This window comes from Telopea speciosissima, chromosome 5 (genome assembly GCF_018873765.1).
Source record: "Telopea speciosissima isolate NSW1024214 ecotype Mountain lineage chromosome 5, Tspe_v1, whole genome shotgun sequence".
In the NCBI taxonomy this organism is placed as follows: domain Eukaryota; kingdom Viridiplantae; phylum Streptophyta; class Magnoliopsida; order Proteales; family Proteaceae; genus Telopea; species Telopea speciosissima.
In genome coordinates this window covers 29,495,831-29,567,919 of record NC_057920.1, presented here as the reverse complement: position 1 = coordinate 29,567,919, position 72,089 = coordinate 29,495,831, and the positions used below count along the sequence as shown (strand labels likewise).

The 72,089-nt window shown below is 36.9% G+C and overlaps 1 protein-coding gene across 2 annotated transcripts; it reads right to left on the bottom strand.

Moving 5' to 3' along the window:
* Nucleotides 1–34,337: 34,337 nt before the first annotated feature.
* Nucleotides 34,338–68,811, bottom strand: LOC122661985 (L-arabinokinase-like). Of its 2 annotated transcripts, none has more exons than XM_043857519.1 (30): nucleotides 68,791–68,811; nucleotides 68,571–68,678; nucleotides 68,099–68,206; nucleotides 67,578–67,646; nucleotides 67,279–67,362; nucleotides 66,968–67,044; nucleotides 63,012–63,078; nucleotides 59,475–59,532; nucleotides 59,291–59,358; nucleotides 59,155–59,217; nucleotides 58,733–58,786; nucleotides 58,518–58,620; nucleotides 58,321–58,430; nucleotides 58,092–58,211; nucleotides 57,159–57,215; nucleotides 52,253–52,425; nucleotides 51,972–52,140; nucleotides 50,417–50,500; nucleotides 47,662–47,787; nucleotides 42,842–42,972; nucleotides 42,675–42,756; nucleotides 41,556–41,643; nucleotides 38,944–38,987; nucleotides 38,755–38,850; nucleotides 38,594–38,670; nucleotides 37,995–38,213; nucleotides 37,524–37,689; nucleotides 35,825–35,896; nucleotides 35,393–35,596; nucleotides 34,338–34,590 (listed from the first exon to the last, which is right to left on the bottom strand). In XM_043857519.1, exons 2-30 carry the CDS (start codon nucleotides 68,673–68,675, stop codon nucleotides 34,468–34,470), a joined length of 2,997 nt encoding a protein of 998 aa, XP_043713454.1. In that variant the 5' UTR covers nucleotides 68,676–68,678; nucleotides 68,791–68,811; the 3' UTR covers nucleotides 34,338–34,467. The 2 variants fall into 2 exon arrangements, with proteins under 2 accessions (XP_043713454.1, XP_043713455.1); XM_043857520.1 differs by having other exon boundaries at nucleotides 68,571–68,675; nucleotides 68,791–68,809.
* Nucleotides 68,812–72,089: the final 3,278 nt, after the last annotated feature.

The following is a 72,089-nucleotide window of genomic DNA, read 5'->3' as shown; positions in this document are numbered from 1 at the left end:
ACAATGGTTCAAAAGCTGTAAGGATGCCATATTGATTGACAGCAAGGGAACCCGTATAGTCTTCTATAGCCACCTACGTGCGACTCCAATATGGATTCTGATGTAGAATGGAGGTCTACTATATGTTTATGTTTCCAACACTCTCACTATGTCGCTTTCCTGTTATCAAGGGTGGTCACCTCCAAAGATAAGTCACATGCCAATCCACCCAACCAAGTCAAGATGTAGCGTCATAGGTAACTTAATCCTATGAGGGACACCAAAAGATGGAGGGTTGAAGCATATGAAGGACTTTAGATTGGGCGCACACTATTTGAAACAGAAGAGAAACAAGAAGAGGTTTTCAAAAACTGATTTTTTTTTTTTTTTTCAAAAAAAGGAAGAGAAAATAATAAACTAAAATACTTCGAACTACTTAAAAATCAGATAAATAAAATGGACAATAATCTCCCCGGCAACGGCGCCAAAAACTTGTTTGAGTTAAAATAAAACCGCAAATGTACTGGTCAATCGTTGTTACGGGTCGAACACAAGGAGATATATGCCACTCTATTTAACTAACTTAAAAGTAATGCAAAGTGAACCAAATTAAAGTGTTAAATTAAACTAATTAAACTAACGAAATTCAATGCATCCTAACTCATAAGCATTTAACAAAATTAAGGGATTAAATCGGCGTCCTAACACATGAGCATCTAACCTATCAAACTAAAGCGAATTGAAAGGAATAAAAATGCAGCCACACATACTAACCACATAAAAAGAAATAAGGGAATAAAAATGCATCCATAAACCACAACCATATAAAATTAAAATAAAAGAAATAGAGGGGGAAGAAGAAGAAGATAGAGAGAGATAGAGGAGATGGAGAATGAGATTGAGAGTTTAGCTAGTAAAACCTAGATGTGCTTGCATGAATGTAATTGAAAAGTTTGAATACTTGCATAAACTTACTATGGCCTCCTCTTCTAAATCTTCAAGTCTTGTCATCAACTTAAGAACTTAAACTGGAAGGCTTAAAACTTAAACTAGAATTAAGAAATTACAACCCAATTGAAGACTTAAATTGAAATTAAAGCATAAACTAAACCTATTATAACCATTAACTAAAAATCATAAAAGCAAACTAGAACTTAGAAAAGCCAAAAATCACAAATTAGAAGGAGAAGAAGAGAAGAAATTTTACTAAGTGAATAAGCCATTTTTACAAGAGAGGTAGGGGGTATTTATAGGTGGAAGAGAGGACAAGAGAGAAGATGGAAGTGTAGGAGAAATATTCCCTAAGAAAAGAGAATATTCTCTTCTCTTTCCTCTTTTACAATGCCTTGAATCCTAAGAAAAAAGAAAAAAAAAAAAAGAAAGAAGAAAAAGAGAAGATTGTTTACATAGACCTTCTATTTCTAGAAAAATAAACTTCCAATTCTAACAAGTACTTCCTTTTATTTGTAGATATCTTCTCCAAGCAATAAAATCAAAGCATCTTTGATTTTTCAACCTTTCATAGATGAGAAAATATAAATCTATCCCAAGTAGAATTTCAGAAGTGCCCTTGAGAAGTTGGAGGAGAGAGAAAATAAGGATGATGACTAGGATTCCTTCAAGAATAAATAAAATATACATTCTGTCCTTTAGAAAACGTGGAGCATGGGGTGCTTATATAGGCCTCACCATTGTGTTCCTTGCAAAAAATCACCCAAAATAGACCCAAATTTCGTCCAATTCAGTTGGGGAGCCCAAGATATCTCAAGTTGAAGTTGGACTGTCCAGAGCCTTCCAAATGGAATCTTTCGGGTACAGTAAAGTAACTTCTGATAATTGTGTTAAGGCCCCTAGAATCCGAACTTCCGCTTCACTTTGTCCCCGTCTGACTGTCAATAATTATAAATAAACCCTTGTACACCATTTTTGCGCGTCGTTACGGAAACGGCCATGACTTCTTCGTTTCAACTCGGAAACAAGTGTCGTTTGAACCATTACGAAGCTGACTCGATGGGCTATGCATCCATACTATTAACACCTCGAAAAAGCTTAAAAACATCTCCTTACCATCATCTCCTCCATTTTCACAATAATTCACCTAAACCCTGAAAAGCACAAGAAAGCACCGAGTAACTCTGTCTAATGTGGTAAAATATATGCTTTATGCCCTAAGATTTCACACATAAATGTGCTCATCAGGGAGTATTACCATGATCTACTGGGAGAGATCCGCTCTGCACCATCTCATGTCTCCCATATTTAGTTGATCTCCAATGTCTTTGTTTCCATCCTCATCACATGTGATAATAGAAACCTAGCCAAAGCAGATCAATTAAAAAATGTGATTAGAGGCAGCACCGATGAGGTCTCTTAGTTTCTTCTTTTGGTTTCATCTTGTTGTGCTATATTATAGCCTTCTCTTGTAATTCGTTCATTCATGTCAATGAAAAATATTCTCTTCTAAATTTAGCATAACAGCGCACAATTAACTAGTTAGTTGGTCAAGCCTTAGGCGGAGACTGAGTTTTTAGCGGGAATGGCGTTGGATCCATATATAGATACTTCAGTGAGAAATCTTGAGTGGGCTCTTTGGGTAAGCTCTCGTTTGGTGCCTCAATTCGTTACATGTAGAGGGAAAAGAACCTAATACTATGGACTACTAAGACCGAATCTCCTATTAAGATCATTGAAGACATTATATTTGATGCTTGAAGAAAACCGAAACAATGTTTGCATTCGCTTTGTTTTTATGTAGTCCCTATTGTTTGAGCCCGACTCTCCTGAGTTAGTTCTTGTGAGCTATAAGGCTGCAATTTTTGTACGTCCCACCCTCCCAATCTTCTTTTCCTTTTCTTGGCAATAAAAAAAGATGAATATATCACCATTTAGTTGAAACAAAGGATCCACAAAAAAAAAAAAAATCAAAAAGTTCTCTTATTATTATTATTATTATTATTATTCTTAGAGAACAACCTAACTATTAAAATACAAGGGAAACTCCCAATGATCAATCTAGACCCTAGCGTACCAATTCATTGGTTAGAGTAGCCGAACCCTTGGCCCTGGGCAAAAGGGATGTACGTGGGTGGTGCAGAGATTTTTTCCAATAAATAATATTATCCTTCTTTGGATTTTTCAATGGTGTATCAATTTTGTGTAAAATTATCCCTCAGTCTTGAAATCTATTTCAAGATCATATCCATACTCTCACTTCTGAAATTATAAGGCTAAAGTCTTTGCCTTTAACTGATGAAATTTATGCTGACCTTCAATCTCTCAAGTGTTCGCTTGATGAAGCCCTTGCAAATGAAGAAGAATTATGGAGGCAGAAATCAAGGATCACTTGGTTAAAGGAAGGAGACAGGAATATTAGTTTTTTCCATACATCCACTTTGCAAAGGAGGAATTATAATCGGATCTTGCAACTTAAGATGCCGAATGGGGAATGGACTCAGAATGATCAAGAATTATACCAGCAGGTCCTTGATCATTTTAATGCTGCTTTTCATTCAGAGGGGATTGATTTATCTGTGCTGGATATTGTTTTGGATTCAGTTGATACGTGTATCTCACAAGATACAAATGAGAAGCTTTGTGCAACCCCTACTTTAGCTGAGATGCGTGATGCGCTATTTGAGATGAGTCCTCTCAAATCACCTGGTATTGATGGCTTTCCCCTGCTTTTTTCCAGAAATATTGGGATATTATTAAGGATGGTCTATTTGTTTTTGTAACATCTTTCTTTACAACTGGTGTTATGTCTACAAAGTTGAGTGAAACCTTGGTGTGTCTTGTTCCAAAGACACCACATCCTGAGTTACTTGAACAGTTCAGGCCTATTGCTTTATGTACCATTGTTTGTAAGGTTATGACAAAGATTATGGCCACAAGGCTGAAGTCCATTTTAGATGATATTGTGTCCCCCTATCAATCTGCTTTCATTCCTAACAGGGCAATTAGTGATAATGTTTTGATTGCTCACGAGCTTTTTCATTATATTTTAAAAATAAAGAAAGGTAAGAAGAGACTTGTTGCTTTGAAGCTCGATATGAAGAAAGCATATGATAGGTTGGAATGGTCTTTTATTCAGCAAATGCTCTTGAAGCTGGGTTTCTCAGCCCATTGGGTTAGAATGGTTATGGCTTGTCTATCTTCTGTTTCCTATCAAATCCTTACAATGGGGCACCAAGGGGTACTATTTTTCCTTCACGGAGAATACGACAAGGAGATCCTTTGTCACCAGCATTATTTATTCTATGTTCTCATGCTATAAGTTCCTTGCTTATGAAGGCTGAAACTGTAGGAGACATTAAGGCCATACGGGTTCGCAATCGTGCTCCACCGATTACCCATCTCTTATTTGCAGATGATAGTCTCCTATTTACGGAAGGTAAGTTGGATGAGATACATGCTTTGAAGGCCTGTTTGGTTACTTATTGTAAGGCTTCTGGTAAGGAGGTTAACTTGAAGAAATTCTGCATGACTTTCTCACCAAATACACAGCCTCGTCTTAAAAGGTGGTTTTCAAGAATTTTGAAGGTACCTTATGGATCAGGACCAAAGAAGTATTTGGGGTTGTCTATAGATTTTGGTGTTTCTAAGGCCATTTTATTTCATGACCTCTCTGATAGGGTGCGACAAAGAGTTGAAGGTTGGAAATCTAAGCTACTATCACATGCTGGTAAGGAGGTCTTATTGAAGTCTGTGGTTTTCTCTATGTCCAATTATGCTTGTTTGCATTTTAAGCTTCCAGCCTCATATCACAAATCTTTGCGGCAAATGGCTTCTAATTTTTATTGGGGTGATACTGAAGGGCGACCAAAAATGCATTGGATCTCTTGGGAGCGTTTGTGTCTTTCAAAGGAGAATGGTGGATTAGGCTTTTGTGATCCTTCTCGGCATAACAGTGCTTTACTTGCAAAGGTGGCTTGGAGGCTATGGTCTCATCCGAATAGCCTATTATTCAGATTTTTTAAGGCTATTTATTTCCCACATCATGATTTCTTGGCAGCAACTTGTGGGCAGCGTCCTAGTTGGGGTTGAAGGAGTATTATGGAAGGAAAAAGGGTATTACTTGATGGGTTATGTTGGAGTATTGGGAATGGTACTCAAGTTAGTATTTGGGATGATGCCTGGATTCCTACTGCTTGTGATTATAAGATCACCTCTCCAAATCCACATTTATCTTGGTTAAGTAAGGTTTCAGACCTTATTGATTAGTCCACTCATACCTGGCGATGTGATGTGTTATCGGCCTTTTTTAATGAGGCTGATATTAGAGGGATACTTCATATCAACCTCTCCATCTTTGATCGGCCTGGCAGATTGGAGTGGGTAGCAAGTAAGAATGGAACTTTCTCGATACGTAGTGCCTATCACCTGCTATCTAATAAAGATGCATCTAGGCGTTTGTCTCTTGCTACTTCATCTAGAGTACATTCTTGGAGCACTGTACCTACGGCTATGTGGAAATCTATTTGGAAGTGTCAAACTTTGCCCAAGGTCCAGTGTTTCTTCTGACGTGCTTGTGCTTCAGGACTTGCGACTGGTGATGCCCTATTGCGACATAATGTTCATGTAGATCCTCTCTGTGTTCGATGTGGTGAGTGTGAGACTGTTACTCATATTCTCTTGGGATGTTCTTTTGCAAGGGCAGTGTGGTTTGGTAGTCCATTTGGCTCAAATTATTTATTGAATGCTAATTTGGAATTTTCGGACTGGTTATCTGCATGGAGAACTTTCTCCTCTTTGGGCAAGAAGGAGTCCAGGTCATTGGTAACCCTATGTAGCTTTTTTTGTTGGCACATATGGCTATCTAGGAATGATGCTGTGTTTGGGCACAAGTTATGGCAACCAATTGAAGTCATCTCTGCAGCGTGGAAGGCCTACCATGAGTATAGTGCTGTTTTTAATACGGTTTGTGAACACCGGATCAAACTGAGAGGGGGGGTGAATCAGCTTCCCTTTTTCTTGTTTTCTGTAAACAACAAGGTCGCTTACAGTCCCACCTCTCACCACCAGAATGTGGTCAGGTCTACCAAGACTGTAAACCCACTCTGCAAAGCATGCAAAGCAGGGATTAGTCTTCAAAAACAAACAGCAGGCAACGAGACAAGATATACGTGGTTCACCTCACAGTATGTGAAGGCTACGTCCACGGAGCAATACCCCTCGGGGTTTCGTATATGCCCAATACTCAACTCAAATACAATAAGCCGCCCCTACGGCCAGGATACCCCTTACCCTGCTTCAACTTCTCACCTCAGTGAGGGCAAGGACCTCAATCCCAAAACAATAATGGCCTCAACCTTACAATCAATCAACCCAATAAACAGATTCAATCACAAACCCAACCCAAAACAGAGAAGTAATGGTTTATGATCACATTTTCTTCCTCAAAGGCAAACCTCCAACTCCAAATGAATGCTTTGAGATCTTCAATAGAACGAATCAAGCACTCGAATCCATCGCCAACACCGAATCGAGGTTTTCAGATGACTTCCTTCGCGCCTCTACTCTCAAACCACGCCAGAATGGTCGAAGACGACTTCTCCACGATTTCCTTCTTCTCTAGGGCTCAAAAAGTGCGTTTTTGGTCATTCTAAGGGAATATATATACTTTCCAATAAATACCCTCTAGACCAATAATAAGAAAACGCAAGCCCAAAAATTCGCCACACCCTGCTGAACAACAGAATACTGTACCCACAACCATTTGCTGATGACCACCACTACCAAACCTTGTTGCCAACAATGACAACACTACCACGAGCACTAACACGGTTCAATATGCCTCTTCAGTGCCTATTGCTACTCCCCCCCATTGGGAAGCGCCTCAAGTTGGTATGGTGAAGTGCAACTGTGATGCAAGTTTTTCAGCGCCTATGAACAAGGCTGGTATTTGTTTTGTTTGTAGAGATCACGAAGGTATGGTGCTTAAGGTAGTCTCATGTCCATCTTCCTTTTTAGATATTTTGGTTGGTGAAACTCTTGCAGTTCAGTTAGCAATGGTGGAGATGATTGTAGTTGACTATGAGAAGGTGGTGATTGAGTCTGATAATAACTGTCTGGTTACCTATATTGTGAATGGTGGCTATGATTCACCCCTACACATTCGGGCTTTAGTGGATGACATTATCCACCTTTCTTCATCCTTTGTTTCTTGTAATTTTGTTTGTATTCCATGGGAGATTAACAGCTTTGCTGACTCCTTGGCAAGGAGGGCTTTGTCGGTAACATGCACGACTGATTGGCCCCTATCCACTCCATGGTTGAGTGAGTTGTGTTCCTCACTTCCTCCATGAGTTTTTGCATGTCTTCTATTCAATAAAGACTTGTTTACCAAAAAGTCTTGAAATCTATAATCAGGAAATAAAAGTTCTTTTCCGCCCCAAAGTCTTTAGCACGAGTCATAATAATTAATGGGTCTTTTTTCAAATGCCCTCCTCAAATTCCTATATCTATAAATGTACTCCTGAAAGTTTATTAATTGCAAATACACCCTTACTTTCCAAATTTTGTAACAATCTAGTCCTTTTTTTCCGGTAAAGTTGTAACAATCTAGTTTAGTCCGTTAGTTTGAGACGTTAGACCAAAATGCCCTTATGATATAAACCCACCAAAATTAAAGAGTAAAGTGATCAAATTGCCCCCACCTTCTCCAAATCATTTAGGGTTTGAAACTAAAAATCGAGTTGAGAAAGATTTGGGTTTGATCACTTTACTCCTTAATTATGCAGTCCCTCTGGAGTTTTCCCTAATTCAAGCCCATTTTTATTGCCCACAAGCAACAAAACTGAGTCCAATAACCAGAGATGAAGGATAGAACAATGACTGAAAGTTGAAACAGTTGGAGAACAAAATTATAAAAGCACAAGACAAAAATAGTGTCAGGATAAAAATAAAAATAGAAGAAGCAACATCAATGGCCAATCTACAGGAACGAATTTCTTGGAAGAACATAAGCTTCAGAAAATGGGTTTCAGATACAATGCAGAGCCCACTAAACTGCTATGATAATTGCTAATAATTGATAAGAGAACAAAAAAGGAATGCCGCACGAAAATGATATGCTATCCTCACTTACTGATTGAGACATTATCTTCTCCATGACAAGTGGCGAAGTTGCAGAAGAAGCAAAAGAGAAGGGACTCACGGCAACAGTAGCAGCTTCCTCAGCTTCTCCGGTGATATCTTTTTGTATGGGAAATCCACCGCTGGCAGTCTTGGAAAGCATGGAAGGAGGGGCAAGAACTTTAGAGACTTCGAGAGCAGAGACACTCAATGAGTGTGAGAAACTCCATGGGCTCTCGTGGTGTCTCAGGTGGTTGGAACCCGATAACGGTGACAGACTCACTTTTGCAGCTTTTGAGCAATAAAAATGGGCTTGAATGGGGAAACTCCAGAGAGGACTGCATAATTAAAGAGTAAAGTGATTAAACCCAAATCTTTTCCAAATCGATTTTCAGTTTGAAACTCTAAACGATTTGGCAAAGTTGAGGGCAATTTGGTCCATTTATTCTTTAATTTGGTGGGTTTTTATAATAAGGGCATTTTGGTCATTAGATTCCCTAAAACTTACGACTAACGTCCCAGACTAATGGTCTGAATTAGATTGTTACAAAGTTTAGAAAGTAGGGGTGCATTTGTATGTATAGGCGATTTGAGGGGGCATTTGAAAAAAAACCCATAATTAATTCTTATATGCGTGCAGAGTCTTTTTTGCTAAGAATCAGCAAAGGGTATATTGATTGAATAAAAATACAACAATATAAAAGCTATGAACGACAATTGAGCCACTGCTCCACCTTCGACATTGCCATCAATAGAGCAAGGACTCAATCAAAGTAGAGTTCAAATAAATAATGAAAATCTATACATGGGCCTCATTTGCGAATGCCAGCTAATAACCTGAAGAGCAAAAGGAGTACAATCCCAGACAGAAGATATTCTTGTAGCTGTCGCGTGTTTTGCCAATCGATCTGCTACCATGTTCCCTTCACGATAAACATGAGAAATTGCCCATGAGATTCCATCCAAATAACTCTTGTAAAACCTTTATTTTTTATGGATGCACCATGGAAGATTTTTCTTTATAATGCAACTCACTACGGCTTGTGAATCATATTCTATCCACAAGTTATCCATGTTCATTAAATGTGTTAAGTTTTGATGATAACAAACACTTGAATATATTTAACATGTATGTGAAGCTTTATACACTCATACTACACTTTTGAGAGTAACAAGACTTGAAGAAAAATCAAGGTTATGAACACATCAAAACAAGATAAAGTGAGTCAAGACAAGACAAAGACTCAAGCCTAACAAGCCAAGAGTGGATACAAGACTGGAGACATAACAATCAAGCCTAACAACTCAAGATGAGATATGAGATTGAAGACATGAAAAGTCAAGAAGTCAAGTAAAGACAAAGTCTCAAGATATGCTCAAAGACTGATGAACAAAAACTTCAAGACAAGATAACTATAGAACACTTGCATACACTTACATTACATACTTACATGAGCATAGATCTAGATCAACCCTAGGTGATGCCCAATGACCATTGAAAAGACCAACAATGTGTCAAAAGACCATTGGTATAAAAGCCCCAAAAGACCCAATCAAAACTGACAAAAAAGGGTAATTTTACACCAACTAGTCTAACTGGTTTAACCGGTTAGAGGCAGTGTGCACAGGTTTCTATTGGCTACACAGAGGTTGGGAACCGGTCTAAATGGTTGCCCCAACCGACTGGAGATGTCCAGCCAGTATCAAGCTGGTTCTCCAACATCTATATGTTCTCAAAGTTTCTTTCAACCGGTCTGACCGGGTCATGTCAGGTCGATCGGTAACCTAAAATATGACCATTTTTTACTGTTTGAGATTTAAATTTCTCATACTTTTTTGCAATAAATAGGCCATTAAGGGACAAACTCAATACAACTTTTGAGGCATTGAATACTCATTATTTTAGAATTTTTATTGGAGCATTTATGTCCTTTATTTAGCCATTTGAGTTAAGTGCTATTTATTATATGATTTTGATTTCAAGTCAACTCAACACATTGAAGGTTTGCATTGAAGCTACTAAATCTTCTTATCGAAGAAGCCTTGACAAAGCCTATGTCTTGTCCACACACTCAACAATATTTTCCTTTGCATAGGGGGAATTCTCCACAGAGGTAACATCATTCTTACTATTTATTTGTTGATATCGATTCTTAGTGTTAATCTAAGAGTTGGTTGAATTCTTAATCAAACTAAATATGCATCATCCTAGACTTGCTCTTAGGTGATTGCATAGGATCCTTTTGTCCTTAAAAGATTGCATGGATCCTCTTATCTTTAAAAGTTTGCACGTATTCTCTTGTCCTTAAAAGATTCATTGCACAGATTCTTTTATCCTTAAAAAATTCATTGAACGAATCTTCTTATCCTTAAAAGATTATTGTGAAGGATTCTCTTATCTTGTAACAAGATTTTTGTAAAATGTGTTGTTTCCCACCTACTGTATTGAAAATAAACATCTAGTGGAATTCTCTCAAGTGTTGAGAGGAGTGGACATAGACTCTTAGCCTCGAACCACTATAAATTGTTTGTCTCTTTCAGTAGTGTAATATCTCGGCATAATGGGGAGATCTAAATATGTAAATTTTAAGGACGAAATTTCTTTAAGGGGGTGGATTGTAATATCCCGACATAATGGAGGAATTAATTTAAAGCTTAACCTGTGATGTAGATCTTGTAGAAGTGACAGAAGGACGATCGGATTTCTGGGAAAGCCCTGAGAGCACTTCTGGCCCTGAGATAGTCAATCAGGGGTGAGTATTTTACCTAAAATAAGATTTTTACTGGATTTTAAGCTTAAATAAGTCCGTGCATAGTCAATGTCAGTTCCCAAAAGTTATTCCGAAAGTTTTACCAAAAAGGGTAAAAATGTCAGTTTCAGGGTTTCTAAAGAGAGAAACTATGAGGGGTATTTTTGGAATATTCATAAATAAATAATTTAATTTATTAATTAATAAAATTATTTCATAAATAATTCAATGAATGATAACTTATTAAATAATACATTAATTACTAAATGGCACAAACCAAACAGTCCTTATTTGATTTTTTGGGTTAAACCTATACCGGTCTAGTTTTAGTGTGAATGGGCTCAACACTTGTGGGCTTAACAAATTACCATTTTATTATTCTAGCTTAAAAAAATAAGAGCATTTTAAAGAATTTTATTTGATTTTTGGATGAGAGGTATTAAGGTGAGGTGGCAACCTCCAATTGGTTGGAGACTTAATCCTAAGAGAATCTTTTCTCTAAGGAGAGAGAAAATCCTCATGAAATAAAATCCCAGCAAAAGAAGGAATTTAATTAAGACTGAACTACCAAACCTGATCTTTAATTTAAAAAAACCTAAAGTTAAAGATTCCTTGTGAAATAAAAATTGGAGGAAAACAAATCAAAATCAAAATACATTTTTGAAAAGGAAGTCATAGGAGATCCGTGCAAATCTTCCAAGGGTTTTAAATCTGAGAAAAAGGAGTAGCAGCTCCACGACCTTGGTAGAAAACATGAGAGGGAGATGCTGGACCTATAGTTGCAATGTGTTCTTCATCCTCTATTAGAGCACCTTCAAAGCTTCGTTAGGAAATCTGATTTTTCAAGCAAACAGTGAGTGGAACTACACAACCCATATTTATATTTTTATATTAAAAACACTCCTTTCGGTCTTCTAAAACATCTTTTCGATTCATGTTTTTAAACCTGTGTATGTGAATTACAAAACTAAGCATGTAGTTGCATAAAAAACATCTGGAAATTGTTGTCTTCGATGGCATGCCATCGACCGCCCAACGCTAAAAGCTTATTTTGTTGTATTTTTCAGTGGGGTTTTTGCCTAAAGCTCCAATTTATGTTATTTATGATAATTGTACATGTGCATCCATATTTTTATTTTTTTATCTATACTACGGTGCATGCATATTTAATTTCATGGCCTGTATAATGTGCAGACATTTTCTTTTGTGACATGTATAATGGTGCAGGCATATTTAATTTCATGACCTATTAGTGGTGTAGGCATATTTTTGGTGACCTGTATAACGGTGTAGGCACTTTCATTTTGTAACCCGTATAACGGTACGGGCATACCTTCCTTTAGCATACATGATGCTTATGTTTATTTTTATTATTGGACAGAATTATTCTCTCTTTTGTTTTCTAAAACTTGAGTGGAATTTATGTGGTTTTGCTCATTGATATTTAGTCATAGAATATCTTATATTCTTGTCTTTATGTAATGTAATGTTGCATGATTTTCAAATGATCGTATAAGGTTGCTTCATTTCCTTACTAAGTTTTACCTAGCTTACGCCTCGTTATATTTTCAGATGAAGCACCTCTGAGTATGAGCAGATTTATGGTGAGAATAATGAGGACGTAGTGTGTGACTATGGAAAAGATGTTTATTTCACTTGATTTGCTTTTAAATTCTGTTGAGAAAAGTTTTAGTTTATGGACTTGTTATTGACTTAATTTTGATTTAAAGTTTGGAGGCTGTAATTTAGATTTAATTTGGGTTAAGAGACAATGTAATAGTTAGACTTTGGGAGATTTGGACCAAAGATTATTGTTTAAATTTAAAGACTTCTGCTATGTTTATAAGAATGTTTCTGATTAGATATGCTGCTACTGTATTTGAGGCTATGTTAATTTACAATTGGGTTCACATTCCGGTTCCTTTTCGCTAAGACTATTGATCTTGTGGACCATTAACGACCTAAACTCCTGGACGGATTTGGGGGCGTTATAGGTTGCTTCTTTGTCTTAATTTTCAATTGTGTGATTTATTTAAAAAAGGATACGCTCGACTAGATACAACCTATTTACCTCCCCCCTAGGTTGTTTCATCATTGATATCAGAGCGGGAGCTCAGTTTTGAAGACTTTTATATTTATAAAAGAGTCAACAATCTATGGGATCTTCTTCTAATAAATGGTTTATATAATACCATGAATTTTCAAATCATGAGCATTTAATTATATTTTAATACAATGAGCGGTTTGTTGGCAAACTACAGTCCATGGGATCATGAATCAAGCTAGGTTCACAAATATTGGAATCTGGGTCAGCCCATGGTCTCCCATGGTAGGGCAATCCCATGGTTGCCCATGGGAACCTTAGATAAAATTCGGGTCTCCAATGGTTGCCCATGGGAACCCTAGTGAATCCCTATTCGGGCTTGGTATACAAATTTCTTACCAAATCCTCTCTTTTCTTGTCCCATAAAATTATGGGATCTACAAGAAGAGAGAAAATCATCTCGTATCCATCCCATGGAAAGAGGGAACCATCCCATACCAGAATGCGTAGCCGAAAAGATATCGATTCGGGTTGCTTTCACATCCCATGATTATTAAATAAGTAAAACACTTAATTATAAAAGATCTGCTAACCTATTGAGCCCCAAGTGTTGCTCCTCCAGATAATGGTTCTTCCCCTAACAAGCTAATCAACAAAGCCCTAATCTTGATCTCCTTGATGTAGTGGAAGATCCCTAAGCCAAACCAGAATTTCTTCTAAAAAATTTGGATCCAATCCATAAAACCAGGTTTCCAAAACCCTAACCAAATATCAAAGCTCTAGAGAGCAAGAGAGCCAAGGAGAGAGGAGAGAGAGTGATTGGACGAATTTTTCAGAGGGGGGTAGAAAATTTGTTTTTACCTTGAATGGGTTCTGCACCCCCTCTGGTGTGTTTAAATAGGAGAAGCTTTGATGAGCTTCCCCATTCCCTGTGAGAGTCTGACTCCCTCTCTCTCCTGTTTGACTTGAAAACCTAGTGGGCTTAAGTGATGGGCTTGTAATTAGTGAAGAAGTAGAATCTAAAAGGAAATAATTTTAATTAATTAATTTAAACATTAATGGGTCTATTAATTAATTAGCATCAAGTTCATACTAGTTTAATAAATCAATTAGTAATTAGCAAGTCCCAGAAATACCCCTGCATATCAAATATGCACCAACCCTCCACTAAACAACATCATCGTCATGGAATCTAAGGCATGTACACTAGTACCGCCAGACCCCATTCCATGGTACATGTCCGTGTCGGAGCATCTGTGTACGTGATTGGAATCCACAAAACACGATTAAACTCTTTAATCAAATACATAATAATAAGTTATCATTTTATGTGAAAATATGTTCTGCAAAAATCATTTAACAAAATGGTATAGGATCCTGATTCAAATCCAATCATCCACAGACTAACTCTTCTTGATGTTCCTCAATCGAATAGTGGAGACCATATTGAGTGACTATTTCACTCACATAACATTTACGCATTCCCAGAACACCGGCTTTGGTTCTCTTAAACCACAGTCGATGGTGAACTAATGAATACGCTCATGTCATGCAGTGACAAGGTCCTCTCAGGTACTGGGTCTTGGTGACACATGTCTATCCCAAACCTACATCTGGCAATAATACATTAGGAAATCGACAAAATAAAATTCTTTGCCAATACACATATCAACATGTTCGTACTAACATTCGTACTCCAGCATTAAACATGTCTGGCATACCCAATGCAACGACCTTATGATGAGGGCTGCCCAACCCAAACCCTAATCGTGACTACCAATTTAAAGTAATACTTATGGACATACATTGCTGAAAAAGTTTATATCTCATGTGATCATATTACACAAAAATGTATGAAATGTTTAATACATAATAAACCAGGTTGAACCGAATTGAACCGGGTTTGATGGACACACATATCCAACAATCTCCCACTTGTACTCAAAGCCAATTTCTCATACATTTTAAGCCTATGCCTTCTATGTGTTTATCAATCACTCCAGGGGATAAACCTTTTTTAATGGCATCTGACTCATTTTCAGTTGTGTCTACTTTGGAGGTACTCGCGTCGCCTTACTGGATAATCTCCCTTATAAGGTGATACTTCTACTGCAAGTGCTTGGTCCTCTGATGAGCCCTAGGCTTCTTTTTTTTGTGCAATTGCCCCTCTGTTATCACGTAACAGGAGAATAGGGCATTTGACAAGGTCAGGGACTACCTACAGATCTGATAAAAAATTCCTTAGCCAAACACCTTCTTTTATTGCATCGCAGGTTGCAAGGTATTCTGCTTCGATAGTGGAATCGGCTGTATACTTTTGTTTTGCACTCCTCCAGACAATGAAACCTCTTCCCATTAAGTAAACCATCCAAAATGTGGATTTTTTATCGTCTTTATTGGTTTGAAAATCTGAGTCAGTATACCCCAAAATGGATAACTGATCACATCCATAAACTAAGAAATAATCCTTAGTCCTCCTCAAATACTTGAGGATGTTTTTCACAACATTCTTATGCTCTCATCCGGGATTTGACTGGTAATGGCTCCCAATCCCTACTACATAGTAAATATCTAGCCTTGAACACAACATAGCGTACATAAGACTCCCTACTGTAGAAGCATAGGGAATCCTCCTCAACTCTTCAATGTCCGTCTGAGTCTGAGGACATTGAGATTTGGAAAGATTGACTCCATGCCGAAAAGGAACACTTCCCCTCTTGGAGTTCTCATATTGAATCTGGCTAGAACTTTGTCTATATAGGTTTCTTGTGATAGGCCTAACATCCATCTTTGGCGATCTCTAAAGAGTTTAATCCCTAGGATGTAGCTGGCTTCTTCGAGATCTTTTATCAAAAAAGTAGTGGATAAACACTGCTTAATCAATGTAAGAAACCTGACATCGTTTCTGGTTAGCAGTATGTCATCTACATATAGAATTAGAGAACACACCGCACTCCCACTAAATTTTTGGTAAACACACTGTTCATCCATGTTTTGATCAAAATCAAAATATTTGATTGATTGATTAAACCTAATGTTCCAACTTCTAGAAGCCTACTTTAATCCATAAATGGACTGTTGTAATTTGCATATTGTACCTACTTCCTCCAAGGAAGAGAATCCCTCTGGTTGTGCCATATAGATATCATCATCGAGGTATCCATTTAGAAATGTGGTCTGCACATCCATCTACCAGATCTCATAATCAAAGCATGTTGCGATTATCAATAAAATCCTGATAGATTTCATCATCGCCACTGGGAAAAGGTCTCATCATACTCAACACCCTCTTTCTGGGTGTATCCTTTTGCCACCAGTCTCACTTTGAACCTTTCAACCTTTCCATCAGGGCCTTTCTTCTTCTTGAAGATCCATTTACATCCAATGGATTTTACCTCAATTGGTAGATCGACTAGAGTCCAAACCTTGTTGGAATGCATTGAATCCATTTCAGAGCACATTGCTTCCAACTATTTAATGGCATCAACATCCTTAAGAGCCTCAAAGTATGTTATCGGATTATCATCCAACTCAACTGACACCATGTGGAACTCTTCCACTGTTTTCTCACCGTCTGTGAGAAAAACTAATCTAGTGGGTGGTCTAGTTATCCTCCCACTACGTCGAGGTTCTTGAGGTGTTGGGATTTCAGTGGGTACGTTGCTTGGTCTCACTTCAGGGAGTGATGATTCTGGGTTATCCAATAACTCCTTAATAATTATAGGTTCAAACTTTCTAGTGAGTGTTTCCTCCTCAAAGAAAGTAGCATGTTTACTTACAATGACCTTTGGGTCATTGGGGTCATAGAAGTAATAACCAATCTTGCCTTTGGAGCAACCCAAGAAATAGCATCTTGAAGTTCTGGATTCCAACTTATTTGTCTGTTGTTTATGCACATATGAGATACAACCCCATACCTTAAGATGTTGTAGGCTAGGCTTGCACCCTCTCCACAACTCAAAAGGTGTTTTAGCCACTACTTTAGTTGGAACCTTATTTAAGATATAAATCGCCATCTCTGGGGCAAACCCCCAGAATGATAGAGGGAGCTCACTATAAGTAAGCATACTCCGAACCATATCCAATACAGTTCGATTGCTCCATTTGAATATACCATTATGCTGTGGTGTTCCAGGGTTTGTTAGCTGACTCGCAATCCCCTCTGATGTGAGATACTCCATAAATTCATCCAACAAATATTCTCCTCCGCGATCCGATCGCAAAGACTTGATGCGTTTATCCAACTATCTTGCGACCTCAGCTTAGAATTCCTTAAATTTCTCAAAGGTTTTTGATTTCCTACGCATCAAGTAGACATAACGGTATCTAGAATAATCATCAGTGAATGTTATAAAGTACTCCAATCCATATTTGGTTTGTATATTTATGGGTCCACACACGTCAGCGTGTATTAATTCTAACAAATCTGTGGCTCTGGCACATTTATTGCTAAAGGGTTTCTTGATCATCTTGCCTTGAAGGCATGACTCACGTGTGGGAAAGGATTTGACTTTTAGACTCCCCAGAGGTCCATCCTTTACCAACCTACTGATTCGGTCCATATTAATATGACCTAATCTTAGATGTCATAGGTACTTTAGATTCACTGGAGCTACTTTCTGTTTCAAATCAACATTTGAAACTAAATTCATTTTATCAAAGCAATCTAGAAAATACAAACCATTTTGCAAATAACCAGATGCCACAAAGGAATTATTAAAATGAATAACTAATTTAGAATTAAAGGAAAAACTATATCTGTCCAAAACAAGTTTTGAAACTGAAATAATCTTCCTCTTAAAAGAGGGTACATAGTAACAATCATTTAAAACTAAATCAAATGAACTAAAACTTAAAGTAAAAGTTTCAGCAGCCATCGCCATTGTCTCAGCTTTAGTGTCCATCCTCATGCGCACCTCATTTCTTTTCAGTTTCCTTGTCTCCTTAAACCCCTGCAATACATTGCAAACATGGATAGTGACACCAGAGTCCACCAACTATGAATTAAATGGTTCAATAGACAAAATCAACTCATAAAGAACATTTATTTCAGATATACCTTCTTTAGCAATACCCGATTCTTCCGGCTTCTTATCTTTTACAGTAGCCAGGAATGCACGACATTTTCTCTTCCAATGATCCTCTTTCTTGCAATAAAAGCACTTGCCATGTGCCTTCTTATTGCCATCACCCCCACCCTTGGCTTTCAGGGTCTTACCCTTTTTGCCCTTTTTCTTTTTCTTCTGCTTTAAAGAAGGCTTTGCATCAGTGGTGTTCACCTTAGGCTTGTTCGCTTTAAGGGTCTCCTCTGCCTCGACCAAAGCATTGGCCAATTCAGTCAACTTCAACTGCCTTTCACTGATTTTATAAGACATCCAAAAAGGAGCATATGACCCTGGCAGAGACTTCAGAATGACATTCGTCTTGAAAAGAAGATCGAATGTTGTCCCCATGGTCTCCAGATTCTCTAACAGATTAATCATTTTCATGACATGATCCATTACTGAGGACCCTTGGGACATCCGAATATTATGGATTTGGTTCACCACATCATAATGTGCATGAGTGATCTATCTATTAAACATCGGCGAGATTATCCATTTTACCCCCAACCATCTTTAAGTCTTTGACAGACTCCATTAATGACTTATCGATGGATCCCTAGATATACAGTGAGGCTTTGGAATCCCTCATAATGAAGTCCTCATAGTAATCTATGACTTTAGAGTCATCATTCTGGTGGGGTTTATGAGAAGGATCCTTCATCAAGAACCCTAACGAGTCCTTCTACAGTCATGAGCAACTTAATGCTCCAATATCAATCAACGTAGTTGGATCCATAGTTACTAAGTTCGGGTATGACAATAATACGGGAACAGATACATACGACAATTAATCGACCCACATGACAACAGTTAGTTTTAAAAAATCCGGCGCAATAAAATGCGTATGGAAATTAATTGGTATGTGTTTAATACTTGTTTTAATATGGTTGCTCTGAAATAGTACGAGAGCAAAAATATGGGTTTATCCTACTAAAAATCAAGGAGAAAATTGATTTTTTTGCAATTAAATTCTATTCTTCTCATGCATTCATGAACACTTAAAACCAATATAGCTTTCCAATTTGAAATCATTTCCCATGGTAACATAAATTCCACTATGAAATAATAGAAAGTAATTTATTAATCATGTAGCAATGGAGGCATCAAAATATGAAATAGTAAACTCAATTCAAAATTTGGTATGTTTTCTAATAGAGTTATCGGATTTGGAGAAATTATGCAAAGCCCTAAAAATTGGAAAGAAGATGAAACAAAAGACAAATAAGCTTATTGGCTTAATGAAGAGAGGAGTGGAAATTTCACTGACTGACTTGAAACTTTGAAAATTGGGGTCGGACGTAATAGAGCTATTGAAGAAACAAAAAAAAATTATATATATGTTAACAAAACAAAGACAATGCTAGTCTTACAATGTCTTACAGGCGATTTGAGATGGGAGACGGGAGAAGAGAGGGTTCTCTTACAACTTACATTCAAGAATCGCCTTCAGAGTTGTATATGTTCAACGATCCTGATGTTTCATCAAAAGTTCAGACTTCAGACTTTAAAACTCCTTCAAGTTCAACGATTTTCCTTTTTTTTTCTTTTTTTTTTTGTGATGTGTAGATGATTTGCAGGAAACACAGAGTGGGAAGGCGAAAGGCGGAAGGCGGAAGGCCAAAGGGCGAAGGCAAAGATAAGGGGAAAAGAAAGGGTTTTGGCTATTTAGGGTTCAACGTTTCTCATTTTTATTTGGATTTGGAAAGAGAAGGGAAAGAGATGGGAAAGAGGGTTGTCTTGTTTGTGAATGGGTCTAGGTTTGGGGGTTATCTCACTATTTTTTGGATTTTTAGGTTTTAGTTTTTTATTTTGTTTAATTAAATTAAAATATATAAATATGTATTAATACAACAATTAATACAGTGATTAATACGGGTGCTTTTAAAAGTCGAGTACAAAATTAAGTTACCTCATAGAATACGGTAAGAGTCGGGAATTTGAATTATACGGCTAGGTACAACAATTAATACGGCAATTAATACGCAAACTTACTAGCTAAGCTTGGGTCCAGTCAATTTTGAATCTCTTATAAGGGCTAATAAATTTGAATTAATAGTAGCCATCATAATCTCAATGTACATATGCACTAGTTTGATCACATGAATTAATAACCATTGACAAAATAATAGAAGCGAGCAATCATCATCAATGGTCTCTCACAATTCAAGTCTCCCTCATAACTTGTAAAGTGAATTGGATACCTACCACTCTTGCTTGCATAACTTACCCTATCGGGAGTCATTACACACACCTTGATAGTGTGGACTATGCTATCTGCCCCTAGGGCTTCTAATACTTTCAGTCATGTACACTCAAAGTCATGTACATACCCATCGCATCAATTAGTGTCATGGAAACATAAAGGATGGCCCACTGTCATAGTGCCCCTAACTTATCAAAAAAGAGATAAATATAGATAATTATGTGATACGAATCAGGCCTTATCCTGTCGGCATCAACGAGGCGATATCACACAACTTCTATATTTATCCTCAATGTGAGGTCATGGATTTGATCTACCTGATTAGATTAATTCATATCATACATGTATTACCATTAAAGAGGGATATTAACAACTCTCACATCATACATAGATAGCAATTTACCGTAAGCAACAATTAAAGTGATTATAGGATGGCAATAATTTTAAATAGAAGCGATAATTAAACCCTCCCATAAAAAATTAAAATAAATCTAATTACTTTCTATAAATCATGGATGCAGCATCATGCCAGGAGGTTCAAGATGTCATGCCTCGTCCATCTCCTCCACCCGATCAAATCTTCAAAGTTGGTGATTTGCATCTCCATAAGCTTTGAGCATCACATTTGGATCAACATCAACATACCCTAGGAGTCCTAACTCCTTTAAAGCTACAACGGAAACCTAGGAAAAATTCTATACACTTTCATTTCCATAATAAAGAAACCCCGTATGGAGAAACCAACCCACCATTTGGACTGCCTATGGGGTGGAGTACATTTGTTTATGAAAAAGAAAGGGGAAGAGAGAAAGGGAGAGAGAAGCATCACATCGACCCATAATCCCATAAAGAAACCAACGTTTCACATGCATAACCATGTCCAAAACCAATCCCATAATCACAAAATCAATATAACATTATGTACGGGTCATATGGATCATTCCAAAATTAAACCACTACACCACATGTGATAACATGTACCCAAGCCCACAATTAAAATATCAATTTTAATTCCAAGTGGGTAATGAGAAGAATGTCTTCACCCATCTTCTTCCTCCATACACCAAACTATTATTTTTTAAAAATAAAATTCTGTTTTGCAATTTTTTTTTATTTTTCTAATGGGAAAAAATCCACTGCCAAAATCACTTGGTAGCTCGCACACACGCACACCACGAGCAGCAGCCTGTGCAAGGCAAACCACATGCGCGCAGCCTGTGCAAAGCAAAGCATGCATATGCGTGTGGTGCTGCATCATGGTCTGACTGCAGCCGCATTCCGTATGCCACACACGTCAGGCGCACAAGCCAAGGGCAGTAGCCTGCACACAGGTCGCGCGTGCAACTTGTGCGTAGTGCTGCTGGTAGCATACCACGCATTGGACGTTGGATGTAGGCAGGGGCAGAAATAGGGCACATGAATTTTTTTTTTTCAATTCTGAAAGATTAGGGTTTTTAAACCCATAATTAAAATTAGTCACAATCATCCTACACGAGAAGGTTGTTACAATAACCATATAATTACCATATCACCACTTATGTGCCACATGTGAAGGTTGATAGAAAAATAACAACCAATTAACCACCCATGTGCAAACGTCCAAGAAAAAGAATCTTGAAACAAATCAAGAAATCATAACCATATTTAACAACTTGCATCCCATACACAATAATTACATCTAAACATTAATTATATGATATCCATGGGTGAGAAAAATGGCTCTAATACTACACTGTTGGCAAACTACAGTTCATGGGATCATGAATCAAGCTGGGTTCACAAATATTGGAATCTGGGTCAGCCCATGGTCTTCTATGCCCTTGGACAATCCATGGTTGCCCATGGGAACCCTAGTAAATCCCTATTAGGTTTTGGTATAAAAATTTCTTACCAAACACTCTCTTTTCTTGTCCCATAAAATTATGAGATCCACAAGAAGAGAGAAAATCATCTCCTTTTCATCCCATGGAAAGAGGGAACCATCCCATACCCGAATGCTCAGCGGAAATGAGATCAATTCGGGTTTCTTTCACTTCCCATGATTATCAAATAATAAAAACACTTAATGTATAAAACAAACATTAAGATCTGCTAACCTATTGACCCTCAAGTGTTGCTCCTCCTACAAATAATGGTTCTTCCCCTAACGAGTCGATCAACAAAGCCCTAATCTGGATCTCCTTTATGTACTAGAAGATCCCTAAGCCAAACTAGAATTTCTTCTCAAAACTTGGATCCAATCCGAAAAATCAGGATTCCAAAATCCTAACCAAATCTCAAATCTCTAGAGAGCAAGAGAGCAAAAGAGGAGAGAGGAGAGAGAGTACCTGGACAAATTTTCCAAAGGGGGGCAGAAAATTTATTTTTACCATGGATGGATTCTACGCCCCATCTGGTGTGTTTAAATAGGAGAAGCTCTGATGAGCTTCCCCATTCCCTGTGAGAGTGTGACTCTCTCTCTCTCTCTCTCTCTCTCACATGTTTGACTTGAAAACCTGATGGGCTCAAGTGATGGGCTTTTAATTATTGAAGAAGCAGAATCTAAAAGAGAATGATTTTATTTAATTAATTTAAACATTAATGGACCTATTAATTAATTAGCATCAAGCATATACTAGTTTAAATAAATCAATTAATAATTAGCAAATCCCAAAAATATCCCTACATATCAAATATGCACCAACCCTCTACTAGACAACATCATCGTCATAGAATCTAGGGCATATACATTAGTACTGCCAAACCCCATTCCATGGTACATGTTCGTATCAGAGCATCTGTGTACGTGATCAGAATCCGCAAAACACGATTAAACTCTTTAATCAAATACATAAATAATAAGTTATCATTTTCTGTGAAAATATGTTTTGCACTAACTCCCCTTGATGTTCCTCAATCGAGCAGTGGAGACCATGTTGAGTGACTCTTTCACTCATATAACATTTTCGCATTCCCAGAACAACGGCTTTGGGTCTCTTGAACTGCAGTCATTAGTGAACCAAAGAATACGCTCACATCATGCAATGACAAGGCCCTCTCAGGTACTGGGACTTGGTGACACATGTCTATCCCAAACCTATATCTAGTAGTAAGACATGAGGGAATCGACAAAATAAGATTCTTTGCCAATACACACATCAACATGTGTGTACTCGTATTCGTTCCCCATCATTAAATATGTCTAGGCATACCTAATGCGACAACCATATGATAAGGATTGCCCAACCCAAACCCTAGTCATGAATACCAATTTAAAGTAATACTTATGGACATACATTGCTCAAAAAGTCTATATCGCATGTGATCATATGAAACAAAAATGTATGAAATGCTTAATACATAATAAATCGGGTTGAACCAGATTGAATCGGGTTTGATAGACACATATATCCAACATGATTTTGAAACCATAGTGGGGTAATGGACCATTGGAATACCAAAATGGAATTTTATATGGGTCAGTGGCCTAGTGATGGCAATTTCTTTATTTTAAAATGCTAATGTTTGGAAATAGACCAAGTAGTATTATGTACCAAGAGTCATAATATTAAATGAGTGAAATTGAAAATAAGGGATAGATCTATGAATAGGCCACAGATTCTTTAACTTGGGCCAATAGGATCTAATTAGAGAGAGGATGTAAGACTTGTGTTGAGTTCATAAAGGACCACGGGTTGGACCAAGGGTGAACCAACTTGGTCCAATTTGGGGCTTATATAGGCTATAGTCTTGAGTCACTTGGGTTGAGAACTTGGTCTTTTGGAGAGAAAAGAAAACGAAAAAGAGAGAAGAGAGGAGAGAAATGGGAAGAATGAGAAGAGAGGAGGAAGGGACTCTACCATACAAGGAAGAGCACCACCATCCCTACATATCGAAAGGAAATTGACGGAGAACCTCGATCTTGGTTAGAGTCAAAAGATATGACAAGGAGCTCCCAGTTTGGGGCTAGGCAAAAGAGCCAAACAAAGGTAAATGCCCTAGAACTCATTTGATTTTCAACTTAGTAGTATAGAAATGTTGTGAATGACTTAGTTGGGTGTTTTGATGGCCAATGCTCCCAAGCAAGAGCTTGACCTACCAAGAAATGGGAAGGGATTTGAGATTCAAGCTTAGAGTTTGAGTTTTGAGTCAAATAGAGTTAGATCATTGGATTCATAGATGGATTTGAGTTCCATAGACTCAATCCATGTTTAAAGCGTACCGATGGGTAGTAGGATTGTATAGGAAAGTGTGTATAGGAATTTGGAGTAGAAGCCCCATGAAAACCTCAACCTTCTCTGAGTAGAAAACTAGCTCGAGCTTAGATCTAAGCTCATCTGGCGAGTCTGCAAAATGATTCAGTGAGTCTAGATAGCAATCCAGTTAACACTATGAGTAAAAGCCTGTTTCACATTTGGAAACAGAATCAATTGGATTGCCATCTGGCGAGCCCAGATGAACCTGTTTCACTAGTTTTGCTTGTTTTAACAAGCTAGACTCAATGGGAATGGAATTTAAGACCATTTTAAGAGTAATAACTTACCTTTAAACCATAATATATGTCAGGTACTGAATCGGGTGAGTAACCCCGGATGATCGTCATAGATGATCCTTTTCAGACATGATGCATTGTGAGTCGATTTTCCTTTGGAACCTCTCTCCAACTTGGGTGGTGTTTGTTAACTTGTATGAATGTAATGAAATGATTGTGTTTAATGAAATTATGATTCATATTACCATGCGATGATTTAGATTGTCCAAAATAATGAATATATTACTGGCGAAATGTATGGTACGATGGATTTGTGAAACGGTGATAGTAGCTAAAATGTTGTGTGTAGAATATATATGACTAACCATGATATGTGTTAGAGCATAAATTGATAATGAGATGAATGGTGATAATGGTTGAGTGTCCATGAATGACTATTGTGTGAACACTGATGCGTGAGATAGTGTGTGTAGTGCCTCATTTAGAGGGGGTAGGAGGGGATGAGAGCACATTGTGGATAAGAGAATTCCTCACTTAGCAGGGGGAGGAGTGAGAGGAAAATTTATGGTGTGCCTCACTTACCAAGAGTAGGAGTGGAGGCTACGATGAAATGAAGGCTACGTGAATGATGGCATGAGGTAGAGATAGAGATTTTGTGATTGAGTCCATTCAACTGTGAGACAGTGGGTAGGTCTGGTGATGATGGAAGCAAGTGTGTGATGCCGTCACGAGTCCATTTCACTTGGAGTGTGAGTATGGTAATGACGGGGCATCAACATGATACTATTGTGAATCCATTCCACCGTGAGTGTGGGTTTGGTAATTGATTGAGTTTTAACAAACATGGAAGGGCTAACGTGTGTGTGTGACTATATTATGAGGTCCTTCCACCGTGAATGTGAGAGTTGTATCGATTGAAAGAGATTAATTTGTGATTATATGATTTGTTTGTTGCATGATTAGTTAGTATTTAAGGTAGATTTTATTCATTGAGCCGCCGAAGCTTACCCCTCTGGGAAACCCTCTTTCCAGCTTTTGTAGGATGGCTTCGGGGATTTGCGGTTGTATAGCAAATGGGACACTATCGAGTGATACCCATGTTAAACGATATTGAATAGATCTGATGGGATTACCCTTAGAGAAACATGTTTACCATTGGTGGGGGTACCTTTGTGTAATATTTTTTGGGCAGTATTTTAGCATTGTAAATATTTGATGTTTCACTGTGTGGCACACTCAAATAATTGTGTAAAATTAATGGAATGATATTAGTTGATGAGAATTGATTATTTATGTTTTATTGATACTCTAGTTAAAATCTATGACCTTATGGTCAATACCCGTAAGGGCCGTAGCTTCCCTTAACCCGGGATGTGTGGTGTTACAGTTTAGAAGGACTAAATGTCTCTAGACCACTATTATATGGTGAAAATTTTGTCTACTGGAAAACCAGGTTTAAAAAATTTGTATGTGTACACAATATTGATGTATGACATGTCAATGACAAAAGACTTTACGTATACATTAAAGAAGTAGAGGGTAAACTCTTCCTCAAAGACACAAAGGAATTGACATCCTCAGAAAAAGTCAAAGTTCAGTACAATTTCTTTTTTTTTTTTTTGGCACGAAGTTTAGTACAATTTCAAGGCAATCACTTTCTTGCAATATGAATTAAATGAAAGTGAATATAATAAGATTGTCATGTGTGAGAGCTAAGGAAATATGGGACACTCTAGTAATGACCTATGAATGAACTTTCTAAGTTAAAGAGTCTAAAATAGTCACGCTTGTCCATGAATATGAATTGTTTAAGATGTTAGATAATGAAACTATTTTTATATATTTACTAGATTTACTATCATCATTAACAAGTTGAAAGGACTAGACAAAGTCTAAATCAAGTCAGAGAACATGAGAAAAATCCTCAAATCACGTCCACCCAAGTGGAGATCTGTAATGCCCCCAAATCCGTCTAGGAGTTTAAGTCGTTAAAGGTCCACAAAATCTATGACTCAGTGAAATAAGAACTGGAGTGTGAACCAAATTATAAATTATCATAGCCTCAACAAATAGTAACAATGTAGCTAAACGTAACCATTCAAATAAACACAGTGGAAGTCTTTTAATTCAACCTAAAATCTTTGATCCAAAACCCCAAAGTCTAACTATTACATTGTCTCTTAATCAAAATTATAACTTCAAAACCTTAAATCAAAAGTAAACTCAAATTACAAATGCATAAACCAAAACTTGTCTCAACAGAATTTAAAATAAAAATCAAGTAAACATCTTCACCATAATCATACGCCACATCCTCATGGTTCTCAATATAAGTTTGCTCCAAATTAACTGGCTCTCATCTGAAAATATAATGAGGGATAAGGAAAACTTAGTGAGAAAACGAAACATTTTCATAGGAGCATTTTAAAAGCATGCAACAATTAAACTCAAAGACATATACGTAGAATATCATACAATTAACTAGCATTAAGCAAAACCAATTAAATATTACTTAAGTTTTATGTAAGAACAGAAAAGAACATGTATTCAAACACATCGGCATCCAAAGTAACTTCATTTATTATGCTTGTAAGGGAAACATATACCAATGCTATGCCAATGATATGCAAATGTGCATTTACCGTTATATAGGTCACAAAAAAAAAAATAAAAGATGCTTACACTGTTATACAAGTCACCAAAAATATGCATGCATTGTTATATAGGTCATGAAATTAAATACGCTTACACCATTATACAAGTCGCAAAGAAAATGCCTGCATTGTTATACAGGTCATGAAATTAAATAGGTCTGTATCATTATACAAGTCGCAAAAAGAAAACATGAATACACATATACAAATCTCCAAAACATCATAATTTGGAGCTTTGGGGCAAAAATCCAATCGAAAAATACAGCAAAACAAGCATTCTGGCTTGTGCGCCTAAAGACAACAATTTTTCCAAATTTGAATGCAATACATGCTTAGTTTTTGAAAACCAAACATATAGGTTTGTAAACATGATTGACAACAGCAATTTTAGAAGATTAGGAGAGTTTTTAGTATAAAAATATTAATATGCAGTTGTGTAATTTGCTGAAAAATTAGATTTTCAATGGAACCTTGAAAGTTTTCTAATGGTGGACAAATCTCCTTCCTCTTGAATGAAGATCATGCTAAATTGCAGGTTCAACAATACAGGTAAGAGTCTCTGATCCCCTTCTCCTTCTTCCTTTTTCCTTTCTTCCACTCTCCCTTCTCTTCTCTCTTTCCCGGTCTCACTCTCTGTCCCTCTCATGGTTTGCCAAAATCGTGGGAGCTTCTGCCCATAATTCCCAGATTTATACCTCTTTAAGGAGGTAGTAAACATCTCCTATGATTTCTTTCCCAATCCATGATTTGTTCTCCTCCAATCAAAATATTTCAAAAGGAATCTTTGTTTTAAAAATTTTTTTAATACTAAACTGATTTGTTATTTTAATCCTATCCAAACTCCTTTCTTTGCTAGGAATAGATTCAATTAGGCTCATCTCTCTTTCTCTCTCCTTAGAGAAAAGATTCTCTTAGGACTAAGTTTCCAACCAATAGTAGGTTGACACCTCCGCGTAGTTCCTCTCATCAAAATCAAATATGATTTCACTCATGACTATCTACATCGGCCAAGAATAATATACCTTAAATAATATTATTTTATTATGCTATAATAATTAAATAGTAAAATTGTTAAGCCCACAAGTGTTAAGCCTATTCACACTAGAACTAGATCGGTTTAGGTTTAGCCCAAAATAGGTTAGGGTCTGTTTAGTTTGTACTACTTAGTAATTAAAGTATTATTTAATAGTGATCTATCTATAATTATTTTTAGAATCATTTATTAAATTATTTACTATAGAAAATTCAAAAAATACCCTTCTGAGTCTCTCTCCCTCAAGAAAACCCTAAAAATGATATTTTTATCCTTTTTGGTAAAACTTCCATAATAATTTTTGGGAACTAACCTTGACTATGTATTGACTTATTTTAGCCTAAAAGCCAGTAAAAATACAATTTTAGGCAAAAGTACTTACCCCTGATTGGCTGTCTCAAGGCCAAAGTGCTCTTAGGGCTTTTCCGGAATCGGATCATCCATCCATCACTTTTACAGGATCTACATAATAGGTCAAGCTTTAAATTAATTCCCCCATTACACCAAGATATTAAAAGATCAAAGGTAATGGCTATCAAGGAAGCCAAGGTCTTGGAGAATGTAAGCATGGACGAACTAATGCGATCACTCATTACAAATGAAGCGGAACTAACCGAAGATGACAAGATCATTAAATCAAGGAATCAAAGAAAAAACCAATCGCTGTCAAAGTTTCAAATGAAGCTGATGAAGAGAGTGATGACGATTTTGATCTTGAGAAATAAATGTCACTCATCACAAGAAGTTCAAAAAATTCCTCAACAAAAGAGGAGAAAGAAAGCTCTATAGAAATCAACAGTCCAAAGAATCCAAAGGAAGAATTTTTCGAAAGAAAAAGATTCTTTTTTTTTTTTTGTAAGAAAAAAGAAAAAGATTCTTTTACTAATAAAAAAAGTTGTAGTATGTTATGATTGCAGAAAGTCAGGACACTTCAAGACTGATTTTTCAAAGCTCAAAGAAAAGAAGAAAGCATACACAGTTGAATCCACCTGGGATTCAAGTGATGGTGAGGATGACAAGGATGACTCCGAAGAAGAGACTACCAAGCTAGCCTTAATGGCTCATCTCAAAGAAATTCTGAGATAACCTCTACTTATGGTAGTTCTAATTCCAACATTGATGAGTTGGAAGATATAGATCTTGATAATATTGATGAGGTCAACATTGAAAAAGGTTTTGAAGTTTTATATAAAAAAAAGTTATCATCTAGAGGTTGCTAAGGTAGCTCTAAAAGGGAAGTCCAAGTTCTAAACAATAAACTCAAGAAGATGACTTCATATATAGAAAAGTTAGAAAAGGACAACAATAAACTTACTTCTACCCTACACACATTCACCAAATTAAAGGTTAAAAAACTATGGATAACTTGTTAAAGACCCTCACAAGAATCCTCAAAACAAGGAAGGACTTAGCTATAACAGTAAAACACCATCCCAAGTCAAGGGAGAGGATAAAATTGATTATCCTATGACAGGGTCAGAATATAAAAACCAAGCCTCAACATCTTATGTAAGATGTAGAGACTGCAATAGAACATGACATACATAATGTGCAAGAAGAAATGTACACCATGCATATTATTATAGCAGACCTAAGAAGTCCAAGAGAGAGTATGTTCCTCAGAGACCACAAAGAGAACCTTGCACCTAGAAAATATAGACCTCAAAAGTTATTTCGACAACAACGAGAGAGAGAGAGAGAGAGAGAGAGATCCATTCGATATCTGTAATCCAAGATAACAAAGATCGTTTACACCCCAACGAAAAACAAGTGAACAATCACCATTTGATATTTTTGATCTTAGAAATCAAAGGTTAAACAAATCTCAAAGGTCACATACACAACAAAGACCAAGAGACCGCACATACACACAACAAAATCAAAGATATTTTACAAGAAGAGTTTGGATACCCAAAGGAGTGTTTGATCCTAACCTTGATGGACCCATGAGGTTATGGAGACTAATATACAAGCAAAGGATACAACTGAACATTGATAGTGGATGCTCCAAGCATATAACGACAAATCCCAAGTTGTTCTCCAAAATACGAAAACACGATGGAGGATTGGTAACATTCGGAGACAACAGTAAAGGGAAGATAATCGGAATTGGTAAAATCATCATTGGAGGTACAACTATCTCAAATGTTTGCTTGGTTGAGAAATTAGCTTAAAACTTATTGAGTGTAAGTAAACTATGCAGTATTGGATTTCAAGTAAGTTGTGATGTTTCTCATTGTCTAGTTAAGGATACAAATGACAATGCTATTCTAAAAGGTACTAAAAGAGATAACATCTATACTCGTATATTTGATTATAGTAGTAGCAATGCATTCTTGATATCTAATGACAAGTCTAATGTGTGGCATAGAAATTGGACATATCAATGTTAAACACATTCAAAACATTACATTCACGAATCTAATTAGAAACCTACCAAAACTAAAGTGTGACAAAAATCAATATTTTAAAGCTTGTCAAAAGGGACAATAAACTAAGGTTTCTCATAAGTCAAAAAATATAGTATCCACTACTAGACCATTTGAACTTCTACATATCGACTTGTTTGATCCTATTACTACAACTAATCTAACAGAAAAATATTATACCTTTGTTATAGTGAATGGATATTTCCTCTATACTTGGCTATTAAGCATTGTTCTAGTAATTTCTTGTATTTATCTGTTGTTCCTTTCAACAACCTCATTGGATTGAGGTGTCCTAGGAGCAAAAAAATTGTGCGTTATGCCTTATTTGTTACAGAATTGTCCAAACTGATTGAGGTTTTCAAATTCACCACCATGGTCACTTCTTATGGTTATAATATATCCTTTTTTATTTTTTATTCTCTTGTAAAAAGATCAAATTCATCAAAGGTATCGTTCTTATGTTTTGGGAATAATCTCCATTCATTGCCAAAGTACTTTTGGGCTGAAGCAGTTAATACAGTATGTTATGTCCTAAGCCGTGTTTTAATTAGAAAATTCTTATAGGATGATAGATATACAGTTTAAGGTGAAGTGGTGACTTCACATGAATTTTAGGGGACCACTAAGTCAGAATTTGGGGAATCACAAAACACAAAAAACGTAGATAATTAAGTCACCTCCATTGTGGGAAAAAAAAATCAGATCAAACAGAGTTAAGACGAGAAAGTTATGATCAATTTAATGGCTACTGATCGATTAGACCTGTGCCAGACCATTGGTTCCAATAGCCTGACGGTCTAAACTGATAGAGCTGACGATTGAGCTCTAGTAGACTAGAAAGCGACCATCAGAGCAACTTAAGTGGGTCAGTGGTCTAATGGTCTACTAGCAAACCATGACGTTCGATCGTTAAGATGTGAAACAACCCATTTAAAGTCGATTTTGGCTCATTTTGGTCATTCCAAAAGTTAAAAATAAAAAAAATAAAAAAAAAGAAAAAGAGGGGAAAGAAAGTTTTAGGCTTGTGATTCGGGTTGCAAGCAAGGGGGAAATGCAACTTGGATCAAGAGGACAAAAAGTTGGAGCTTGGGTTAGGATTTTGAGCTTAAAAAAGGTAAACCCTAAGCCCTTTTTTTTATTTTTTGGATGTTTTGAGTATTTAATCCATTGGAAAGTTCCCTAATAGCATTGTTAAGGTATTTAAGTGATCTATTTTGAAAGAGGATAAAATCCAATAGTGTATTGAGGAAAAAAGTACTAAAAACCATATTTTTAAGGTTTAAGTTCTCCCATTTTGGCTACTAGTTTGACTTAGGGATCGACTGGTGGTGCCTAGATGCCCAAGGAGGGCCATAGAGACAAGTTTAGTCAAGTATAGATGGTAGGAGATCATACCCACTATTCAAAAAGTATAAAAGAGAAGCCTAATGTTAATGAAATGATATGTAGGGGTCCATTTTGATCCAAGAGTGACAGAGGATTACCAGAGACACTGTTTGAAGGAAGTAAATATAGCACTATAGTACAGATACAGATAGGTGAGGGGAAGAACAAAGAAGATTTGGGACTTGAAGGGAATTTGTTGACAATGATCAAGTGCACGTGCTATAATAATTTGGAAGAGCGGCCACTTGTATGTTCTAGATAACCCTAAGTCTTGTTCTACTGTTCTATGCATGCATGTTGATTGAGATCCAAGGCCTGAAATTTTTGTATTTTGATATTGTATTGATTGCGCTTCTGCTGCCAACTTTAGTGATTCCAATTCGGGGTTTTAGTCTTATAGAAGTGGTGATTCCTAATCATATATATATATATATATATATTGGTAGGGCTGCAAGTTTGGCCTCGTCGGCCCAAACCTGCCCTGGCTCGCCCTGAGCCCGAACAGGGCCTAGGCTAAGTTTTCTGGCCCTGAGGGCGGGTTAGGGCCAGAAATTCCTGGCCCTCAGGGTCGGGTCGGGTTAGGGTTGAGACCTCGGGCTCAGCCCAGCCCTGATTTTTTACCCTGATTTTGGCCCTGAAGAAATTTCTTTATCTATTAAAAAATAGAAGCTATTATTTATCCAAACAAGTCCTTAGCACACTTGGTAGTTTGTGTTTTGTTAAAATTTATTGCTACCAAAAGGTCTTGGGTTCAAGCCTCTTCTTTCACATCTTCCTTAAACTTGTTATTTTAATTTAATTATTGCAGGGCCAGGGCCAATCAAGGCGGGCTTGGGCTGGGCTTGACCCGTCAGCGTCAGGGTTAGGGTCAAGGTATTTAGGCCCTGAGTCAGGGTTAGGGCGGGCCTGGGCCCAGCTATGGGGGCTCAGGGTTGGGCTAGGGTTTTAAAAAGCCCGACCCAACCCGACTCTGTTGCAGCCCTATATATTGGTTTCTATTCAGTTTTAAGGCTTCGAAAATCTAATCAAATTTTCTTGATAAAAAAAAAAACTAATAATAAAAATCAATCAAATTCTAGAATCTTAGTTCTATTTAACTTCCGTCATTTTTTAACCCTTAGATTTAATCAATTGAAAAGGAAGCCAACAAAAAACAATACAAGGGGGGGGGGGGGGGGGACATAGCCGCCTTACCCCAACCCAAAGGAGAGACATCTCTCAAAAACACTCAAAAAAAAACAAATAAAAAAATCTACCCTTACAAAAGAGCAAAATACAAATATATAAACAAAAAAAAATAAAAACTACTTTGTAAGGATCAGAAGACCAGTCTTATCCTCCCAAAAAATTTGTTAAAACTCCCTTGGAGGTTCTTCCCCAAACTTGATAACCTTATTGGCATTTGTTTCACATGTTAATTTTGCCAACCAATCCACTGCTCGATTATTTTCTCTAAATGCAAGGGTGACGCAGGATCTAGTAGAATACATAATTCCATGATCTAGTAAAACTAGTACCACCCCTTCCAAAGATTGAAATTTATAATTTATTTACCTACCTGAATTCTTCATTTAATACTTGTTTAAAATCTTAGAACATGCCAATCGAATCTACTAGTTCTCTGGTTCTCCAATTTTCTACCTGCAGTAGGATACTTCAGTATCTTCAAATCCAACCATTGGATTTCTATCAAATTTTGATGACTTATTCTGCTTACCTAATAGAGCAATTGGCCTAAATATCTAGCCTATCTGATCTGTCTTTACTTCATTGAGGGGCTCTCTTACATCTGGTTTTGTCCTTTTTCTATAGAATTTATCACAAGCTGATCTCCCACTGGATTTTACTGATTCAGAATTAACATTGCATTAAGTAGAAAAAGGAAAATTGTTTAATTTGCATTAGCATGTTTCCTTTGAACATGGTATGAAAATTCCACAGAGATGTCAAATAGGCACCTTGAACGAGAAAAAAATACCAGAATGTCCAATAGGTATCAAGTACTAATTACAATGTTGGCTGAACAAAGTATGGATTGTGGTGAATTACATACATCAGTGGTCATAACAAATCCAAATGATATACTAAATAAATAGATTGATAAATAAGAAATCCGGGTGTATAGCTGATTTTCTTTATCAATAAGGTTTAAACATTTCCAGGGAGGGGGTACAATTGAGCAGTGATTATGACTACTCCCAATACCAAGGGAATAGGGAAAAATAAATAAATAACTATCTAGTAACTAAAAACAAGTTGCAGCTATACATTTTCCTTTTGTATGAATATCTTCAATAATTATGACTGCTACTAATAATGTTGTTAACAAAAGCTCACTTCTTAGCTTTTGTCAGGAAAAAATCTACGGCGGATTTTCAGGTACCCAAATTTTCCAGCACCTGGTGAAGACCCCTCAAAAAGAAATGGCAAATAGCCTGTAGCATTTTTGTATCTTTGTTGAATCTGCAAGGTTGAGAAAAAAAAAAATTTATCAGCACCTTAAAAAGCACTAGAAGAGAGTCCCTTAATTGAGGCCATATTGAACTTCAACTAGTAATTGGATCAATCAATGTCTGTGCCCATGATATTTCTAAATGGGCTTTGAACTACCCAGAGAAACTATGAAGGCTAGCCATAAAAAGCTAGCAAGTAACTGAAAACTTTTCTAAAGAGAAATCATGTCCCAGGTACCTCCATCATCATAAAGGAAAAAAGTGGAAACCAAGTAAATGTTGGGTTGTTGCCATTATCTGAGAAGTTTTTTTTCCTAGGGGCTGGGAGAGGGGGAGGGATGAGGGAGAGTAGGGTTGGCTGCCATTATCTGGAACTTCTTCAGCATCCTCATAATGCATTGAAGCTGCTGCAATCCTTGCTCAATATGGTTCATGAGCTTCCAGCTACAGAGGAAAGCCAGGCTATGGCCATTTATGCGGCAATTTGTAGGGATCCACTTCTCCGACTCCTAAAGCACTTTTTCAGAGAAAATCTATTGGGTTGATGGCATTTTGACAGAGTAAAAGAGATTGTCCCTCACCCCCACCTGACAAAAGTAGCCAACAGGCTTAGAGTTCTTGTTTATTGAGATTCGAAATCTGAGGCTTGTAGAAGTCTCCTTCAAGCTATCTGGAGTCCTAAACTATAGTGGTTGATATACTACAGGAGATCACCATTGATAGGTAGGTTTTTCTTTTTCCTAAGATAGGGCTCTACTTCCCTTTACACCAAAAATATTTATAGCTAAGCTTCATAAGCAACTATAGTTTACCTCAAGAATTTGTTCACTGCTCCGCATGCAGTTCCTCCCAACAACACAAACTGTTCCACCAGAGCCTCCCCCAGTAATCTTTGCTCCGAACAAGGTTCCATTTTCAGATTTGGATATTCTACTGTGCTGCATTTCCTGTACCAGTTTTACTAGCCTATCTGTTCCATCAGAACCCAGTCCACAAGCACTATAGCTGTAATGGCACTGCAATATAAGGATACACAAATTGGATGAGTCAAATATTTCATTCATCCGTAAGAGAAATGAGTCATTTTTCTTTTGGTAATGTAAGATATATTGTTTATTAATATGGGAAAAAAAAAAAGCAAACTTGGTTTCATTATAAATTTGGAAATTTTATCAGGGGAAATTGAAAGATCACAACATTGCGATGACCATAATAATATGGATAAAAAGCATCCACTTAAATACCTGATACAAGAGTTCTCCAAGGGAGGTAAGTTGCTCATGTGAACTCTGAGCCGTTAGAAGCGATTTAAAGGCCTGTGTCAAGAAACACAGTGAGAAGAAATAGCCAGTCATAAAGCATATAATGATAGCCAACACCATTTTCTGGTCCATACAGAACAGGTTCAGATACTAGTCTATTTAGACAGTTTCCACACAGATAGCAATAAATATTGGTCATTTTATGCTTTTTAAGCTGAACCATGTGTCAAGAATAAACTATTTACTCTTCTACCCCGCTCCATTTGTACCTGGTGGACAGTATTTATTAATTGTAATTTCAGATAATAATAATAAAATACGTGAACTTTCTAACAATCATTTGCTAATCCTTTCTCTTTTATCAAGTTCACATATTTTGCCTCCTTCCTCAATTACCCTAACTTAAACAGCATCATAATGACAACCCCCCCCCCCCCCACCAAAGTCTCGAATGAATTCAAGGACACATTCAAAGAAATTCTGACCGTCGGGCGGAATGGTTTGTGGATTCCGAACAGCTACAGCAAAGGCAGGACTCGAACCTACATAGAAAACCTCCCCACTACACCCCCCCTCCAAAAAAAAAGGGGGGGGCATCAAAATGATAAATCCATATAAAATTAAGTGCAAATGTATCACAAATCTTGAGGAGCGGTGATGCAGGGGCCTAGATTGACTGAAGTTTAGGCCCATATAAGGGTCCAAAATGGTAGTTAGCTTTCAGTTATTTATAAGGGTTAATTCTGTAATTTTTATATTTAATTTAGTAGCAGTAAGTAGTGTCATGGGGTCCACGCCTAGTCTATAGCAAAGTCTCTCTCTCTCTCTCTCTCTCTACCATTGCAAGCTACTGCAATCATCTCCCACTACTCTCTTTCCTGATCTATTCTTCTCATTCTGATAACCTGCTATCCCGTTTCTTCATAATTCTGTTCCCAATTAATTTCTGGTTTATTATTACATATATTTATTCTCATCTTCCTAATTTCAGTTCCTATAATCTTTCATTTTACATTTATGTCCTGGGAATGTTTGCAGCCTAGTTAGCCCTAAATTCTAAATGGGAATTAGGGTTTCAGTTACTGCATTAACAAGCATAAGGAATGAAACCATGGGAGTGTTGAGTATGAGGGATGCTTCTAATCCCATTACCTCAGGACACAATAAGGAATTCTGATTAGGATTCAATCTTTATTGTATCTGTAGGTCCTCCAACTTTTTGCAATGGCAAGCTGCATGTCCGTGAATTCTGCTTTATAACTAGGACTATCATAATGATAACCACGAATAGAACAATTAAATACATAATAACTTTATGGGAAAAAATTGTGCATGAAGCCAGCTCAAAAATGAAATTGCACAGACCCTCACATATCACTGTTCATGTGAGGGGGAGATATGTCATAAATGTCCCACCCCTTATTGTCAGATTCTAAAGGGGGTTCCCTCATTCGCCTGAAACTGCACTCGGGCAGTGTAGGGAACCCTCTCCCAAACTTTATATACTCAAATAAAAAATTCCATGCTTGAAATTTTTTTTAAAGTAATTCTTAGGACAACTGCAACTAAAGAGTTTAGCATTCACACCAAATATATCCAGTACTAGGCAGAAACCTATGAGAAAAAATTTACAAGAAGAATATGAAAATGAAGAACTACCACAGCTACGCCATGAACCTACCTTGACACGGAAATTTTCATAGATAGGATGTTGAGCTTGTGATTTCACTCCATAACTGTGCCTTTGATCAATTACTGTGACTGAGTCATTGTGATCGTTGTACTTTTGAATGAATGTCTCACCAAGCATTGACTCAGGAAGCCTCTTTGCATAGACAGATTCATATCTGTGGTCCAAAATAAAGAAAACAGAAGAGAGGGGGGGGGGGGGGGAAATTCTCATTAACACAAACAATATCACAAAATCAAAACCATACTTCAGTTCATCGTCAATGCCAATAAATGTTATAAGGGAATACTACATCCTGGATTTCTCTAATAACCCATGTTTAACTGAAAATTGATGAAACTGATGAAAAAGTCACAGTTATGAACTTTATAAACTATTACTAACAACAAACATGATTGACTGTTCACTAGTCTTAAAAACTATAAGAAATACAGGACATCATCAAATAAGAGAAGACCTTACCTATGAGGTGAAAGATTACACAAGTAATCCAATGAAGCTTCAGATTCAAGAAGTTCAACATCATCCTCTTCAAATTCATCAATTCCATTACCATCCACTAGCTGGTGAGAATCATCAGTTGATAAAAAACTGGACATCACTGAAGATGCCATAGACTTTATCATCTTTCGACCCATAAAGGCACCAATCCTCACAGATCCATAGTCTGTGCCACCAACACTGCAGGTGATTCCAATCAAATAATTAGTGAAGGAACAAAAGAAGGGATACACAAAAGAATTGCATAATCTCTGGCAAAATGTTTCAAACAAAACCTGTGATATTTCCTCTTTTTGGACAATATAACTGGAAATTGCAAACAATTATGTAAAAATGCATGATCTCAATTGAAGTATTACCATCATTGTCGAAATGGTGTAATTTATACAAATCATTGCAAGGAACCCATTTCAACCGAAATCATCCAAAACCCCTTATTTTGCTCAATTCTTCCCCCATACAATTTCCAGAAACTACTTCCATCAGGTTAGACTACTCTAGTTACATTAAATCACAAATTTGAATGCATTTGAAGAGAAAGCATAATAATGAGTTGCCACCTGTGTCTTATTCCAGAATCAATGCCCCAAAATCGTACATGAGAAGGAATATCGACAAGACCTATTACTTCAGCAGGCTGCATGGAATACAAGAACAATTTGATGTTAACATTTTACCTCTAGAAAGAGAGAAAAAAAGGGTTATGACTTATAGATCATACCTGGCAGATCATTGCAAGAAGTTTGTTGGCTTCACCACATGCTGATGTCATCTGGTCCATTACACCACAGGGAGCACCAACAACATGATTCTCCACCTGTAAAATAATAAAGAATGCTAAGAAATCGGACGCCTATCTATGTATTTTTTTGAAAATTCTACTTGCTAAGAATTGTGCATGTGTTCATGCCTTTTGACAAAGCAATGCAAGATCTCTTGGGCTGATGTCCAATCCTGCAGATAAAAAGGAGATACAGATTCAGTAATTTTCTCTGAAGCACCACACAAGCATCTAGACATACTGTTTTTTCATACCATAATGTAAGAATAGCAGATACAAAATTACTAGGTCTCTTAGTTTTCAAAAATGCTTTTAGCATGCACATAAATTTGTTATTAATGGCAGATGTTTGGCAATCGGCCCATTAAGCATGATAGTCTCTGTATGAACCTTATCTGATGAAAGTTCCTCAATATGCTATCTGCTAGGGTAACATGACAGCTGTCACAAGACAAAGTCTCTAAATGCACCATTTCCATCATCAAACAATTTTTTCATACACATGGCTGGCTTTCAAATTGGTATTGAATCTCATAATGTTGTTCTCTCGTGGAGCTTAGATTGATTATTCTCCATCAGATTTCAAGAATTTTAAGACTTACGGCATGGAATACATTATATTTTTCTCTTCTCTTCTGAAGTTTAGATTGATTAATTTCCACTTCCAGTCCCCACCTATGGACCAAATTAACTTGGGTACTCATGGTAAACAATATAGGTGGAGGCACTCTGATTCTTGGATGGATTTCAACCAAATTTATTTGTTGGAACCTGGCACAACGAATTGTGGTACAAGAAAAACAGCAAGAAGTTCTACGGAAAAAGAAAAAAAAAACCAATCAGCAAAGCTAGAAAAATCACAAAAACATGTTCCGCCTCAGAAGAAGTGCAGTTCATGCTGGACTCTTTTTGAATTGAACACATTCACAAAAGCAAGATAAATTAGCATAGAAATCCATACTAAACATGTGATATATTAATCTACAACATCTAGATGGATGTATCGCTTGATCTGACATCTATACTAAAAAACTATAAAAAAAAAAGGCGTATCCAGTGCACGAGGCTCAGGGAGGGTCATAATGTATGCAGCCTTACCCAGCTTCGCGGAGAGGCTGTTTCCCGACTTGAACCCGCGACCACTAGGTCACAATGGAGCAACCTTACCGTTGCACGAAGGTCCACCCTCTATACTAAACAACTGAGATCTAGAATTTAATTATATGCAAGATTCTGTAAATAATTCATGGAATAAATTAATGGAAAAATGTCTGTTCCATATCTTTTTTTAATATAATTATCATTTCCAAGTCCAATTAGAGAATTTATTTACAGTCCGTTTAGACACATTCCAAGAGTCAAACAAATAGGTTCACTCAATTAGAATTTTGACAAGTTGGATTCACAAATCAATGTTAGAAGTTGACCATATACATTCTCATTCCAGAATTAGTTACACACTTCAATTCTTAATCACCCTAGTTGGAGAAGTACTTCTTTATATTTTGATTTAAGCAGTATAGTTAAATTTTTTAATCTAATGTTCTCCAATGCTACGACTAAATGAAACAAATGTCAATTATATTTATATTTTTCAATAGTTACATGCACGTACTTAGGTATATGTTTAGGCATAAGTACATAAGACCATACATATAAATGCATATATGCATACCTAATTCCGTAATTAAGGTAAATCAGCCATGAATAGGTTTTATTTTTTATGTTTCACACGAATATACCATGATTAGGTTTGATTTTAGTCACACTATGTGGATACTGACATGGTGTGAATTGAAGAAAGAGAGATACCACAAAGTGACTATTTTAGATATTTGGGATCAATCATAAATAAGGAAGGTGACATAGAAGATGATGTCTCACAGAGAATTAAAGTGGGATTGTTGAAGTGGAGAGGTGCGTCCGGAGTGCTATGTGATCGACGTATTCCTTTAAAGCTTAAAGAAAAGTTCTATAGGACCATTGTTCGCCCGACTATGATATATGGGGCAGAATGTTGGGCAGTTAAGAAGTGTCATATTGAGAAACTTTGTGTCGCGGAGATGAGGATATTAAGATGGACGTGTGGAAAAACAAGGAGGGATAAAGTACGGAATGATCGTATCAGAGCTGACTTGAGAGTTGCTCCGATCAATGGCAAGCTCCGAGAGAGTCGTCTAAGATGGTTTGGTCATGTTCAACGGAGGTCTAGGGATGCCCCAGTAAGGAGGAGTGATATGATTCTGATTGATGGAGCTAAAAGAGCGAGGGGCAGGCCTAAAATGACCATAGAAGAAGTTGTGAGAAAGGACATGCATAGTCTAGGTCTCGTGCCGTGTATGACCTCGGATAGAGCCTATTGGAGGGCAAGGATTCAGGTAGCAGATCCTATTTAGTTGAGATTCTCCTGACTTGCTGGGCTGTGCCTCTATCCTCTTTCACTTTTCTTGTATTTTCCTTTTTTCATTTGTCATTTTCACTTCTCATATCATTATCCCATTCTTCTCTTTCACTTTGCAGTTTTTACCTACTTTGTTTGATTGGATCCAAGTAGCCAACCCCATTAAGTTGGGATAAGGCTGAGTTTGTTGTTGGTATACAAATACAACACCGTTTCTCATAAAATTACTTAGAATAAGAACCTTAAAAAAATAGTTTTATAGGAAACAATTTTATTCTAGCTGTGGAAAAATAATAAAGACAATAAAATTGAAGATCATGAAGTAGAAGAGCATAGTAACCATGAGCGGCAGCTAATGCAGACATGCTTGCAACCTCCACTGATGCAGAAGAAGATACACCTTTGCCTTCAGGTACTGCAGAAGAAACCTGAGAGTTTGAAGGAAACATCAGAAGTGGAACTATTAATGGCCTGTAGATGTAACTGATAACTGTTCTTATGGTTGAAATCATGAACAGCAGTATAAATTAGAAATTCCAATAGAAGATCAATAGTAATTTAAAAACGTTTATATGGTAGCGACATCAAATCATACAGAAGAGGATCAGATAGGACTTTGGCTATTATGCATTATGATGGTATAAATATCCACTTCTGGATAAATTTTTACAAACTTTCCACTTGTAATAATCATTTGTGGCATAAAATGATATTTTCCTCTATCAATGCTGATAACCAGTAACTTTAGCATAAAATATCTATTTATTTATTCTGATAAATGACAGTTGAAATATTTATTTTTTTGTGAAGTTGATAAGAGGTATTTCCAAAATTAATTCAGAAACTTTCTGTTATACAAAGTTTGTCAAATATCTAATTGATGTGGGAGATCTAAAGCTACAAATATGGCTATTTTTTTCATCAGAAAGCAAAGAGTGAAATAACATTTTGCTCTTCCCTTCCATCTGCTTACTTGTCTTCATTCTCCCATTTTGCCACCCCCCAAAATGGGATTATGGGAGAGCTCAGGCCCCATTATATCATATACAACAATTGACTTTCCTATAATGCTGCCCATACTCCAAGCTCTATCGGTCATGTCGGGCAAGTTAACTCATAAACTAGGTCTTTCCCTTATCTAATTCGTGTTTGATGCCAGGAATTGCGGGAAGTAGAAAATAAGGAGAGATAATGACTCTGTGGAACAACATGGGCAATTTCTTCTTAAGTTTTAATCCCTTCCACATGATATTTCCATCACCTTTTGTTGCAGCTACTTTGAAAGATCAAACTAATCTGGTTTTTGTGATTTTAGTTATACTTAAAGCTTATTCATTTCCTTTCAAATTGTCACATTTCAAGACAATTTAGATTTAATAAACAAGCCATCTACTGCATAAAAATTGGACTAGGAAATCCTGCTGACAAATGAGAGTGAGAATATGAAAGGACTGCATACCAGCATACTAATACTGTTATCAAAACGAACTCCCAGCTCAGTCATCAAAACAAGGATAGTCCCAGCAACATATGATGCCCACCTGAAATAATACACTTATTAATAACTGATTGTTTCAACTGAAAATTTAGAAAAAATAAAATTTTCAAATCAAAAGAATGACCCACTTTTGGGATGGATCTTGGGCAAAAAATTTGTTTGCCTTTTCATAAGATATAGGCTTGTCACCATCCATCAATTCAGAAATGTCCATGTCAAAAGTTGGTCCACGATTACTTATTTCCGATCCATATGATACCTGATAAGGCCAAAAGTAGGAAATAAAATACAAATACACATTAGTATATGGATGGATACTCCAATCAAAGAGGCAATCAAATCCCTTACAAAGCATAGATCTAAAAAGAATAGCATGGCCACCTACCTCCCACATCACACCCCAACTCAAAACACACACACACACACACACACACACACATACCCACATGCATAAATATTAGATAAAATGCTATCAGATATTCAAGAATATAAAAACAAGAACCACTAGAGAATTACAATGGGATAACAGGTGGAGTATGGTATAAAGGTGATAAAACATCTTTTACTTATTTCTCTCTCCACCCCCCCCCCCCCACTTCACCGAGAATATGATTAAAATACCCGTCTTCATCCTCCTCTTGATGCATGAGCATCATCTATGATGGGCCCATATGTACCACATAGGCTTGGGATGAAAATTTTCCAAATAAAAAGAAAAAGAGTAAACATCTTGTACACCCCCTGAGGTTTGCTGACCTGTCATGTAGCCCCCAAGATTTTTAAAACCTTACTTAAAGACCCCTAGGACTGACGGAATACCCATTGTGTTAAGAGTGAACAAGTTAAGTGATGATGTCAGCAGGCCATAAATCTGTAAATGGCCAAAATACCCTTGTCAGCTAATTCCTTCTTTCATCTTCTTCATCCTCTGCTAGGGTAGCCATATCACCCTGAAAGTAGCCATATCATCCTCTGGAGAAGTTTTTTGGAATTCAAATTTCTTGATACCAAGCTATCGATTTCATCTCATATTTGGAAGAGTAATTCACCTTGCCCAGCAGTAGACTCGACCTCAGTTTGAAGGAGATCCTCCAACCAGATTTTTCAGAATTGCAGTTCTCCTTTACTCCATGGGGTACCCTGTTTTTGGGTAGGTTTTCAGATCTGAAGAATATGAAAATTTTTTTAATCTGTCCAGCAGATCTTGTTGATTTTTTGAGACATTGTTGCCCCTCTATAAGGGCCCACTTGATCCAATTTTGAAGCCCATCAGCCTCCTTGATTTGTGGTAATTGATTTTCTCCCATTATAGCTTGCAGCAATCTGTTATTGAGCCACAGCATTTGGTTCGATTTTCAGATCTGACTAATGGTATAGGGTATTGTTCCCTTGTTATTAAGGATCATTCGATCCATATTTGAGAGTCGTATGAAGAATAATGGAAGAGCCTCCGGCCTCTGCCCGTCCGCTGCGGTTTAGGGTTAGCCGTTAGTGGTAGCCGCAGCAGGGAAGTGAAAGTTTAAGCTGTTTAGGACTGAATCAAGCAGAGCCACAGAAAATGTCTTCAGTGGAAGAAACCCAGATAAACTGTGGAAGTTCTACTTTGAATCGAATTAGAATTTGGGTATAGGGTGGGGCTGGGTTGCATGGTGGAGGTAGGACGGTGGATTGGGAAGAAGAACAGGGGCTGGGGGTGGGGCTGAGTTGCAGTGGTGGAAGTAGGTTTACAGTCTTGCAGGTGATGAGTGGGTCAAACATAAGGGCAAATCGGTAACTTGACCCCTCTGAAGACATTAGGTGTTTTAGGTGTAAGGGTAGTAGGATTAATGTAGTCCTATAGACAAAGCTTAAATAACACTGATCTCCAACAGTAGCAGATTGAAGAAGAGCTAAGAGAGGACCTCCCGATCTACAAGATGCAAGGAGTCACTGACTCACTGGAGATTCCAGTCCTTCAATCCTTGATATGACTCACAAGGGGGAGGGGGTTCTTGATATGACTCACAAGACTGGATCTCATAGGAGAGAATAACAGCAACAAAGGCAGCAAGCATAAAGCTGAGTTTTTATTAATGAAAATTCGTATCCAATGCTGGCCTCCCTTACAAACTTATATAGAAGACTCAAAAATAGACTTCGACACTAAAAAGGAAAGGCCTAATCCTATCCCTAACCCATTAGCTAACTTAAACTGACTAGGAAACTGAAATAGACTCAAAATAGAGTCCTCATCCAGCCCAACTAAACAACTAAAAGAAAAACTAATAAAATCACTTAAATTGAACCGTTGGTTGAACCGGTTCAATTTAAAACACCAAATAAAAAGCTAAGTATGGAAATTAAACTAAGTATGGGAGCTAATCCCGTATGCCACCTATTTACCCATATTTTAGGTCCATAAAAGTGGTCTATTACATTAGAAACCCATGGGATCAAAGGCCCAACATGTATGTAACCCAACCCTAGACTTATTCCTAATAAAAGAAGCCCAGGTTGGTGATAAATCTGCATCAAGGGTCATTTCATTATTGAATCTATTAAAAATGTACAAAGGCTATTTTGGTCTTTTACATTGTTAAACTAACACCTAACTAACACCATGAGGTTTATGGGGCTTTAAGTAAGGTTTTAAAAATCTTGGGGGCTACATGACAGGTCAACAAACCTCTGGGGGTGTACAAGATGTTTACTCAAAGAACAAAAAAATCCATTAAGGTTATATCAATAAAGGATAGGAAATTGACACAATTTAACTGTAACGGATTAGTTATTAGATTGTATTTTCTTCTCTTTTGTTTTCAGTTATTAGAAGTATGGGCTTAAGTTATGGGTTTAATTGTAAACTAACTTATTTTATTGGGCCCACAAGTGGATTTGGTAAAGTACTCTCTGAGATAAGTAATAGACAACATTAAATTGATCTATCTTTTACGTACTTGAGATGGGATAGAATATAGATTGGTTTGTCTTCATCTTCTTTTATTTCTCTTCAAACTCTTTTACTAGTCTTTTAAAAAATAGATCTAGATTTCTGGATTTTTTAAATAAAACTTACCATTTTGGTAAATGCCACAGCCAGGTTATAAATCTGTCTATTGGTAAGCTATTGTTAAGGCTAAGTTCTATTGTTCACCATGTTAACAACCCTACTCTTACATAGGTTACATCCTTCATAATTCTCAGGTCATATCGGTTCTCACAATCATACTGCCCTCTTCATCACCCTCCATCATAATGTTATGTGGGCTCAGATAAAAGCTATTTTTAGCCTTTTTCGTTCCAGGTTTTTATGATTCTCTGTTCTCTCCCTTCCACCCTCCCATTTGTTCAAAGGATACTAACCTTCATAGTTGTCAACACATAGCCTTGGCGCCGCTTTGGCGGGCAGAAAATCTGGGCCAAGGTGAGCTGTCACATTATTATCCAAGGAATTTGTGTCTTTTTTTATATATTGTTTGTTTTTATTCCATTTCTGAGAGTTCTATGTGTTTGTGTACATAGATCTCATACACGGAGCTACATGGAATCATGTTTTAAGGAAAAAAAAGAAGAGAATAAAAGAGGGCACAGTTGCTGAGATCTTGAGATACAAAACCCTGCCCTTAGAAATCTTGGTCGGCCGGACATGCTCAACTTTGCGACTCGACTTCCCCCACCCCCAATAAGAAGGAAACAACTTTCTGTTCACTGTCGCTGCCACCACCAGCGCCATAGCAACAGTGGCAGCAGTGTAATAAGTAGAAGGAGAAGATGAAGATGGAAGGAGTGGGAGGAAGAAGATGAAGAAGATTGAAGAAGCAGTAGCAATGGCAGCCACAACAATTTCTGTCGACGAAGAGAAGTAGCAACAGCCACTGCCACACCATCATCGTTACCATAAAAGAAAAAAGAAGAAGAATAAAAAGGGAATGTACCTGTTCAAGTTCCAGCGCCGCTGCCACTCCCTTCATCGCTGTTGCAGCCTCATTTGAAAAACAGGTAGCCACAACGAATCTTTCGACGTTGTGAATAGAGGACAAGTGATTTTTTTTCTGCTATGGCCCTTGGCCCTCCAATCCCCGCTTCTAGAATCCACCGACATAAAAAATGCCCTCAACCCCTCCCCCCTCCTTTCTTTAATAAGATATATGTTTATCTTATTTTATATATTAATGCCCTCAACCACTCCCCTTTCTTTAAGTAGTATCTGTGGCAGAATCCATCAAGAATGCCCTCACCCCCTTCTTTACTAGGATATTTGTTTACCTTATTATATACAAATATTCTATTTTATTATAACCAAAAAGAACAGAGTAAAAAAATTATATTAATGTATAAGCAAGACTTCAAAAGTCTTTCTAGACATTTTAAAATTGAGATGATGACAATTTTTTTTTAAATCACTAAAGTGCCTAGGTTGTGGGTGCGTAAGCAACCCCAAAGACAGCACCTTGTCACCTAAGCACTTAGCTGGCCCTCGAACGCCTTGGATCGCCTAGTACTTTGACAACTATACTAACCATCCTCCTCCATATTCCATCTGCCATGGCTGGCTGGGTGGCCCTATTTTCTGCCACATTATTTCCAAGTAGGTGCTCAAATTTTCCAGAAACATTATCCACACAATCCACTATTTGTAAAAATTTTCCAGAAACATTATCCACACAAGCCTCTATTTGTAAAAAGTTCAGCTTAAATGCAGCAATACACAAAAACTTGACGTGGCCAATCCAGAAGGTTTCCTATCTATCCAATGGTGGTACTGGCCACATCAGCCCCTGAATATGGCTCAGATCAGGAACCAAAAAAAATATTCTGCGTGCATATATATACAAGTTCATGATAAGATGTAATTGGAAAACCACATAACTGAGAGCATTGAAATGGAAATAATAACTAGGTGAAAATTCTCTTCAGAAAATACTGAATAAACAAAATAAACAATGTTACTCAAACAGGAGTCACTTACAATTTGTAGCACAGGAATTGATTCTTTCCCTTTAGCAAGCTGCCGAGCCTGGGCGTGTTTCCATAGTTTTTGCTTGCTTGGATGAATCCTCTGAACAGCAACATGGCAGGCTTCTCTAATAGGCATCTACGAGAGAAAAACTTATCTTCTCAATATCATAATTGCTGTGCAAAGAAATTGAAAAAGGAAAATTTGATTTTATGGTGTCTAGAGCTCCCCCCTTCTCCCAATAGAAAAAATAAAGCCATAATTTAATCAACCAAAAAGTTAAATGTGTGAGAGGCCACAAGTTGGTAAAGATGAATAAATTAATTTGAAAGCATTAGTACTAAGATAAGAAACATTATTGTAGTGATGATAAACAAAACAAAGAGTATATAAACTCTATGCATGTCGGATGGTCTATGTTAACATGATGATATTTCACATAGACATGCAATCACACTGATGATTGGGGAACAAGGAAAGTTTAAAACTCTGAGTAGACAACAATACAGAGGTTTACAAAAATTTTAGACTCGAGAAGGTTAAGTGCCCTAAATATGAAAATTCTTCTCAGGGTTGTGAAATTTAACTGGACAAGATAGAATATTAGATAAATAACAGAGGGAGAAACAGAAGAGAAAATAAACATTTGATCAAATGAAACTCAAACAAGATCACACTTTAATAAGATGCTCCAAAAGTGTATACACTGACAAAAAATTGATCTTTTGAAAGATCAAGAGCTTTGTGATTGCTGATGAAGATACTCTATGATAAGTTGTTTTCTAACTTCCTCAACATATCAATACTTTAATTTACACATTTATTAATAAATTTTAAATTTTAGGGAAGAAACTCTTTAGCAATATTATCGATGACAAAGTTAGGAAGACAACTCAAAATCTGATTTGTGGCCACTAGTGGGTTGGGCCCCTTCTATCTGTATCTAGATCTGCAATTTCACAATAGGCTACTGCAAGTATGCACTGTCTGATTTTATTAATGCATAAGAAAAGAACCAAAGTTTACTTTGTATGCAACCAAACAAAAGAAGCTCAAATTGTTTGAAAAAGGAAGAAGATATACAATGAATAGAAAGGATGACACTAATTGAAGTTTCAAGATACACAAGAAACAAGTTAACAAAACGTAGATCGAAATATGAAGAAAATAAGACCAAACACTGTTCATGGTACTGTTCACGTGAACAGTGTCACAGCCCATACTTGTGTGGGGATGCTTGTTAGAAGATCTGTGGGCCCATCAAGTGGAGAAAGCTTCTATCGTAATGCTGCCAAAGTTTAGTTTCTAATTTCATATTTAGAAAGTAGGCTTAAGTTTCTATTTCCTTAAGTTTCTAATTTTAATTTGTTACTATTTTATTTTCTTCTCTAAAATAGAAGTTCCTATTTTGATGTATGGCAGCTAGATTTTATAGGAAGTTTCTATTTTATAGGTTTATGAATTAGTAGTTTCCTTTTCTAGACATACTTAGTTTCTTAATTAGATTGGGACTGGGTTGCTTCGTAATTGGGTTATTATAAATAAGAGTATGAGGCTTAGCAGAGGACAGCTATTGAAGAGAAAAGAGTTATGGTTGCAGTTGTGAGACACGGCAAGGGTGAGAGACTGTGGGTGAGAGGATGATGGGCTGAGAGAGTCTGGATGAGAGAGCTGATCCTATCCGCCCTTCTATATCCCCTTCTTCTTCTTCTTCTTATCCTTTTATGTTTCTTCTTTCATATGTAAACAAAAAAAAAAGGCAATAAAGTATCAGTTATATTCAATTTGTTTTTCCTTATTGTGTTGATGCTGGCTGCAATTGATCTCTCACTGGTGCTTCCCTGGTTCGAGGTCAACTTTTGCATTACAAAACTGCATTCTCCTTGCAACTGAGGGTAAGGAAGACATGTGTGGGCAAATATCAACACATCTCTAATGAAAAATTGTTAGATAAACACAAACTTCACAAGCAAAGTGAGAGAGAGAGAGAGAGAGAGAGAAGTTGACCTCTAAATAGTTTAAAGTATCGGTATCGGTTATTGTATCGGAAAAGTGATTTTAAGAAACATATCGTATCGTATTAGAGAGACGCAAAATACACTAAGGATACACATGAAAATGTTTAGGATATATGTGAAATACAGTTTTGAAGCATAAAACACTATAAATAAGTAATATGTTAGATATATCATGTATAAAGAGAACAAAGTATGACGAAACAAGTGCATTCAATTGATTATGCATAAAGGATGAAGTTTCTTACTTGTACTCGTACAAAAAAACAAAAGTCACTTTCAGTTTGGGGAAGAAATAGGGTTTATACACACCTCATTGCAAAAAAAAAAAGAATTGTTGATGTAATCATTCAGGTTTTTTCACTAACCTAGTGATCCATTGCAAAACATGACACTAAAAATTCAGTATTTGAGCAAAAAATTCAAAGTTGTAATAGAAAATTATTCTTGCGCAAATCTGATTTCGATCTTTGATTATAGGTTGTTTAATTACAAATGATGATGAAATCAGCACTACTAGAGTCACTTTTCCAGTAGAAACAAAGAATCAAAACAATGCCTTACAGGAGCTTTTGGTAAGTGTTTTGAGTCATTGATCGAGTTATATAGGTTATAAGAGATGTACCAAGTGTATCGATAAGTATCAAACATATCAGGTCACATACCGACCCTATATAGTTGATACTTTTTATCGTATTGGTACCCTAAAAATAAGATACGTAGCGGTCAGTATCGGCGGATTAAAACCTTACTTGTAATACAAGGCTTCCCGAGTAATCAGCAATGCCTCCCATAACATCCAACCTCCCAGGTGCTCTTGCTATGTAAATCTCTTCCTGCAAGACACAATATTAATACAATCAAAACCATAATTGCAAATAGAAACCTAAAGAAAACCAAAAACTGATATTAAACCATCATATATACTCTATTTTCACAACCAAAAGCATGTCTCATAATGAAACTTTTCCTTCTAGCTCTTTTAATAAAGAAAATATGATTTGAGACCTCAAAGACTAGCAGACATGATCCACCTAGGCTTTCCGTGTGCCCCCTACCCTACCACTTTCAGGTCAGGAGGGGTCTACTGATTTTTTTTACTGATATGGCTAGTATCTCTTCCTTTTTCTTTTCTTTTTTTTTGGGGGTGGGGGTGCTAGATTCTAAAGCAAGCTATCAGGCATTTAAAGGATTGAAGTTGTTTTTCTAAGAGACTTATGAAAACGTATCATCTTTTGGAATGCTGTTCCCCAACCCCCCCCCCCCCCCCCCACCCAAAGAAAAAAAAAAAGCTGCAGATGTCAACCAACCAGAACTTCCAATGATCAGCTGCTGTATTACCAAGCAAAGTGTAGGCTACATGCTCAAGTTAAATCTAGTGAGTGTAGTCAGTTTGGCAGCTTAAACAAAAGATCAAAGTCTGCTTCGTCAAGATTTTGGCTCCATACACTAGGGTCACTGTCATTGCTCTTTCATGCATGAGTTCAGTTAAACATATTTCTTACAAGTGTCATCCCCTATTTTTCAACGAGTATTTCACGTTATAGAAAATGTTCTCTATTGACAACCATTCAATTGAATATCATTGATACACATTAATATTGCCCATTTGCCCATAATTATTCTCATCAAATAAACAGTCTATAAATGTCAAAGTATCACTTAATATCTGAGCTAAAGAGAAAAAATTGGTATGTCGTGGGTTTATTCCATTCCATTTACATTTGAAACCATGCAAACATATTGATGCAGGAAAATCATAGAAAGATAGAGGAAATAAACCTGGGGTTGGGTTCTATGCATGTTGGGTCTTTGGACCAATGAGTTTTTATTGTACTATGAGATTAGTTAAGTAGTATTAGTTTATAATCTTTTTTAATGTTAGAAATGAACTAAGTCAAGTTCTTAAATAATTAGGAATGTGAGTCCAGGTTACATTCTAAGTCCATGTTTTGGTTTTAGAGTCCTAGTTCGAGCAGGAATGTCAAATAATAGTCTGTTTTGACTATTCCAAGTACTAATCTAAACCCTGTGGCTACTCTGTTTTCTGTTTAAAAGTTCCTGCTCTATTCAGTTGAGTAGTGTTCAGATAGCTTTAGTAACTTTTGGATTATTTCTATCTTGAGTTTCTGTTCTGGTTTTCTGAACCTTCTGGTTGAGTACATCGATTTTGAACCTGCTATTAACACTTAACAGTCTATATAGTAATAGGACTCTTCAGTAATTCACCATTTTGTTATCAGAATCAGACCAGATTCTGCAGCACAACAGAAAAATGTTGTGACTCCTATGTGAAATGAAAAATACCTCCCAATTAAAAAGTCCAGCCGCAGCAATATGCTCCCTCATCCGACGCTTTTCAGTATTCTTTCCTGGATCCTGTACAGTACTTAGTTCTGCCAAGCTCTTTAGGAAACTCAATGTATCTGAGAGGCCATGAAGATCTCCTTGAAGAATCTCAAAGTCTTCAGTGCATCTACCAAAAATACAAGTGGAAGACCGCTGTCAAGTGTTAGTACATGTTTAATAGTTTTGATAATAAACATATTCTAAGGGAACTATCGGAAAAAAAATAATCAAATACTCACGATTTGGCAAGGGAGATTTCCTCACTCATTTCAACACTTGGCATTGCTTTGCGAAGGCCAAGTTCATTTTCAGCAAGTGAATACCATTCTGGTATGCTAATGTCTCTGCCAGGTGCTCTTTGTAGTTGATATCCAAGTATTATGGCATCACGTAATCTCCGTGCCCCACTAAGCTATATTGTCAAGAGAAAGGAATAAAAATCAGATTTAGGAACAGGATGTAACTCATGATAGCCATATAAACAAGCTGCAATGTGATTTCATATAATGGAAGAAAACTACAGTAAATATACTTGCAGAGTTACTGGTGTATGTGAGCCTGCACACTACCCTTCTTTAAACAAATGCATACGTTGCAGTAAAATCTGATGCTGACTTTAAATGAGATTCTACATTGTAAGTTGAAGGGCCCCATACTTTTTGTGCCTTGGAGAAATGATGCAGGATCATCCACACTCCTATGATACTTGGACACTTCATTTAACAATCATCTACATCTAAGGCGACATGACATATGTAAGAGGTTTGGGATACTCTAAATCTATATGTATTCCTTTCACTATAGAATTTTTGGACTGGGTGCGTGTCCATTATTTTAACAAGCAGCCAATATAAAAAAAAATGCCTGACATTCTAAAAAGTCCATTCACATTTTGACCTTTCATATTACAGTTTTAGTAATCAGTACTCTAATTTCAAAACAAAAATTTCACTGTTGTTGCTAAACATTTCTTTATGTGGATTTCAATATTGAATGCACTTAGATAATCAACTAGTTGGCAAACTGGGAAATTGTATAAAATTTCTATATGATATACCCATGTTCCCTACCCCAGTAACCAGAATAATATTAAAGACATCCAAGCATAAATGTTACGGTGTTAGGTGTCCAAGTACCTTCTTAGATCCAAGGTGACAACACACTTTGTTTGATGCACGAAAGACAACCGCCTTGGATGCCTAGGCGTAGCCTTGTGACAGCATGCCTTAAATAATTTCATTTTCTATGACATTTCACGAGTTTACGTTGATTTATGTTTATTAATTTGTTTTTAATATGTTTATACTAATATCCTATGCTTTGTTTATTCTATATATTGGTTGTCTCACATTAGTTCATTACGAGCATAATTATATCATATTGCATTGATATGGCTTGTATGTTTCATATAAGCAATTATATAAAATTATCATTGCTATATTACATAGACTGACCAGCTAGGGCGTCTTGTCGCCTAGGCACCCCTCCAAAGCCTTGTCACCTTGTATCCTTCTCAACTATGCAACCGAGACCATTCCCTGGACCCGAAAACATGTAAATCTAGGTTTATAGCAGAGAACAGCAAGGTTTTTGTGCTCGTGGATTTCACTGGACCTGATATGAGGTAGTGCTTAGGCTCCGACAGTTTAACCACAAGTGAGCTCCACACTTGGACCTCTACCATAGTGTATTCATTGGCCCATAACCCATTTTATCTGTCCTATATTGCAACATTGAGTTCCTCATTTCAATCTCTTCAAGGAAAAAACCCTGAGAGAGAGCTATTTGTTTCTAAAATGGAGATTACTAATTGATTTTACGTTAAATTTTGTCAACCAGACACAATTCGCAGTCCCATTACAGCAACTATTTTATCCATTTATAGTTTTATTCTATTTCATTAAACCCTTATCTACCCTATCCTAAGCAGATGATAACCCTAACTCTTCTCCATTTAAACCTGCCCAACGTTCTCTTATTCCTCTTTTTCTTTGTTGTTATCTAAATCAATCTTCAACAATATTTCTGTTTTCTTTATTCAGCTAACCCACCATCCTTTCCTGATGGTGCAGCTACAGAATTTTAAACGCCTATGATACAGTCAAGCTGATTGGGCTTAGGAAGGCTAGATATTGGGTTATGGGCAAATTATATGGGCCTTGGGCTACTTAATGTAGTCCTAGATAGGTAGGAGACCTACTAGGAGCCAGACATCCAGGACCTGTTGAGCTGCTGGTTCGATGGGACAGAATTGGAGTTGTACGTCAAGTTTAGGGTTAGGGTTAGGGTAATGGATAGGTATCTTATATGGTAAAGCTAGGCAGGTTTAGGGGAGTCTAATGAACTAGGTTTATTGGTTTTGGATGAGTAGAAGTAGTTTAGATGTAATTGGGCAGCAACTAGGGTTAGGCTTTTGGGAAATAGGGAAGTGATGGAATCTAGGGTTTAGAAGTGGAGTTAGGACAAGGGCTTTAGGTCGAGTGCGGGTAGGGCGGAGGGGAATATATGCTGAAAGTTACATCTAAATCAGATGGTTAAATCTGGAGTTATGGAGGTTTGCTGAAAGTTACATCTAAATCAGATGGTTAAATCTGGAGTTATGGAGGTTTCCTAGTAGGAGAGAGGGGTAAAACTGTAATTTCAGACAATCAGCTGGGTGGATGGTGCTGAAATTTGAATAGTCTCTCTTAGGGTTTGAGAAAAATTCAATCAAAATTTTAGCAGGTTCTAATGGTTATATTTGGCTGGGCAGAATTTTCGCGAAAATCACCTTGCATGTGACCTAGAAGGGGAGAAGAATAATTGCAGGTTTTAGGTTTTTAATGGTGGATAACAAGGGGAATCAATGGGGATAGATAGAGCTTAGGTTGGAGGATTAGAAGAAGAAGGTTGAATGTTATAATAGTAAACTATTTACTTGAAAACTGATCTTCAATGGCAGAAGTAGCTTTGAAGATGGATAAGAGAGCCTACCGATCTTAACAGATACAAAGAGTCGATTGGAGATCCACCAATCTCTTATAACAGATCCTCCCCATACTACCAGACGCAAGGAGTCAATTGGAGATCCACTAGTCCCTTCACCTTGATATAACTCACAAGGCAACACTCAACAGAGCAGAGCAGGTAGCTATGGCAGAGCAAACAAAAGCTTTTTTCATTAATCAAATTCGTATTCAATGCTGGCCTCCCTTACAAACTTATATAGAAGACTCAAAAATAAACTTAGACACTAAAAAGGAAAGGCCTAACCCTATCCTTAACCAATTAGGTAACTTAAACTGACTAGGAAACTGAAATAGACTCAAAATAGAGTCCTAATCCAGCCCAACTAAACAATCAAAGGACAAACTACTAAAATCACTTAAATTGAACCACTGGTTCAAACCAACTTTGGACCGATTCAATTTAAAACATTAAAAACATGAAAATAAACCAAGTATAGGGCTAATCCCGTGTGCAACCTATGTACCCATATTTTAGGCTCATTAAAGTGGCCTATTACATAAGAAAACCCATGGGATCAAAGGCCCAACATGTATATAACCCAACCCTAGACTTATTTCTAAAGAAATAAGCCCATTTCGATGATGAACCTGCATCACTACTTGTTTATGGGTTTGTTGTATTGGGTCTTAATTATAAGTCCATAAAGTGGGGGTGAGGTCAGTACACTAGATTAAAAAGTTATGTGTGAGTTACATTAGGATACTTCTTATCTAGATAGAGTTCTGGTTTGAGTCTATTTACATTATTCAGTGTCAATGATTAGGATTTCTTTTGTGAGTCAGTTTAAAAATTTTGAAGTTCAAATATATGAATACCTCCATCAATTAGATATTATTTGAATTATAGAATTGAGCTTATTTCATTAGTTTTTGAGCTGTTGAGCTCTGAAAACATGGCTGAAGGCTTTTCTTCTGGCCTACTGCTTTCGTCTTCTAGTTCTTATCACTCTTTGTAATCATGTGATCTCTTTTCATTTTTTCATCTTATTCTTCTTGTTATTTTTCTTCTCCCCTAGATCTTCTCATACTTTCTCTCATCCTCCTGTTCCTCAATCAAGTCCAATATTCTGTTCATTTCCTGCTGAATATTGTTTCTGGAATCAAATTTGAGAATCAGAGTTCTTTTTGAATCATATCTGAACTTCTTCTTTAATCTGACATTAAAATCTGAATTATTTTCTCAATTCTTGCTTCGAGTTAAATCTTAAGCAGCGTGGGAATCATCCATTTCCTGAAAATTCTGATTATTTTTTAAGAATTTCATATCAATTGATAGATCTATCAGTCCTTTACACAACCAGATTTTGGTTCAGAACTGACTGTTGGATTGTGAAATATTTTAACTCTCCTATCAGCTAACAAATCTGTTCTTGTTCTGTTATTATCGATTCTAAGTGATCCTGGTTGTAATTCATACTTCTAGATTCCTTTCTAGAACCCTGAACTGCATTTCCCTAGGTTCCCCAACATCATCTATCCAGTGAACAGCAAGATATATCCAATTTGAGTAAATTTGGAAATGCTAATCTTACAAAATAAACCATTAGATACATATGGATAACAATAGTTTTTATGATACTAATACACAAAGCATAGGAAACATATGCAGATATCATAAATTCATGCATGTACTTGTTGTATAGCATATTTAATTATACATGTGAGTCAAGTGACCATGAAATACTACAGCAAAGACTTGAGGCCTTTTTTTTTTAAGGAACACAGGCATCTCAAGAATGACAGGAAAAATTAACCTTTTATTCTCTTGGCCTTCCTACTTAAGAATTTCAGTTACTGGTTCATGAGTTCGTTTTTAACCAAAGCCTTAAACATCTAACCACATGGCCCAAATCTGAATTATGTACCTCTTCTACAGTTCATACTCACCATAAAGTACACTGTTTACTTTATCTTTCACAGAGAAGAAAACTTTGGACCAGATTACAAATTTAAAGGTGGATCTCAGCTAATGTATATTCAAACTCAACCATGAAAATCAACATGCAATTTCTTCTAACTACCAGTGACTTATACGGTGAAATAGACCAGAGCTCAATAAAATTTAAGGAAATATCAGCACTAAAAACTCCAGAGTTAACTAAAAGATAAAAACAATATTAGAATTCCCCAAGTTTACCTTGTCTGAAGCATAATTTTTGCCAACAGCTGTATCTTGTAGTATGCGAGCAGCCACCTGAAATTTTAACATGGCTATCAGTACACATGTTTATTGGCAAGAGACCATAGTTGTCATAGCATCTAGGCAACCCAAGGCGAAGGAGGGGGCTTGAGCGGAAGGCGAAACCAACAAGGAGACCAAAACGCCTGCCTACGTGACCAAGGCAACACTAGTGGTCAAGGTGCGTCGATGCCAAGGCAACTAGACGACACCTTGACAACTATGCAAGAGACTCAAATAATATCAATTTAAAGGACAAGAATTAAGTAATAATAAATATGGAACAAGATAGACATCAGATCAGAACCTTTTGGTAGAATAAAGAACTCTTTACAATACTGAACAGAGTCATATCATTGCAGGCCAACCATAAATAGTTAACATTTTAGCACTCTATCCTAAAGGATCATATCATCTGGATTATATGACTATTTCAGTATGCTGGGACCAGGGAAAGAAAGAAAACAAAGATTTTTTTCAGGGAAAGAACAGAATTCAACATGTGAATGCATATGCTCACTGATGACTGATCACAGACTGGGTCCCAATTCTTCCAGTTAGATGGAAAGAAATTTTAAGATTTGACATCAATCAATACATGGAAATGTGTTTCAATTTTCTGAAGTTAAAGAACACTATGGTGGACAGTTTTGACATAAATGAATACATAATAAAATAAGAGTATAAGGTTTCTATCCAAAAGGGTAAAAATACTGTTTCCTACCCTAAAAAAGTTACGACAGTGACACATGGTCTCAAGTCCACTGCAAAAAATATTCTATAGTGACTCATGTTCTCAACCTCCACCAATAGAATACCATATAAACCACAATAGATCTATTAGTAAAATATTGAATTTAAGTACATGCAGCTGCCAAAAGCAAAGGATACCTCGCCACCATTGATGCTTCCCTCATAGCAGGGTTTCAAACTTAATGCACGTTCAAGGTAAGGTTTCCAGCGTCCAGTAAGCAAATCCCTCCTAATCATCTCAACACCACCTTGGTAATACTAATACAAAATGCATATTAAAGGACAATGTAAGATTCCAAGCAAGTGTCTGCAAAGTATTAAAGAAAAGAATAACTAACCACCAAACATTCAGACTAGCTGGTTGTACCTCAAGCATGTTTCTCAAAAATGGTTCCTCATTGAAATAATCTCTTCTAACAAAGACAAATGGCAACTTGTATGCCAGTGCTTCGCTGACTGTCCCATAGCCAATTTTTCCTAAAAATGAAATGTGGGTAAATTATCAAAAACCTGTCTTTCACAATGGAAAGAGCTTCAACCCTAACAGCAATTCCATCATATTACCAAGCATGCAGTCAGATGCTGCTATTAGATCAGGTGTATACACATCCTTTGTAAGCTTTATGAAGTTTGGAGGAACTAATTGGTCCTCCGATGCACCACAAACCTATAACAGAGAACAGTAAGCACGCTGACATCACTGCAGGTGCAGTAGAAGAATCTATTACACATAAACACAGGAAGATACAAATAAAAATTCTATGCCTCACGAAGCATACCAGGCACAGCCAACCTTCAGGTAAATATTCCTTCTTTAAATTCCAGCCTGCTGGCTGCAAATGAAAAAACATAGCCAAGATTAATAAAGATTCTAATTAGCTAATTATATTATAACTATTTAAAAAGGTAATATAATCAAAATTTATTAAAAGATAAATAAAAATTTTTGGGTTGTCGGCCAAAAAAAATATGCATATGACATGAAGGTTATCAAAGAAAAAGTATCCGAGCAGGACATTAGGTAGACACTTCTTTGAAGTTGCACTAGAAAAATGTGTAATCAGAAAAAAGAAAAGAGGGAGCAAAAATAAAACAGCGTTAAGTTTTGAAATTTTACAGGGGCTAAAATAAGAGGAATCCAACAACACAACAGCATTTGCAGAAACATTATGTGGCAAACTAGTGATGCTCACTATCTCACCTGTCCACCAAAATTGAAAATAACTAATTTCACATCATCCCCAATTCCAAGCTCCTCCCTAACCTGTTCATGAACAAAAACATTTTGGTTAGATTCAGCAAACAATCAAGGCTAAGAAGTTAAATGCTCTCCATACCTCTGCTCGGGATTTGTGCAACCTCCTGGCAACAAGGGGCACATCAATAACATCACGAAAAGCAGGCACTGCAACAACATCAAGAAATAAATATCATAACCGATATGGTACAATACACCAAACCTACACAAGGATTGTGAACTTAAGTCCAATAAAACAAACATTTGCTAGGATGATTACATACTTGGGCAATATCCTGGAAGTCGGATTAGGAACTCGCAATGAGAATAATCTTCAGCAATCTGAATGAATTTCCAAAATCCAACCAAGATTAATTACATGGATATTTTTAACTTGGGAAAAATAACTAGAACTCAACAAAAGCAACATGGAAAGCATAACAGAAATAGAAAATAATTTGGGGAACATATAAATATTTAGTACACATCTAATATACAACATAAAAGACGTTCATTCATAACAGAAATTAGGGGCATCTTAATCAATGGATGTACAGGTTCAGAAATTATATATAATAATACACTAAACTTATGTTAGGACAAACCTGAAATTAAGAAAAACAATAGAATGGTAAACTAATCTATTCTAACATTATTAATCTTAAAAAACACAGAAATCAATCATAGAAAACAAAAATAAAATATTTTCAAATTCGTGCACAAAAATATCCTAAATTCCTAGAAAATAAATATACATGAACTAATACAAATAAATCAATAAGATGCTAAAATTATGAGTAGCATTAGGATGATGTTAAAAATGCAAAAACCTAAATATCCTATCAATTTAATATCAAAAGAATGCTACACCTTATATAAAATGACGAATGCAATGCAAAAAATCCAGAATTTGCAAACCTAAAAATAAAAATTTGATATAATTATAAAAATAAATGGGAAAATATGAAATTTTTTAGGGATTAATGATAAAGTCCTAAAATAATTAATCACGAAAAAATCCCCATGAAACAAACCAAAAATTTCCAAAAATCGTTGGCATAACACCACTGCCCAGCTCGGGACAAAAGCAATATCTCGACAGTGTTAGAACAATAACTTGAGATATACTAGACCAAATTGATTAAAACAAAAGGAAAATTAAAATAGACTTATAGAGCTTTAACATGATATATTATGGTGGTCTTGAGGGTGTGCACAGGTAAGGCTATAGTGTTAGCAAGTTGCTGCAACATACAAGGAATGCTGTCTTTTTCAAGCAAAGGCATCCTTCCACTCTATATTTGGATACCATAGGACGTGGTAGAGGTATTCTTAGCTTATCCTCCCAAGTCCCATCTTCCTCTTGATAGCAAACTCGTCCAAATCTGGATATTAGATGAGTTATGACAAAAATTAGATCAAGGGCTAAAAAATAGGGTGTGATGTGTTCATCTCAATCTATGACGTTTAAACCAACCAAAATCTTCCTTGAAGTCTAAGAAACCATTCTAGGTTGAAAGATGATTCCAAAGAGTCTAATGTGAGCTTAACGACCAAAAGACAAGATGAATCACACCTCTGGGTCGTCTCGCGGCGTTCATCAACTCGTGATGAAGGTTAGTCAACTTCAAGTACGCGTGGACGAAACTGTGTTTGACATCGAATCAACCTCAGACGTCGATCCAAGTCAGGTCAGGTCCAGGTTGACTGAGTCAAACCGAATTAATTCATTTTAAAATTTTTAAAAATTCACAACTTTCAAACCGCAAAGCCTAATTGAGTGATTCAAAATCCACTTTAAAGCTTGTTCCGAGTACCTATCCAATGGTGTAAAAATCAGATACCACTTTAGACAAATATATTTTAGAAAATCCATTTTGTATTGAGTCCCCCAAGGAAAAAAATGGAATCTTTATAAATGATTGGCAAATGAAGTATTTAAACCATTTTCTAATACAATAATTTACTGACAACAATCACCTAATCACAAAGTTTGGACTGATTTTAGGATCAGTTGACCTAGTCAACCTTCACAGAGGTATTTTGATCATTTTCCAGAGCTACCTCTCTTGGCCATGTTGAGATGGTTCAAAAGATTAGCTAGGAGTAACACAAGACTTTCAAAGCCATAAAATAAACCCCATACACTATCCAAGGGCATCCGTTCATTGTTGTTGTGCACACTTCCACGGTGACAAAATGAGGTGTTAACAAATGTGGGTCTTTTATATTTTTGCTAAAATGTGTAGACCCTTTGAGTCCGCTTCGTAGTTGATGTTCTTTTTATTTGAGTCCTTTGAGTTGAAATAGATTAGTCATATATATTGAGGAGTCTAGTTTTCTTAACCCTATATATAACCAATGTATTTCTGTTCAATCAAGCAATGAATTTGATCCAAATTTTTCTGAACTATTGCACTGTCAGCAAGATTTTAAGTATCCTTTCATATCCATCGATAGTAACCGATACAAACCGATACTTATCGTATGTTTAAAGTACCGATATGATACGATACAATATGATACCTAAAAAATTGGTATTAGTAAATGTAAGAAATCTCATCCTTTATATATAATCAATTGAATGCACTCTTCTCATTGTACTTTGTTCTCTTTTTTATACATGATATATTTTACATATTATTATTACTTATTAAAAGTGTTTATGCTTCAAAACTGTATTTTGCATATATCTTAAGCATTACCATACGTTCTGGACCATTGTCATATGTATCTTTATTGAATCTTGTGTCTTACGTATCTCTCCAATACGATACAACACATCTCTTAAAATCACCCTTCTGATACAATACCCGATACCGGTACTTTAAACCTTGCCCAGCAGTGTGACTTTACTGCCAAGGAAAGCAGAATCTCTTTAGTAATCATACAATCCAAGTATTGTCCTTCTCTATCTTCTGCTACTTCTCTTCTACAATTTCCAATTTCAAATTTCCAGACAAAGATAGAGATGGTTTCTTTGAAAATCAATGAAGTCACCTCTATTCTTTCAGTTCTCGAGTTCTGCATATGTAATAAGTTAATATGCATAATTACAGTATCTCGTTTGGTTACTTCCTTGTTCCTATTCTCTGCTAATCTGGTTTTACTAATACTGTAATTTCCTGCATACATACCCAACATATTCTTCTGTTTTATCACTTTATTCTGCCATTACTGCTGTTGAACAGAATCCTCTGCCTCTGCACATCAGAAGACTTTATATCGACTTCTAAAATCTGACCAGAATAAAACTCTCTCTCTCTCTCTCTCTCTCTCTCTCCATGATGTATTTTTCAACCTGCCAAAAATTGAACTGAATTTCAAGCCCATATAAGTTCCAGTTCATGAGTTATTGAATTACGCCCACAAGACCTAACTTCCGATTTTCTGGAATTTCTGATATTTCAATTAAATTTTTTAACCTTTTGAATTCTATTTCTATCTCTCCTATAAGAATTTGAATTACCGCAGATAGTCCAAGTGATGCTAGACTTTGATCTCCTAGACTATTAGAACATGGAATTGCTTCCCTAACTGGTTAGGATACCCTGTTCTGCATTAGATACTACTATAAAAATTGAAGTTTCCAAAATTGTATGTCTAACATTTGCAAGGAAGGGATAGGATATAAGGCAAGAAAAATAGGTTTGAAATTAAAAAGGAAATCCAAAAGAAAAGAAAAAGGAATGCCTGATCAAAGAAGAAGTAACTGGTCAACAAGGTTGCAAAACAAGATAAAAATGAATATTAGAAAGCCTCTCCATAACCCCAACCCTTTCCCCCCCCCCCCCCCCCAAAAAAAAAAAAACAGAAATCACCTGCCAAACAATCGATCTATGATGATGTCCTGCAGCCATCACATATTCAGCATAGATGAAGTCCCAACTGCAATAATTTTAAATAAAAAGAAACAAGATGAAAATAAGTACTGGAAATTTATAATTACATAAAAAAAAAAAGTCATTATATATGGAAAGACAATAAAGACAACATATTGAGATTTGTAACCAACACAGGAAAACAAGATGAATCCAGCAAAATCAAAAGTTAGTACAAGCAAATCATAATCTATAGCATGCACACACGCATGCTCACTCAAAGTTTGAAATAAATAAAAAAAAAATGAAAGAAAAATGAAAAATGTCTAAAAGAAATTTGCTCCTAAACACCATTGTTGTCTTTAATTATGTCAAGCTCAAAGCATATTCATTCCTCCCTTATCATCTTCACTTTTCAAATAGGTTGGAAAATGATTAATAACCATAGAAAAGCCAAAGTACAAAAGCCCATTAGTAGATTTCCCCAAAAAGACATGAATCTAATGACCAAATTCATTCAAAACATAAACTCATTTAGTCACCAACATTTGAACCTCAATATATGTCATTGACTCAATAGAAGACATTGCAGCATCCTGTGTAGTTCCACTTCAAACTATAAAATAGAAATTCTGAACCACCTCATGGGAAGCTAATGTAGTCCTAGGTTTGAATAATCAGACTAGGAGCCAATAACCAGGGTCTGATCTGAACAGGTAGTTCAGCAAGGTCAAATTAGGGTTAGGGTTTAGTGAGGTCTAGGGTTTGATGGTAGAGTTGAGGTAAGTTGATGTAGGGAAGTTTTTCAGTGAAGGTTTTGATAAGTTTTAACAAGTCTAGGGTTGCTAAACAAAATCGGCAGCAAGTTTGGTTGGGTTAGGGTTAGGTTTTTGAAAAGGGAATTATGTGGATATTTAGGGTTTGAGTGGTCAGATGGGGCTCCAACTTGGATCGAGTTTCCTACAGGGTGAGAGGAGAGTTTGATCCAACAGGGGAGGCTGTTTCAATGGCTGGTTTGTTCTGGGCAGTGAAGGGGACTGTGGAAAAGAGTTAAAAGATGGAGGGAATTCTAGGGTTTGGTTGTTTAGAGGATTAGAAGAAGAATGGCTAGGGTTATGGATGATCCTAACTTACTGTTGTTGAAAAAAAAATTGTGCAGCAGCTTGTTTGATTGATGTTCCTTGAAGAAAACCAAATTTTGAACTAGAACTTGAATGTAGCAGCGATCGAAAACAAAGAGAGCTTGAACAAACCACCTAGGCTTCACACCGCAAGGTGTCGATTGGATTGATCAAACACAAGACAAAATCTCCAATGGAGAAGAAGAGCAGCAAAAATCTTTTCATTAATCAAAATACTAAAAAAACTTAATAATAGACTCCTACACTAAAAAGGAAAGGCCTAACCCAATCCTTAACCTATTAGGTAACCTAAAATGACTAGAAAACAGAAACACTGAAGGAAATAGATTCAAAACATGGTTGGACTTATAGAGTCCTAAACCAGCCCAACTTACAAAACAATTAAATAGTTACATGAGCACTTAAGTTGTCACATGACCACTTAACAAAGTCACAAGATCACTTAAGTGATCACATGACCACTAATTACATATAAATAAAAAAGAAAATGTAAGGAATCCCATATGCAACCTAATTACCCATATTTTACACCCATAAAAGTGGCCTATTACATAGAAAACCCATGAGATCAAAGGCCCAACATCTATATAACCCAACCCAAGGCTTATTTCCAGTAAAATAAACCCTCTAGGTAACTTATCTGCATCAATTACAGCTCTAATTGTCTATGTGGATGACATTATTGTGACAGGAAATGATCAAGAAGAGTTGAAGAGACTCAAAACATACCTAGAAAAACAATTAGAGATCAAAGACCTAGGCACCCTAAAGTATTTTCTAGGAGTTAAAGAAGCAAGATCTAAGTAAGGAATCCACATTTGTCAGAGGAAGTATATGCTAAATTTATTGAAAGAGACAAGAATGTTGGGTTGTAAACCTGATGTCACTACAATTGATCAGAATCACATGTTAGAGGAAGATAAGGGTCTTCTACCGATTGATGCAGGGGGTGTAGAAAGACTGGTGGGAGTCACTTATTTCTCCCTCATGTATCAGACGTTACATATGAAATTGGTGTTGTAACTTGTAAACCAGTCTATGCATGCTCCCAGAACAGGACATAAGGAAGCAGTATTCTATATCCTCAAGTATCTCAAGTCTAACTTGAAAGGGGTTGTTGTTCACCAAACATAACCACCTAAGGATTGAAGCATACACTGATGTAGACTGCTGAGCTGGGTCTGTGACTGAAAAAAGATCCACATCAGGATACTGCACGTTTGTGGCTTGAAACTTAGTCACTTGGCGAAGCAAGAAGTAATCAGTTGTGGCTAGATCAAGTGTTGAGGCTGTGTTTAGGGCCATGGCACATTAAGTTTATGACCTCTATGGTTGAAGAGCCTAGTGCAAGAGCTGGGATTTAAGGTTGATGGCCCAATGAGACTATATTATGATAACAAAGCTGTGCTATAAGTTTAGCTCATAACCCAGTTCAATACGACTGTACAAAGCACATCGAATTCGATCATCACTTCATAAAGGAAAATATTAACTTCGGTGTATTTTTACCCCGTTTGTAAAGACTAGAGATCAACTGAAAGATGTACTGCCAAAAGGACTCAGCTTTCAAGTACTTCATATTCTTCTAGGCAAGCTGGGCATGCAAGACATCTATTCCCAACTGGAGGGGGTGTGTTAGCAAGGCAGTTTGTAAGGGTACACAAGGTATTTTTTATGTTTGAGTGGCTTATGGGGAATATTTTTGTAAGTAAGGATATATTGGGAACTTCAGTTTAATGTTATTAATAATAGTATGGAGAAGGGATCAATTGAATCAATCTTGTTCTCCCGCAACTTCTCTTTCTTCATCTCCTTATCTTCTTCCTCTCCTTCCTCTTGTATGACCTACAATCTGATATCAACCAGAACCAGCAGGGATTTCAACTCACCCCCTCCTCAACAAACCAAAGTTCTTGCGCTATTTAGTGACATCAGCTCTATTAAAAATTTCTATAGGAGTAATCAAACAAGCAATGTTCTTTAGAGCTGCATGTTGAGTGAAAAAGAAACAACAGTCACTCAAAATAAGTGTAGCTGCGATGAAGATGTTGAGCAGCTAGGAGAGGTACCCTTGGTTTTGAAGGGGAATGGAGGTGGGTGAATAGAAGATCCAGTGGGAAGTCTTGCTGTGACACATGATGTACACGGAATTTTGATCTGAAATTTTGACAAACTGTTTTCGTTATACTTTATGTTCAGTAATTTTTCTGTCATTTTAAATATTCTTTTTTATTTTAATTTTAATTTAATTTCTTATGATGTCATAATGGCCCGAATAGTGTTCTCGTTATTTTTTGTGAAATTGTTAGGAGCTTAATATTGTATTCTTTTGGGTCTTGTTGATATAATATATTATACATGGACAAAAAAAAAAGATGTTGAAATGGATCAGTAAAAAAATCAGAAAAGATAAAATAAGAAGTGAAAAATTCAAAGAGCTGTAAGAGTGGCTCCTATGAGAGATAAGTTGAACAAGAGTCATTAGGAGTGGTATAGGGCATCTGCAGCAGAGTGCATCAATTGTACTGGTAAGGAAGATTGATGTGGTACAGATTGGTCAGAAAAGATATGAATGGATTTGGGTTGGAAGAAAAAAAACCATGGCCCTAGACAGAGTTAAATCGCAAAACAGGATCCATGTAGCCACCCCCATTTGGTTGGGAAAAGCCTTCAGGTTGAATTGAGATGAGTTCGACCAAAACCAATAAGAACAGATAATCAATCTTGTATCACAGCTATATATAAATTATGCAACAAAGTCCCATGCCAAATAGCACGAAGAATAAACCATAATAACAGAAGGGTCAAACTTACCTGAAGTTTGTTACACAAACAGAGCGAATTCCAGCATCTGCTGCTGCTCGGCATGCAACAGGGACAACATCTGAAACCTGCTTCCACAGAAGAATCAATATTATTTATGTCACCAAAGACCATATTTAATTCTGGTAAAAAATACCAACATAAAGCAACTCCTACACCCCCAAAACTGCCTCTGTCAAGTAATGAATTAATATTGGTATACATTGAACACCTTCTCATGTTTAATTGTATGAGGTCCATTAAAAAGGGAAAGGGGATAAGTTGATTTACAACAGTTTCTGAAATAAAACGCATTAAATTACCACTAAATCGGCCTTGATGGAGTTCAGCCACTCTACTTCTGTCGCCAGAATAGAATCCCGAGGTACCACGGCTGTTTGAGAATACTGAAATGACCAAAAAGATATAAGAAAATTAAGGGGGGAAACTAAGGGTAGAGAGGGGCAAAGGCAAACAAGTCATTAATAAGAACAAAAGTAAATTAAAGGGGGAAATGGATTACAAAGAAAACAAAGTAATGCACATAACCTCCCCAAGCATACAATGAAAACTAAACCAAAGGATTCAATCATTTTGCCCAGAATTCCAGTAGCGCTCATACCTTCTCCAAAGAGGCAAGTCGATCCACAGTCAGAGCATCTGCCTGTACGGCTCCACAATCCAACAAAACCTGTCATCCCAGAATACATTTCTAAGTACAGATAAAAACCATTAACAAGATGCCAATTCAAACCATGGTTTATTATTTGCATGCTCCAAGATCTCCGAAGGCTCGAGGACATCAGTGATCTAATGCAGGTATACAACAAACTCATAAAGAGAAAATTAGCCCCTTCTAACTTCCTTGCCAAAATATAAATAAAACAAGTCATGTTTTGCTAATCATTCCTCCCTCTTCCGGTGAATGTAGGATGCAAACATACCATTCACAGAACATAAAGGAAGAACAAAATCATCTCCGTTATATCTCCAGCTATAACATTTTCAATTTTCACACGTTTTCAATTGCAATGCATATAAGAAAGGTTGTTTTGAAAATAAGAAAAACAAAAAGAAAAATTTCTCTGAGTTATGTGAAACTGTACAATTTACAATCAGTACCAATGTGAACTCTAGACCCACCTTGCGAATGAAGAGTCTTGGTGATTGTATCTCAGTAGTAAATACATAGTTAGGCGCACCAGTAACTACATGAACATCATGCCCAGCAGCAATGAGATTCCTAGCAACCTGTAAAGCCAGAACAAATCAACAGAAGTGGCAATCCAAAAACTATGACTTAAAAAATAATTAAAACTACTAATTTCATGAAGAAAAACTTCTTTAAAATTTTTTTTTCTAAAAAAAAAAATGCATTCTACAAACAGAAAAATCGAAAATCATAACAAGTCACATCATTCGCATGTAATTCAGTTAATGCTTACTAGCGATGAAAAATTTTTCTTTCTTTTTTTTTTTTAATTTATTTTTTCAAATGAAGAAGGGAGAAGAAAATCAAATTATAAAACAAGAACAATTTGAACCTCACCTCAGAAATTTAAAATTAAAAATTCCATGTAATTTTCGAGACTGACAAAAAATCATAAATTCAAACCTCAACAACGCGAGTAGCATGGCCAAATCCATGACCAGTGACATAGTACGCAAAAACGAGATGCTTCGGCGATGCAGAAATCTGATCATCCTCGTCGATCCTCATCTTCTTCATTACAAAACAAAATCAAAGGATTTTATTTTTCAATCTCAATAGATCCTAGTTGCCAAGGAAGAAGAACAAAAAAAAAAAATTATACTCTTCAAGAATCAAAAATCACCTTCAATCGCCAATGCCGTAGCCGTCACCAGAGAAGAAAGAGAAAATTCAACAGGACTCGGATACAATTCAACAGAACTCGAACTGTATCCGAATCCAATTGATCGTCACCGGAAAAGAAAAACAGAAAAAGAGCAGACTCTTCTTATAATGTGGCCAGAGTACAAAACTGAACGGACGAGGATTAAAAAGATGAGTTGGATTAAAACAGAAATTCTCTTTACAATTGGCAACCGAATCACAGAGCTGACGTAATTATACTATGTTTTGATATTTGGATAAGAGCGGTGTTTATTCTGATGCTTATCCCGTATAAATAACGACTGTTTAATCTGGGAATCTTTTTGTTTAAATGCTTGTCCCTCTGTTTGGATTGGTAGTTAAATTTTTGGGGCATTTATGATATCGACTTAGATTAGATCGAGTACTTGCAATAGAATACTAAAATGGGAGATAAAGATAAAAAATAAAGGTCGATATCTTTTTTTTTTGGTTGAAAAAGCGGTGTATATGAAAGCTGTGTTAGTTGAAAGTGGTTAAGGAAATCCAATTAAGGATAGGGATTACTAAGGATGTAAACGGATCCAATTCTGTTGGATAGTGGTATTATCATATTCGTAACCGATTATATTCGGATGGATTCGGATAATATTCTATGGGTTTTCGGATGAATGATAATATCATATCCGTTGACATCTTTATCGTTTTGTACTTTTGTTGATTAGGATTAAGGTTGAGAATTGAGAGTTTAGCAACTACCCATTCTTCTATGCTTCTTAGTTTTTGATTTTCTACTTTTGATTTTATCTTGATAGATATGTGATTCCATGTATCACAATGCATAAGACAATATATATAAAATAATAGAAAACCTAGAAAAAGAATCACACTATCTTAACTTATAAAATTATAAAAATAAAAAAACTTAGTCGGATAGACAAACACAAAGATATATTACAGCATTTTATTACCGTCGGATTGCTAAATGAATTGGATAATAACCGGTTGATACATCCAAGATTCACCGGACCAATCAGCGGCTACCACACGTCACAGAGCGACCCGCTCCAGAACCAAGGAGAACCAACCGGGGGTCCTACCCGAGGGCGGCCAGCACCTAGGCGCGGCCTTCACCCAAGCGAGGCCACACCCAGGCACGGCCTCACCCAGGCACGGCCTACACCCAGGCGTGGCCTCACCCAGGCGCGGCCACACCCAGGCGCGGCCTACACCCAGGCGCGGCCTTCACCCAGGCGCGGCCTCTTACCTAGGTGCGGCCTCTCACTCAAGCCCGGCCTGCACCCAAGGGCGGCCTCTCACCCAGGCGCGGCCTGCACCCAGGCGCGGCCTCTTACCCAGGTGCGGCCTCTCACTCAGGCGCGGCCTGTACCCAGGCGCAGCATCGTGGACGCAAACATAATGTACACGGACACCGGGGCCACTCGTCTATGACCCAATCGTGTCACTACAGACTCATGTCACCACCAGGACTCTAGGCCACCACTTAGAAGTCACGTTACCCAGACGGATTCAAGCACCAATGACGTCATCACCACACGCGGGTATCTATCCGCCAAGGATCTTGATACCACCAGGACACTCCCTCCCGCGGGGAGATGGCCAATCGGGATAGAGCCCCGTTACCCAGGGCCTCTATCCACTCAACAGCACAATCGCCATCAAACTGGCACTCTCCACACCGCCATACACTACTATAAAAGGCAAGGTACACAACCCCATTAGGGGACATCTAAACTCATATTGAATAATTACTATTCATCTATTTGCTCAGGAGATCTAACTTTGGCATCGGAGAGCCCTAGGCTGGAACCACACCGGTTCTCTCCGTTGACCCCTTGGTCCACTTATAGGTGATGGCACTCGCAAGACCGCCCGATGATTTCTTGACGCAACACCGGTCATATAGGAGGATTATCATATTCGTATCTGATTAGTTTTCGAACAGATTCGGATCTACTAAACGAATACAAACGTGGATCGAATACGGATTTTCAAATATCCATTGACATCCTTAGATTAGTGGATGGTGAGTTAATCGGGCAACCTCGTCTCAAATGGGCCGGTTCTAGATTGAAACCGGGTTTGGAAAACCTATGGGCTAGGGGTTCTACTGCTCTAGCCCACCCCATACCAAGCCATGGGACCCTACATTGAGCTCCTCTCCAAGGAGTGCCTAGGGGGGCATCTAACGGCTGGGCTGTGCCGCACACATTCAAGCGCATGCCAATCAGCCATTGGGATGTGTGTGCACACAACTCAATCATTGGATGCCCCCAAGCACTCCTTGGACGCTGGGCTCCTTGGATACGAGCAGGTTCCTAGGACCCTATGTCTCCACCCAAGTTTAGAAAACAATTTTGGTCCCACGGTCCCACCCACCATGCATGTTTCATGAATGTAAATGAAGAGGCAATGAAAGGGAAATAGAAATAAAATTAAAAAAAGAAAATTCTAATGACACAATTGTGAAATAATATAATATCCTATCATAGTAATTAATTTTAGGGTGTGAGAGCGGAGCCAATGAAAGTGCGTGTATTATCAATCCAATTGCATGGATCTTCTCCAAATGGCATGCAATCCCTTTATTGCATAAGATCAGCATGCAATATTCTCCTTTCGTATCTTCTCTTGTTTATATTTGTAAAGTCAGTCAATAAAATAGGAAAGTCATTGTATATAATTATTTTTCCATTCATTCAATGAAATCAAGCCATTACAGCCTATTGGACTTGCTACTCTAGCATGCTATCAGCCTAAATTCGATCTCCTTAGGGTTCTACCAGCTCCACCATGGCCAAACCTCCCATCACCATCTCATCTCCCTACTTTTTCCATTCCTCGGATCAACCAGGATCTTTTTTGGTTACCCCTGTGCTTGATGGGGATAACTATCCCACCTGGAGTCGCTCCATGCTCATGGCTTTGGAATTGAAGAACAAAATTTGTTTTCTTGATGGTTCCCTCTAAGCTCCTGCCTCCGACTCTACTGATTACCCTCATTGGATCTGTTGCAACAGCATGGTCCGATCATGGATTGTGCATTCTACCATCTCTTCTATTGCCCACAGTATACTATGGATAGATTCCACCACTGATGTTTGGACCGATCTCCATGATCGCTTCTCACAGAAGAATTCTCCTCACATTTTTGAGATCCATCGTGCCCTCTCCACACATGTTCAAGGGACAAATTCAATCTCTGCCTACTTCACCAAGATCAAGGCCCTTCGTGATGAACTCCTGTCCTACCACGGACTTCCATCTTGCACTTGTAGT

Bases quoted from the DNA above. Each gene is read 5' to 3' on its own strand.
- LOC122661985 (XM_043857519.1), bottom strand. From the start codon at position 68,675: ATGAGGATCGACGAGGATGATCAGATTTCTGCATCGCCGAAGCATCTC. The intron at 59,533-63,011 runs GTGATTTCTGTT...AAATTCATTCAG, and splicing joins ATAGATCGATTGTTTGGCAG to ATTGCTGAAGATTATTCTCA. The intron at 38,851-38,943 runs GCATGAACACAT...ATTATTTTACAG, and splicing joins TTGCATTGCTTTGTCAAAAG to GTGGAGAATCATGTTGTTGG.